At 35.0% G+C, this 72,089-nt stretch overlaps 4 protein-coding genes, 1 long non-coding RNA gene and 1 pseudogene across 5 annotated transcripts; 5 read left to right on the forward strand and 1 right to left on the reverse strand.

The window, feature by feature from the left end:
* Positions 1-12,293: 12,293 nt before the first annotated feature.
* Positions 12,294-12,872, forward strand: LOC147794824 (basic form of pathogenesis-related protein 1-like). The gene has a single exon (XM_087118550.1). The coding sequence runs from the start codon at positions 12,294-12,296 to the stop codon at positions 12,795-12,797; it is 504 nt and encodes a 167-aa protein (XP_086974676.1). The 3' UTR covers positions 12,798-12,872.
* Positions 12,873-22,829: 9,957 nt separating this feature from the next.
* On the forward strand, positions 22,830-23,333 carry LOC147794825 (basic form of pathogenesis-related protein 1-like). The gene has a single exon (XM_087125468.1). It carries the CDS (start codon positions 22,830-22,832, stop codon positions 23,331-23,333), a length of 504 nt encoding a protein of 167 aa, XP_086981594.1.
* Positions 23,334-24,834: 1,501 nt separating this feature from the next.
* On the forward strand, positions 24,835-25,335 carry LOC111799763 (basic form of pathogenesis-related protein 1-like; annotated as a pseudogene).
* Positions 25,336-27,256: 1,921 nt separating this feature from the next.
* LOC147794826 (basic form of pathogenesis-related protein 1-like) lies at positions 27,257-27,586 on the forward strand. The gene has a single exon (XM_087125518.1). It carries the CDS (start codon positions 27,257-27,259, stop codon positions 27,584-27,586), a length of 330 nt encoding a protein of 109 aa, XP_086981644.1.
* A 27,390-nt stretch (positions 27,587-54,976) lies between these two features.
* LOC147794827 (uncharacterized) lies at positions 54,977-56,152 on the reverse strand. Its single transcript, XR_015412087.1, has 3 exons — positions 55,954-56,152; positions 55,786-55,863; positions 54,977-55,217 (listed from the first exon to the last, which is right to left on the reverse strand). It is a non-coding gene; the product is annotated as an uncharacterized LOC147794827 (long non-coding RNA).
* Positions 56,153-61,936: 5,784 nt separating this feature from the next.
* On the forward strand, positions 61,937-62,440 carry LOC147794828 (basic form of pathogenesis-related protein 1-like). Its single transcript, XM_087125552.1, has one exon. It carries the CDS (start codon positions 61,937-61,939, stop codon positions 62,438-62,440), a length of 504 nt encoding a protein of 167 aa, XP_086981678.1.
* Positions 62,441-72,089: the final 9,649 nt, after the last annotated feature.

Raw genomic sequence — 72,089 nt, forward strand, 5'->3', positions numbered from 1 at the left:
CACATCAAGCCGAGCCGAGAGCACGCGTGCGGAGCCGAGACCAAGGCTGCAGCGCGCGTCCGCGTTGGGCCGAAACGCACAGGGCCCGCGTTCGTTCCGTGGGCTGGTCCAGAGGCCGAACGTGAACCCGACCCGTTTTCTTTCGTCTTCCTTACCCGAAATCTCACGAAAACCCTAATCGTTGCTGCGCCGCCAACGACGACGTCACAACCCCGATTCCGACGATGCGACGACACCCCTCGCCTATTCCGACCGACGCGCAACTAGCTGGTGAGCCCATACTCGCACGTATGGGCTGTGTTTAGAGTATATGGTAAACGTCCATGATTACCCGTTAGGATTGCACCGTAGGAAAAACGAGACGAAACAAAATGATAGGTCCCATCATTGCATTGCATGTGATTGTCGCATAACCCCAATAGGGGGTCACTTACTGAGTATTCTAGAAATACTCAAGCCTCGTGCTACTTTACTTTTGCAGATAAGGGCAAGGCACCCATGTGACAACGACGGCGGCATTGTACACCTCGGGACCGTGGCACATGCATAGGGTAGTTGTTTGTTATTCCATTTCGTAGTCTAGTCTGAATTCGGTTTGCATCATTAGTATAGGTTAGTATAGGTTGAAATATATTTGCATAATAAACCATAGGGTAGAATAAAACATTCATTTTGGTTTTGTTACTTTTTCTTTATTTCAATAATGTTCTTTTCTTTTTCCTTGTAATCGTTTTCTCTATCACGAGGTAATAAAAGGTGAGAGTAAGTCGCATTTATGAATAGAGCCCATTTAATGTATATTCTGCATTTAAAGGTAGAGTAATGACCTTAGATTAAATAGGTAAAATATTAGGGTCGTTATAATAAACCTAATTGAGCAACATCCAACGAAACCCTAAGAGAGATCGTAAAGAAGAAAATTTCTAAAAGAAACGAAGTGATGAATGAAGGAAACCTGGAGCAAGATTCGACCAAATGAGTTTCTGACAAATCTTTAATATCAGCAACAAAAGACTAGTAGCCATGAAAAGGGAAGGAGCCTACTGAATTTCTCATGGCTTTCAATAATGGTTGGCTTTTGGTGCTTTCGGTACTTTTGCACTTCCGGACCAATACCCACAAATCTATTGTCGAAGGCTATAACAATAAGAAAAGATACTGGGTCAATAAGATAAGATGAAACTGAAATGAGAAAGAATAGTGGAGATTTGAGATAGATACAATCCACCAGCCTTGTTGAGAATAACAAAAAGAAATTAGAGGAGTGGGAGTGAGAGTGTGAGTCGGTGGTGTGCAAATCGAAAAGTAAAAGTAGTGATGCACGTTTTTTTTCTTACATTTTTAATAGCTCTTTTTTAAAAATGCTATAACCAAATGCTATAAATGAAGCAATTGTTGTAGTACTTATTCCTTGGTTGTAAGAGTGAAGATTATTCCCATAGACCAACACCGGCCATTCTAACATGTTTTATCCTAACATACATGCATTCTAAGAAAAATTGGAAGAGATCACCCAACATAGAATTGTTACAAGCAAAACACACTTACCATTGGAATGGACAGTAATATTTAATTTTTTAAGCTTTTCATTACCATCCTATCCTCAAGATTATTTTGATCCGACATAGTCTTCATTCATTCATTTACTCCGTTACTAGGATGTCACAATCTTTAATAGTTGCTATTTATATAACCATACATACTACTCTGGTCGAGGTAGTTAAGGTCATGCCATGAAAAGATTAGTTACATTACATTGGGATTTGAAGCTACCGTAATTGACCTACTTTCCAATGAAGATATAAAAGTTATTGAGTCACCATATATGTCAAACAAAATGTGTATAAATACCAGCTCTACAATGGCAAATGAGCAAACCAAGTCTACATTCAAACACATAAATTTAGTATATTATAACACTGATAGTTTAGGAGATGGCGAACTTCTCTTGCTCCCTCTTTGTTCTTGTTCTGGTTCTCTCAGGTACATATGGTTGTTTAGATGCCTTTAAGTTTTGTGTTGTAAGCTTGGATGGGTGTTAGACGGTGTATAACTTTGAAATTTTGTGCAGCTGGTTGGATGGTGCCTCTAGCAACCCACGCAAAACAATGTGATGTGAAGATGTTCGAATATGCATGCGACACCACTGGATGTCACCAAAAGTGCCTAGAGGTTTACCCAAATTCAACATCTCAATGTGTTGAAACTCCTGAATTTCCCACCAACTTCGCATACCATTGTTTCTTCCCTTGTGAAGAAAATTGAGTTTTGATGTGATGCCCTTCTTTTCCTTGCACTAATCCACGTATAGTAATGCTTTAATTCCCCACATTTCCTAAATAAAATGGCCAGGTGACTTTGCTGTTATTCAACTTGTCATTATGGTTGCAAGTGAAAATTGTGTATAAAATAAGATGAAAAGCAACTACCCTAACACCGGCTCTATGGTCTTCGTGCACTGTCATTTGTATAAGGATGTCTTTGTAACGCCCCTAATTTTCTTTAACCTAATTAGTGACGTCACCCATGCATACTTATCTCATTAAGCGGAAGCTCATCATAAATAACCTTGAAATAGTCTTTCATAAAAATTCATGAATCCAAAACGAAACCTAAACTCCGAAAATAAACCTTCAATACTCAATTCAAAATAAATCCAAATAAAACTATACTCAATCCTATAACTTAAAACAGTCTAATAAAAGTAAACTCCTAAAAATATCCCGTCTCCAACTTCCATGGTGGCCTCAGCTCCGCCGTCAACCGTACATTGGCGCCTTGTCTTTATCTGAAAAATGTAGGTAGCAAGTGGCTTGAGTATTTTATGAAATACTAAGTAAGTCATCCCACTGTTGGGGTTAGGAATGCAAACACATGCAACATATGAGCGGGACCTAACTTTTCATAAACTTTTCATAGCCTTGGGCGCTTTTCTATTCCGGGTAGGGTTGGATGTGTGGTACTCCTTCACACATGGCCCATGTACGTGTACATGAACCCACCAGGCGGGCTCTTATACGTGCCCCCTGGGCCTGACTTGGTCGGGCACAACGTGTTACACGTAGCCGGACACCTCAGAACAGAAAAGGGCCCGCATGATATCATGGCGAACATAAATATCGTATTTCATTCTTTCGTATCATAAAGGGGAAGAATCCCGATGCACGTGACATACATATATGCATGAGGTCCCTTAACGTATTTAACATGGCATTACATAAGCAGTGCTAACATCGCATTTACGTTTCTTACATCACATGGCATCTCACATGACTTACATTACATGGCATATTACATAAACATTCCAGTTGCATAAACATCTCATGACATTACTCAATAATTCTACGTGTATCTATGGCATCAATCAACATATTCATTGCATACAAACACATGCAACATATGAGCGGGACCTAACTTTTCATAAACTTTTCATAGCCTTGGGCGCTTTTCTATTCCGGGTAGGGTTGGATGTGTGGTACTCCTTCACACATGGCCCATGTACGTGTACATGAACCCACCAGGCAGGCTCTTATACGTACCCCCTGGGCCTGACTTGGTCGGGCACAACGTGTTACACGTAGCCGGACACCACAGAACAGAAAAGGGCCCGCATGATATCATGGTGTACATAAATATCGTATTTCATTCTTTCGTATCATAAAGGGGAAGAATCCCGATGCACGTGACATACATATATGCATGAGGTCCCTTAACATATTTAACATGGCATTATAATACTAACATCTCATTCATGACATAACATAAACAGTCAACAGTCAACACAAGTTCATACATCACATAACATACACAATCTACGGTCAACACAATCTATACATCACATAATCATATCACATAAATATGGTGCATGCAGGGGCCACAGGGCACACACCAACACGTAGAAAGCTAACTCCAACAGTAAGGTCACTTACCTCGATGGTCGTGGTTGAAGTCACTCACAACGAGCTAATCCCAGCGGTTAAATATGTTCTATGATAACCACATAAAAATTTATAACCTTTCATAACGTACCCTAGCTAAACCTCATGCTATTTATCAAAATAAACCCTCGACCTAATCTGTCTTTAACGTTTAGGAGCCATACTGACCTCGGATGGTAAAACTAAGGGCAGAAACGGATTCGGAAGGGCCAAAAACCTTGGAATCGATATATTATAGTGATACCGATTCACCAAGCTGAGCTGCCGAGCCGACCAATTAAGCCGCCAAAGCTGAGCTGCGGGATTTGACGTAGCCGAGCCGCGGGTTTTGACGGAGCCGAGCCGCCGTACACGTCAAGCCGAGCCGAGAGCACGCGTGCGGAGCCGAGACCAAGGCTGCAGCGCGCGTCCGCGTTGGGCCGAAACGCACAGGGCCCGCGTTCGTTCCGTGGGCTGGTCCAGAGGCCAAACGTGAACCCGACCCGTTTTCCTTCGTCTTCCTTACCCGAAATCTCACGAAAACCCTAATCGTTGCTGCGCCGCCAACGACGACGTCACAACCCCGATTTCGACGATGCGATGACACCCCTCGCCTATTCCGACCGACGCGCAACGATATTCAACACCGGTAGCCTCGGTCGCTTCTCCCTCCAGCCACTCACCGAAGAAAATCCAGCAAACCACCTCACACGTTTTTCCTGGCTAACCCTCTCGATTTTTCCGTACTCTCAGACACCCTCGAAAACCCTAAACGTTTGGAGAGCAAAAGTTGTTTCCAAGGAAGGAGGAGAGTTGTATATGGGAATATAAAAGGTCTTTATAACTTTTACATTAAGGTAGTAATTTCCTTGCTAGAAATCATACCTTTTCCAGCCACAATAAATACAGCATAATATCTTTTCGTTTTGGCATCAAAAATAAAATCTTTAGCATAAAATCTAAAATAAATAAAACAAAAATTCGAATCCTTACAGTCTTGCTTTTACCTGAAACGTAAAAATAGCACATGACTTATACTTTAAGAAATACTTAGTAAGTGATTTCACTATTAGAGTCGTGAAATGCAAATGTATACAACATATTTATTAATTAAAAAAGTTATTATATTATTATTAATAAATATTTTAAATTATTAAATAACTTTTTTATTGAAGGAATTCACATCGTTATCCATATAGTAAATATATAAAATAGCTATTAATATGACAAATAATGATATTGACATAATAACCCTAATGACAGTTGATCCAAGAACCAAAAAAAAAAATTGTACGTTATCATAGGAAATGGAAAATTTTTCTTGCTCCCTATTCTTCATTGGTTTCCTCCTTTTCTCAGGTTTGTTTTTTAGATTTAGAAACATCTTATAAACTTTCAAGGATTTCGTACATTTTTGTTTAATAACTATTAGATTTTTGACAGCTACATGCATGTTGTCCGTTAATGCAATTCAATGTAAAGAGAAGTTGTAGGAAGGATGCGTACCTAATGATTGTAGCAAGAGATGTTCCCAGAGGTTTCCCCAATCAACTTCTGAATGTGTTCCAATTGGACAAATCCTATTTAACTATATTTGCTATTGTTTTCATGATGGCTAGAGGGTAATCAATTCTGGTTTTTATCACAGTCTCCATTAAATAAAATGGTTGAATGTCTCATTTTTGCTTTTTTTTTTTTTGCTTACATGATTTCTAGAGAGTGATCAATTATTGTTTTTACGGGTCTCTATTAAATAAAATGGTTGGATGCCTCTATGGATTCAACTTTTTTTTAGCATAATTCTCCATTTCATTCCTTTCTCGCCCGTCTTAATTTAAACTTTCATTGTCTTTGGACGGCTAACTTGACCTCTAATATAATGTGTTATAATAAACCCAACAACTATTAGAAAAATTGTAAGTAGAGAAAGAGAACATATATATTCAGTCCAGATGTTTTTTAACTGTTAAACTGTTAATCTAAATATAACTTAATTTATAAGCTACCAAAATTGTCAGTCTTACAAGATTGGCATTTCATAACTTGTAACATCATTAGTGAAAGATGAAATATAGTATTTTTGTTATAAAGGAATATGTCAGAATCTTTAATAGTTGTAATTTATATAACAATACATACTACTCTAGTCGAGGTAGTTAAGGTCATTCCATGAAAAGATTAGTTACATTCCATAGGGGTTTGAAGTTACTTACCATAATTGGCTACTTTCCAATGAAGATATAAAACTTATTGAGTCACCATATTTGTCAAACAAAATGTGTATAAATACCGGCTGTACAATGGCAAATGAGCAAACCAACTCTACATTCAAACACATAAATTTAGTATATTATAACACTGATATTTTAGGAGATGGCAAACTTCTCTTGCTCCCTCTTTGTTCTTGTTCTGGTTCTCTTAGGTACGTATGGTTGTTTAGATGCCTTTAAGTTTTGTGTTGTAAGCTTGGATGGGTGTTAGACTATGTATAACTTTGAAATTTTGTGCAGTTGGTTGGATGGTGCCTCTAGCAACCCACGCAAAACAATGTGATGTGAAGATGTTCGAATATGCATGCGACGTCACTGGATGTCACCAAAAGTGCCTAGAGGTTTACCCAAATTCAACATCTCAATGTGTTGAAACTCCAGAATTTCCCACCAACTTTGCTTGCCATTGTTTCTTCCCTTGTGAAGAAAATTGAGTTTTGATCTGATGCCCTTCTTTTCCTTGTACTAATCCACTTAGATTCTAATGCCTTAATTCCTCCCGTTTCCTAAATAAAATGGTCATGTGACTTTGGTGTTATTCAATTTGTCATTATGGTTTTAAACGATCCAAAGGAAGGATTATGAAACTCAAAGATTGTTGAAAGTGTCTACAAAAGATGTTTGTTTTCAATGCCCTAAAGAATTTTGAGGCCTCAAGGTCTTTGGAAAAGACTTAGAAAGGAACATCTTCGGTTTTTATTCCTTATAGGTAAATCCTTATAGGTAAATAAAAATGATCCATAGAGTGATAGTTTATATTTAAAAAAGAGGAAAATATAAAATAATTTTTTTTGAATAAAAATAATTTAATAGTTTATATTTTTAGAAAAAGTTTATATCTTTTTGAATAAAATAATTATAAAAAAATGTAAAATTACTAAATTAGCCTTGAACTTTAAATTAAATTCGAAAGATGAGAAAGTCCTTCCCATATCTACTTTAGAATAACACCTTATACAAAATCTAATGAATCTAAAAAACCAACCATAGGCTCTGTCCCAAATTTAGATATGATCTCTAAAAGATTTACAACTCATCACATTCAACCGCTAACATTTGAAGATTAAGTCGACAACCCATAAATGTGTAAGCATCTCCGAAGAGAACTCTATGAAGTTGGAGATTTTAAATTGAGAGTGGTTCTCAATGTTTCAAAGTTAGCTCAAGCTCCATCTATAAATTATGAAGTTTGGGGGAATCATTTGGAGAAAGAAACAAGAGTTGGCTAGCCTCCAATCACAAGTCATAAGAGTTTAGATTTTGGGTCTCTTCCTCTTTAATTTCTTCCAACTTCGAGAGTTATATTGGATTATTTTCCTTCAAACTTATTCCTACATCTTCTAAATAAGACTACCCACAACTTTGTGAAAGAAACGAAGTGTTGAAAATTTCTAAATCTCACTTCCCCAAAGGAAGTTGCCATTAAAAAGCTCAAGAAAAACCATGAAGTTACAATCTAAGATTTACGCGAGTTTGTCATATCTAACCTATCCCATTTAATTCTTGCACTTTCAAGGAGGATTTCTTGTGAAAACCACGGTAACGACCCGAAATTTTCTGTTTAATTTAAGGTCGCTACTGTATATGTACCATAAATATTGAATGCGAAATACTTCATTTAAATTCCATGAAACATAACTTTTATCTTAAAACAAAGCCATGGACTTATATGTTTCGAAAACATCTTTAAAACGATACAACAAAAGACCCGAAATAAAATAAATAAGCGTTTAAGTTTAAAGCAACCTATTCTAGCCTAAGTCTAAGAAAATAAATACTACTATCCTACGCATGTGCCATGGTCTCGAGTTGCGTTGCCGTCGTCAGCCATACAGGAATGCCTTGCCTTAACTTGAAGAAGTAGTAGCACATGGCTTGAGTATTTAAAGAAATACTCAGTAAGTGACCCCACTATTGGGTTTAAATGCAACAATCACATGCAAATGAGATGATGAGACCTATCTTTCAATCTGTCTTCCTACGGTGCTGTTCTAACCGGTAAATTTGGACGTGTACCATATACTCTACACACAGTCCATACGTGCGAGTATGGGCTCACCAGCCAGTTCGCACACTGCTGGTCCACTTTCCTTGTCGGGCGAGCATACTCTGGCAGCTTCTTAGGCCTGACACCCGTTAGAACTAGTAACCGTCACGACAGCGCTATGCAAAACATAACGATCGTTGTCCTGCCATTGGATGTACGCGTCCGTACCCTCGTTTTGGAATAGGGGTATCCTCCAAATGCATGAGCACACATAATGCATGAGGTCCCCAGTATTTCTACTTTTATCATTAATGAATATAAACCCGCTATCATCTTTCATGCTTAACATGTCATTTCTCATTTTCAGTCTACGTATCATACATAATTCTAACGGGGTTACATTTCATTTCATTTGTCGTGATATCATGTCATTCATAACATGCTGTATACATACAATTTAGAAAACATAACATAACGCTCCATGCTTTTAACATGTCATTTCATAACGTGCAATTCATACAACAATTACCTCATTGGTCACACAAAACAATCTAAACATGACACATCACATCACAATATATCGTATCATAAACATTGAGTATCGTAAACACTTTGTGGTCATATTGTTCCCTAACTTATCATAGCCTTAACGTTCTAATACCTATCACAGTCATATCGTTATGTGAACGTACCTTAGTCATATCATCACAGGAACGTATCCTAACGCTATCGTTCTATCAATCTATCACAAACCTATCCCTTTCTACCCATATCCTAACCATATTCTTTCAACAATCTCTTCTATCCATAGCACTCCGGTATGTAACCTAACCTTAACGTTTCATGAATAAATCTTACTACTATCATTACATTTTGTTTTGTGCATCCTTCTCGTATCATATCTCAAACATATCCTTGAACACATCATACCACAATTATTATCACACAATTCACATATTATAATATAACATAAACATAATATAAGCATACCGATCCACGGATAATTCACACATATCAGTATATATGACTTGTGCAGAACCACAGGCACGTGTCAACATCAAATATAACCATGTCGATTGTAAGGCTACTTACCTGGCTAGCTTAAGTCATTGTCACGAATATATCTTTAATGAAAGTTCGATTTCGTCCTTTGAAATCCGAGTCAACCTACGTGAGCCCATGACATCAGTTTCAAGTTTGAACTCTACAAAATTATTTCTCTAATTTACATTGATCCATTGTTAAAAGTCTTGAAATGTTATATATCTATAATTATATTTTTATTAAAAATCTACTTTTCCATGGTTACTGTTGTATACAAAAAAAAAAAAAAAGTAATACAACTATTTCAAGTTATTATAGGCTCTACTACTCTCTTGATTTCTCTGGATTTACCCGATGTATTTACCTTTCTCTGTCTATTTAGTTTGTAGTTTTTAATTCCTTATTCTTCTTTTTTTTTTTCTATGGGTTACCTTTTAATTCGGTTCTCATGCATTCCAAATTTCTAGTGGATCTCTGTTTCCAAACCTTTCCTTATCTCAGTGTTTCCTGTTCACAAATTTTATTGGTCATTCTCTTTTTAATCTATTAATTTGGCTACTAATCTAATATTATTAATCTGATGTGATTTACTAGCGTTGGTATAAATGATTGACATTTAGTTTCTAACTCAAAGCTAAACCATTGTAATAATTCAATGAAGATCTAACTATAATTGGCAGTCATTTCTAAAAAAAGTAGGATAAAAGAAAATGAAGATTTAATATATACTTGATTTAATATATACCTTATTGATCAAATCTATCTTCACGTAAATCTCCGGTGAATCTCAACTAGGTAAAGGTCATTCTCATTTTTTTTTCCTCAAATAAATCTCACCATTATTGTTTTTCTATTTCTTTTTTGCAGTACCTATTACTTTCTGGTGTAAGGACCAAATGAATAGAGATAATTGTGGGAAGGGATGAGAGGTTAGTGGAGAGAGGTGGGGAAAGGTTGTTTTAGTACTGAAATTGGATGGGTACTAGCAATGCTCATGGAAAACTTTTTTAGTACTGGGTTTGGGGGAGAATGGGATTCCCGCAGCAATAGGACACATCGTTTTATCAGATACCCAGAAGTAGCAAATTGAAGATCATAAATTGAAAGATTTGAAAGCAAAGAATTATCTATTTCAAGCATTAGATTGTTCGATCTTGGAGACAACCCTCAACAAGGATACAGCAAAAAAAACATATAGGATTCTATGAAGTAGAAATATCAAGGTTCGACACGGGTAAAGCGTGCACATTTGCAATCTCTTCGGAAGGAGTTTGAAATGCTGCACATGAAGGTAGGAGAATCTGTGAATGAGTATTTTCCTCGGACCCTTGGCATAGCCAACAAGATGAAACTAAATGGTGAGAACAAACAAGATGTTGAAGTAGTCGGAAAGATTCTAACATCTATGACCCCCAAGTTTGATTATATTGTGTGTTCCATTGAGGCGTCCAAGGATACAACCATCTTAACCATTAATGAGTTGCAAAGCAGCCTGCTTGAACATGAACAACGCATGAGTTCTCATGTTGAAGAAGACCACGCTTTGAATATCACTCATGGTGAACAATCTAGAGGAAGGGGTCAAGGTTCTGGAGGTTTTAGAGGCAGAGGAAGAGGACGAGGCAGACAAACCTTCAACAGGCCACAGTGGAGTGCTATAATTGTCACAAGCTAAGACATTTTCAATGGGAATCTCAAAGCAAGGAGAAAGAGGCAAACTATGCAGAACTCAAGAAGAGATGCTGTTGACGGCTTACGTGAATATGAATAAGGTCAATAGAGAAGATATGTGGTTCCTTGACTCGGGATGTAGCAATCATATGTGTGGGAAGAAGGAATATTTTTTCAGATTTTGATGGAAGTTTTAGAGATTGCTTGAAGTTGGACAACAACTCAAGCATGGTTGTAACAGGAAAGAGTAATGTACGGCTGCAAGTTAATGGAATCATACCTATCTACCAGAGCTGAAGAACAATTTGTTGAGTATTGGGAAATTGCAATCAAAGGGGCTTACCATTTTGTTTCAAAATTGAACGTGCGAGGTGTTTCATCGTGAGAGTCTTAATCATAGAGACAAGGATGCCTTTGAATCGAATGTTCGTACTGCATGCTATATCTCAGCCTGTAGCATCCACTTGTTTCAATACAATCACAAAATATATTGAACAACTTTGACACTGTAGATATGGAAGACTCTTGAGCAAAAGAAGATGGTGGATGGTTGACCACAGCTCAAATCTCCTCTTGAGTAAAAATTGTGCGGCGGCCGTTAAACAATAATCAATTTTTTTTGTCCACAAAAAAAAAAAAAAAGCATGTTTTTAAATATAATTGAGAGCAATTTTTTATTTTTTTATTTGAGAAATTTTATTGGGTTGGAATTTACAATATACGTTGGAATTCGATTAGCTATAAATTTACAATATAAATTTACAATATACTCAAATTTACATGTTTATTAAATTAGGTCAGAGGTTCTGTTTCATCCACTAATCTATGTTTTAATTTAGGTTTATTTTTTTAATAAGAAAAGAATTCCATAACTCAATTAGACATAAATATTTCTAAGAAATTCTCGTCATATACTAAACCCAATCTAACTAGTTCATTTCATTTACTGAAAACTTTAAGTAGAATATTAACCTTATTTATTTATTTTAAAATATTTAATTAAACCACTAAATTTTAATATATATTTAAAAAAGTGGTGGAAGAATAAATAAAATAAAATTAAACTAAATAAAGCAATAAATATATACGGACATGGCAAGTAAAAATGTATCTTTTAAAATTAACCATAATCTGGGTAGATTAAGTTCCATTAATCCTAAAAAAGATTCATAAACTAGCTAAATCTAGAAAATTTTCATTTATTTGAAGCTAATCCAAACAAAAATCTCTCAATTATACATGGAAAGCCGGAACCAATTCATTCCAGTTGAATTTGCAAGCCTAATGCATGACATAATTAGTTCATAATTCATCGTTTTCCCCATCACATTCCATATTATGTTTTCCATCTCTATATACATCCTTCCCTTATTTTCAATCTTCATCTCATCTCACATCGGAATTATGTGGACCCAAACCCTTCCGATCATGGCCGCTTTCATGGCCACTTTCATTTTCCTCCTCGCCCTAACCAACGCTCAAAACGCCCTCGGTGACTACCTCGCGCTTCACAACCGAGCTCGAGCCCAGGTCGGCGTCGGCCCCATGCAATGGAGCAACATTGTGGCCGTGTACGCTCAAGCCTATGCGGAAAAAAGAAAGGGTGACTGCGCCATGATTCACTCAACCGGGCCGTACGGGGAAAATATAGCCGCGGGCTACTACCCTGAGTTCACTGGGGCGGATGCGGTGAAGTTGTGGGCGAACGAGAAGCCGCTGTATGATCATGCGTCGAATAAATGCGTGGGTGGTGAATGTGGGCACTACACTCAGATGGTGTGGCGAAGCTCGGTCCGGCTTGGATGTGCTAGAGTGCCCTGTAAGGCTAATTCTCAGTTTGTTGTTTGCAATTACGATCCTCCTGGCAACTATATTGGGGAAAAGCCTTATGATTCTTTGGTGGTTTGAAGAGATTTGGTTTTAAATTTTTTATGAATTGTAATAAAGTTTGTGAGAGAATCATGAATTTATGAATTGAAATAAAGCTATGGTATTGTCTATAATAGTATTATATTGTCTTGTTTGAGTTAACTCTTGTGACTTTGTTTTAACCTCCTTGAGTTAACTCTTCTGACTTTGTTTTGACCTCCTCGCTTATAAACCCCATGATCATAGAGTCTTCCCTCTAATTAAGTACATCACAGAGCCACCCCCGAAGCCCGTAGATTTCTAGAACAACCTTCCCTTAATCGAGGCTCGACTACTTTCTTTGGAGCCTTTGAACAAAATACACCCTTTGTTCGACACTTTTGACTACAATTTTGAGGCTAACAATTTCTTTGTTCGACATAGCTAAGTTAAGTTCATGGTCTGATAACCATGTTAAGAATCACGAATCTCTACAATGGTATATGATATTTGTCCACTTTGAACATGAGAAAATCTCATAGGTTTGCTTCGGGCTCCCAAAGATGTATTCTTTACTTATAAATCTACGATCATTTCCGAACAATCTTCACGATGTTTCGGCCTCCAAATTCGGCCTCCAAATCGGCCTCCAAAAGAAAGGGTGACTGCGCCATGATTCACTCAACCGGGCCGTAAGGGAAAAATATAGCCGCGGGCTACTACCCTAAGTTCACTGGGGCGGATGCAGGGAAGTTGTGGGCGAACGAGAAGCCGCTGTATGATCATGCGTCGAATAAATGCGTGGGTGGTGAATGTGGGCACTACACTCAGATGGTGTGGCGGAGCTCGGTGCGGCTTGGATGTGCTAGAGTGCCCTGCAAGGCTAATTCTCAGTTTGTTGTTTGCAATTATGATCCTCCTCGCAACTATATTGGGGAAAAGCCTTATGATTCTTGGGGGTATGAAGAGATTTGGTTTAAAAAATTTTATGTATTGTAATAAAGTTTGTGAGAGAATCATGAATTTATTTATTGAAATAAAGCTAGGATATTGTCTACAATAGTATTATATTGTCTAGAGCATAACTCTTGTGACTTTGTTTTGACTTCCTTACTTATAAACTCTTGATCCTAGAGTCTCCCCTCTCATTAAGTACACCACATAGAGCCACCTTTGAAGCCTATAGATTACTTATGATCATAGAGCCTCCCGTCGAACAAAATACACCATAGAGCCTCCCCTAAAACCTATGGATTTCTAAAAGAAACTCCCTTTAATCGAGACTCGACTTCTTTCTTCGGAGACCTTAAACAAAATTGACAATTTGTTCGACATGTTTGACTACGATTTTTAGGCTTACAACTTTTTTGTTCAACAGAGCTAAGTTAAGTTCATAGTCTGATACCATGTTACTAATCACGAATCTCTACAATGTTATATGATATTTGTCCACTTTGAACATAACATCATGAGTTTGCTTCGAGCTCCCACAAGAAGTCATGTTAAGGAAAATGTATTCTTTAGTTATAAATCTATGATCATTTCCGAACAGTCTTCAACACTAAGAGCATCAGCCACCAGCCAATTGCTGTTCCAAGTCACTCGGAAGAAATGCCCTCGGCGGAGATGCGGAAAACAGGTCACGGTATTTTCGGCCTCCAAACCGGGAGACCCACAACGACGGTGATTAACTCCGCTGCAATATGATACCCACACCGGAGACGAAGACCCATTGCCGCAACCTATCAGCATTTAACGGCTCTAAATATGGAGATCAACAGGGCCGGAGTAGCTGCACCCTTGAATGATTTAGCGAAATAGAATGTTGTTTTTAAATGGGGGATATGCAAGAGAATGCATTCAATGAGCTTAAGAAGAAATTAACTAGTGCACCATTACTTGTCTTGCCTAACTTTGATAAAACTTTTGAAATTGAGTGTGATGCAAGTGGTTTGGGCATAGATGCTGTTTTGATGCAAGATGGAAAACCTTTAATATATTTAAGTGAAAAACTAAATGGGACAACATTGAACTATTCTATCTATGATAAAAAATTGTTTGCTTTAGTCCGCACATTGCAAGTGTGACAATACTACTTATGGCTTAGAAAATTTATGATCCACTCTATTCATCAAAGTTTGAAGTATCTTAAATGTCATAGCAAACTAAATCATAGGCATGCAAAGTGGGTGAAGTTTATTGAAATATTGTCATATGTTATCAAATATAAGCAAGGTAAGGATAATATGGTAGCTGATATATTATCTAGAAGGGATAATCTCTTTACTTCTCTTAGTCCAAAAATTCTTAAAGAATTATATAAAGATGATGCATCTTATCTTGTGAAAAGAGCTGGGGATGATTATTATATGTTTCATGAATTTTTATTTAAGAAAAGCAAGATTTGTATTACTAAATGCTCTATAAGAGATTTGCAGGTAAAAAGAAGCACATGGTGACAGCTTACTGGGACATTTTGAGATTAATAAAACTTATAAGATGTTGCATGAACACTTCTTTTGGCCGAAGATGAAGCACAATGTTCATAAGTTTTGTACCCAATATTTTAAATGTAAATAAGCTAAATTTAAATCACAACCAAATGGATTGTATACTCCTTTGAACGTATCTAACGAATTTTAGACTAATATATCTATAGATTTTGTTCTTGGTTTGGTGAACACTAAAAATGGTAAAGATAGTATTTTTGTTGTGTCAGACATAGTAAATTTGTTTATTTTATTGTATGCAACAAAACCGATGAGGTAAAGCATGTTGCTGATTTATTCTTTAAGAAAGGAGTAAGATTACGTGGAATCTATAGAATAATTGTTAGTGACAAGGAGGTTACCTTTTTAAGTCACTTTTAGAAAGTATTGTGGGGGTAAATTGGGTACCAAGTTGTTTTCAACTACATATCATGTAATGGAACAAAAAAAAAAAAAAAAGTGAGGGTCGTCGGCAGAGTCGAAAACTCCGGCGAACACCAGAGATTTCGCTCGCACACGACCCACAAAGGGCGGCCAAGGGTTGGGATGCCACAAATCGCGTCCCCGACCTTCAGCCACCCTGAGAGAACCTACAAAGAAACGAAAACAGTGAAAAGAAAACGAGAAGGAATAGAAAACCGACGGAAGTCCGGTGAAGCTGAACCATACGAATCAACGTCAAAACCCCCATTTTACACCAAAAAAGTAATCCCATAACCCTTTACACACCTCTGGAGTACGTTTTACACAAGTCGCTTACGTTGAACACCGTCGGCAAGGAAGACGGAACGGCGGACTTCCAAGCTTCTCAAGATCCGGGAGTGTGAGGTCCTTACCAACGAACTCTGTACCAAAAACGGGGTTAGGGTGAATAATAATCTCGAGAACGGAGGAAAAAAGAGGAAAAAAGGACGTCGAGACGACGTTGTCGAAGAGAGAGAGAGGTCACCAGAAAATCGCGTAGGCAGTCGGGCGAAGAGGACGAAGTCCGACCCGAGAGTCGGATTCGGTAACCCGAACCGAACCCCATTTCACATTTCGTTAGCATTTCACATTTTAATTAATAATCCAACTAACAATGTGAAATACAGCTCTAAAACGATCTCAGTAAAAATTGAATTCCACGTTTTCATTGTTTCTAAATTTTGGTTGGGTAGTAAAACTTAAATTGAAAATATGTCAAATATTATTTCATGGTGCTTCAATCATTCAATCCAACTATGGTTTGTTATAATATTATATTCTCTTGGTACAAATAATAATAATTTCTCACATCTTCCATTTTCCTTCTATCTGTTGTACCACTTTTGTTTCTCCTCTCTCCGTCTTCTTTTTCTTTCATACCAATGACTATGCAATTATAGTTTTCTCCTCCTCCCTAGTATCACTATCAATTAACAGAAGCCCTTTTCAATCTTCTTCTTTTTCTTCTTCTTCTTCTTTTTTTTTTTTTTTTTTTTTTTTTTTTTTCTTCCCTAAAACTACTCTGCTTCATTTTCTATTCTATTTTCTTCTTTTTTTTCCTTTTTCAATCTATTATGTTTTCTTTTCTTTCCTGAAGTAAAAGCTATTTTCAATGTTTTCTTCTCTCTCCCCACTATCCAATCCCAGAAGTCATTTTCAATCCATTTTAATTTTCCTCAGTAAAAAAAAATGTCTACGCATCCATCAATTATGATTTTCTTCTCATTCCTAAAAATGATGATTCAATTTAGATGCAATTCACAAAGCCATTTTCAATCAATTTTGATTTTCGATCAGATATCCAAAAATCTAAATAATTGAAAAGGAGATCTAAGATAACTTTTGGCAAAAGATAAAAGAAAAGGAGATTTAACTTACCTATTACTTTTCCATCTCTTTCCATTCCTATTAAATCTGCTTGAGGTGAAGGCCATCTCCAATTCTTCTCTCCCAAAATCTGTGATCTTTCCTTTGTTTCTTTCTTTGATTTTTCCATTCTCAAAATCTCAAATCATTTTGCAGTTGTAGGAGGTGAAGGCCATCTCCAATTCTTCTCTCCCAAATTAAATCTGATTGAGGTGAAGGCCATCTCCAATTCTTCTCTCCCAAAATCTGTGATCTTTACTTTCTTTCTCTGATTTTTCCCTTATCAAAATCTCAAATCATTTTGCAGTTGTAGGAGGTGAAGGCCATCTCCAATTCTTGTCTCCCAAAATCAATCTAATCATTTTACAGTTGTAGGAGGTGTCGGGGAGATATTTCGGGAAGGTGGAGAGAGAGTGATAATTTACTTTTTTTTTTTTTTTTTTTTTTTTTAATTATTATTTACTTATTCTTATTATTATTATTTTTTTTCTTTTTTTTATTACTGGTCCTTACAACTATGGAGAGGGAGAAGTTTTCACATGCATATAAGGAAGGCTTAGTTTCCCTCTCCAACTAATGTGACTATATTGCACCAAATATTGAGGTCATTGAAGGTAAAATTTAGATGAACCAACTCCATTATATAACTTCTCTCAAATGACACCTCAACTCAAAGAATTATGTCAAATCAACACATTGTGAAGGACAAAATAGAAATTTAATATATTCAAAGAATTGTCCCTTTGGAGCCCCTCTTATTATGTAACATAGATTTAATAGTTGGAGAACCATCTACCCGTTTTCCACCTTAATATATTACTATAGGGTCAAATCTCCATTAGTAAGAATATATATATATATTTATTTATTTATTTATTTATTGTAACGACCCCAAATTTTCTACTTAATTTAAGGTCGCTACTATATACATACCATAAACATTGAAGGCAGAAGACTTCATTTAAATTCCATAAAACATAACCTTTAACTTAAAACACAGTCATGGACTTACGAGTTTCAAAAATATCTTTAAAACGACACAACAAAAGACCCGAAATAAAATAAATAAGCGTTTAAGTTTAAAACATACTATTCTATGCATGTCTAAGAAATAAATACCACTATCCTATGCATGTGTCATGATCTCAAGTTGTGATGCCGTCGTCAGCCATACAGGAATGCCTCGCTTTAACCTGAAAAATGTAGTAGCACATGGCTTGAGTATTTAAAGAAATACTCAATAAGTGACCCCACTATTGGGGTTAAATGCAACAATCACATGCAATGAAATGATGGGACCTATCTTTCGTTTCGTTTCGTTTCCCCTACGTGCAATCCTAACAGGTAATCGTGGATGTGTACTATATACTCTACACGCAGCCCATACGTGCGAGTATGGGCTCACCAGCTAGTTCGCACACCACTGGGCCACTGTCGCATACTCTGGGAGCCCCTTATACCGGGACCCGTTAAAACTAGAACCGTCATGGCAGCGCTATGCAAGGCATAACGATCGTTGTCCTGCCATTGGATGTACGCGTCCGTACCCTCGTGATGGGATAGGGGTATCCCCCAAATGCATGAACACACAATATGCATGAGGTTCCACTAGTCCTATAGTTATCATTAATGAACATAACCCCGTGTCACGTTTTCATGCTTACATGTCATTCTCATTCTCATTTCGTTACATATCATACATATTCCTAGCGGGATTATGTTTCATACAATTTACCGTATTTCATGTCATACAATTCATACAGTTACATTCACATATTCCATACAAACGTGCCATAATCATTCAAGGACCTCATATCGTTACATGCATTACACATCACATCAGACTAAAAGCATACATAGCATACATTCACGTTCATCTAACTACGTACTTAAGCACAATAATCTAGCATACAATGTATCATATCATAAACGAGTCATAACGTAAACACTTCATAGTCGTATCGTTCTCTAACTTACCATAGCCTTAACATTCTTATACCTATCATAGACATATCATTACGTAACGTACTTTAACGCTATCGTTCTATCAGTCTATCACAAACCTATCCCTTTCTACCCATAACCAAACCGTATTCTTTCATCAATCTCTCATATTCTATCTCAAACATCTCCTTGAGCACATCGTACCATAATTATTATCATACAATCCACATTATAACATAACATAACATATAGGAAGCATATTGATCCACAGACAATTCACACATATCAATATATATGACACGTGCAGAACCACAGGGCACGTGTCAACATCAAATATAACCATGCCGATAGTAAGATCACTTACCTGACTAGCTTAAATCGTTGTCACGAATATATCTTTAATGAAAGTTCGATTCCGTCCTTTGAAATCCGAGTCAACCTATATGAGCCCATGACATTAGTTTCGGGTTTGAATTCTACAACATTATTTCTCTAATTTACATTGGTCCATTGTTAGAAGTCTTGAAATTTTATATATCTATAATTATATTTATATTAAAAATCTCATTTTTCATGGTTACTGTCGTATAAAAAGTAGATACAACTAAGTTATTCTGAGCTTTACTATTATCTATTTACCTTTCCCTCCATATTTAGTTGTGGTTTTTAATTCCCTAATCTCTTTTTTTTTATCTGTTGTCTTTTAATTCGGTTCTATTCCAAATTTAGAGTGGATCTCTATTTCTAAATCTTTCCTTATCTCAGTGTTTCCTATTTCTTTATCTCAGTTTCCTATTCAGAAGTTTTCTTGGCCATTCTATCTTTAATCTATTCATTTGGCTACTGATAAAAATTTAATCTAATATTACTAATCTCCTGATTTACTAGGTTCGTACAAATGATTGACATTTAGTTTCTAACTCAAAGCTAGACCATTGTAATAATTCAATGAAGATCTAACTATAATTTGTTATGATTTCTACAAAAACAGGATAAAAGAAAATGAAGATTTAATATATACCTTATTGATCAGATCTATCTTCACGTAAATCTTCGTTGAATCTCAGCTGGGTAAAGGCCATGAGTCTATTTTCACGTAAATCTCCATTCAATCTCAGCTGGGTAAAGGCCATGAGTCTATTTTCACGTAAATCTCCATTCAATCTCAGCTGGGTAAAGGCCATTCTCATTCTTTTTTTTCTCCTATTTTTCTGTTTCTTTTTTGTAGTAACGTTACTTTCGTTCCTAAGGATGAGTTGTTGAGAGATAATTGTGGGAAGGGATGAGAGATAATTGTGGGAAGGGATGAGAGGTTAGCGGAGAGAAGTGGGGAAATGTTGTTTTTATTTATTTATTTATTTATTATTATTATTTTAACTACTTTTTATAATTATTTTTATTTGTTTATTTCTTATTTATTTATTTATTTATTTATTTTTTTTTTTGGCTATTACATATTTATATATATATATATATATTTTACTATATGGATAACTACGTGAATTCGATAAATCATACATTTAGACTCTAATAGTAGAGTCACTAAAGGAATATTTCTTAAAGTACTCAAGTCATGTGTTATTTTTACGTTTCAGGTAAAAGCAAGACATCCTTATACGGATAACAGAGGCGATGCATGAAGACCGTGGAGCTGGTGTTAGGGTAGTTGCTTTTCATCTTATTTTATACACAATTTTCACTTGCAACCATAATGACAAATTGAATAATAGCAAAGTCACCTGACCATTTTATTTAGGAAACGTGTGGACTTAGGGCATTACAATACGTGGATTAGTACCAGGAAAAGAAGAGCATCACATCAAAACTCATTTTTCTTCACAAGGGAAGAAACAATGGCAAGCGAAGTTGGTGGGAAATTCAGGAGTTTCAACACATTGAGATGTTGAATTTGGGTAAACCTCTAGGCACTTTTGGTGACATCTAGTGATGTCGCATGCATATTCGAACATCTTCACATCACATTGCTTTGCGTGGGTTGCTAGAGGCACCATCCAACCAGCTACACAAATTTTCAAAGTTATACATGCTTTAATACCCATCCAGGCTTACAACACAAAACTTAAAGGCATCTAAACAACCATACGTACCTGAAAGAACCAGGACAAGAACGAAGAGGGAGCACGAGAAGTTCACCATCTCCTAAAATACCAGTGTTATAATATACTAAAGTTTATGGTTTGAATGTAGAGTTGGTTTGCTCATGTGTCATTGTAGAGTGTATTTATATACACATTTTGTTTGACAAATATGGTGACTCAGTAACTTTTATATCTCCATTGGAAAGTATGGCAATTATGGTAGCTTCAAACTCCTATGGAATGTAACTAATCTTTTCATGTCATGACCTTAACTACCTAGACCACAGTAGTATGTATGGTCCTATAAACTACAACTATTAAAGATTGTGACACTTGAATAAAGGAGTAAATGAATGAATGGAGACTATGTCTAGATGAAAATAATCTTGAGGATAGGATGTTAAAAAAAGCTTAAAAAAATTAAAAGTTATTATCTATTCAAACGTTAGTGTGTTTTGCTTGTAATAATTGTACGTAGGGTGACCTCCTAAGAATTTCCTTAGATTGCATGTAAGTTAGGACAGAACATATTGGAATGACTCGTGTTGATCTGTGGAAATAATGTTCTCCCTTGCAACCAAGGAATAAGTAACGTGACTATATCGCAGGAATATTCGGAAAGAGTCATCTCTATTGTATAAATTCTCTTGGAATGCCACCTCAACTCAAAGAGTTATGTCAAATCAACACAGCCAAGGGCAAAATAGACATCAACACAACAAAAGGGCAAAATAGATATTTAATAAAAATTTAACCGTAAAATAGATAGGTAAGAATTGTAACATTGTAGAACCATCCCTTTTTTTACCTAAATATAGTTTAACTATTAAGACATATTATCCACCAAAAGATTAAATTTACATTCACTACTTATCTACTAGATCAATATATATATGAATTTGTTCCCTAAAAAAATAAATAATAAATAAATAATAATAAAAGTAATTTAATAATTTAAAATAGCTATTAATAATAAAATAATTTTTTTATAATTTAGTTGAAAAAAATAGAGTTTTGAGCCTCCCTATCCATTAAAAAAAATAAAAAAGTCTTATTTAGATTTTTTTTTTAGGGCTAGTTTTATTTAAATCAAAAGTTGTTTTAAATAAAAAAAAAATGTATTATTATGCGGCAAATATTTTTTATTATTAATATTATTTTATAATAATAGTAAAGTGAATATAACTCAATAGTAATTAAAATCTTAAATTAGGTCGGAGGTTCTGTTTCATCCACTAATCTATGTTTTAATTTAGGTTTATTTTTTTAATAAGAAAAGAATTCCATAACTCAATTAGACATAAATATTTCTAAGAAATTCTCGTCATATACTAAACCCAATCTAACTAGTTCATTTCATTTACTGAAAACTTTAAGTAGAATATTAACCTTATTTATTTATTTTCAAATATAAAGACATTGCAAGTAAAAATGTATCTTTTAAAATTAACCCTAATCTGGGTAGATTAAGTTCCATTAATCCTAAAAAAAATTCATAAACTAGCTAAATCTAGAAATATTTCATTTATTTGAACCTAATCCAAACAAAAATCTCTGAATTATACATGGAAAGCCGGAACCAATTCATTCCAGTTGAATTTGCAAGCCTGATGCATGACATAATTAGTTCATAATTCATCGTTTTCTCCATCACATTCCATATCATGTTTTTCATCTCTATATAAATCCTTCCCTTATTTTCAATCTTCATCTCATCTCTCATCGGAATTATGTGGACCCAAACCCTTCCAATCATGGCCGCTTTCATGGCCACTTTCATGTTCCTCCTCGCCCTAACCAACGCTCAAAACGCCCACGGTGACTATCTCACGCTTCACAACCGCGCTCGAGCCCAGGTCGGCGTCGACCCCATGCAATGGAGCAATACCGTGGCCGCGTACGCTCAAGCCTATGCAGAAAAAAGAAAGGGTGACTGCGCGATGATTCACTCAACCGGGCCGTACGGGGAAAACATAGCCGCTGGGTACTACCCTGAGTTCACCGGGGTGGATGCGGTGAAGCTGTGGGCGAACGAGAAGCCGTTCTATGATCATGCGTCGAATAAATGCGTGGGTGGTGAATGTGGGCAATACACTCAGACGGTGTGGCGAAGCTCGGTCCGGCTTGGATGTGCTAGAGTGTCCTGTAAGGCTAATTCTCAGTTTGTTGTTTGCAATTACGATCCTCCTGGCAACTATATTGGGGAAAAGCCTTATGATTCTTTGGTGGTTTGAAGAGATTTGGTTTTAAATTTTTTATGAATTGTAATAAAGTTTGTGAATGAATCATGAATTTATGAATTGAAATAAAGCTATGGTATTGTCTATAATAGTATTATATTGTCTTGTTTGAGTTAACTCTTGTGACTTTGTTTTAACCTCCTTGAGTTAACTCTTGTGACTTTGTTTTGACCTCCTCGCTTATAAACTGCATGATCATAGAGTCTCCTCTCTAATTAAGTACATCACAGAGACCCCCGAAGCCCGTAGATTTCTAGAACAACCTTCCCTTAATCGAGGCTCGACTACTTTCTTTGGAGCCTTTGAACAAAATACACTCTTTGTTCGACACTTTTGACTACAGTTTTGAGGCTAACAATTTCTTTGTTCGACATAGCTAAGTTAAGTTCATGGTCTGATAACCATGTTAAGAATCACGAATCTCTACAATGGTATATGATATTTGTCCACTTTGAACATGAGAAAATCTCATAGGTTTGCTTCGGGCTCCCAAAGATATATTCTTTACTTATAAATCTACGATCATTTCCGAACAATCTTCAATACTGAGAACACCAGCCACCAGCCAATTCCTGTTCCAAGTCACCCTGAAGAAATGCCCTCGGCAGAGATGCGAAAAACCAGTCCACGATGTTTTTTACCTCCAAATCGAGAGATGCACGGCGACGTTTAACTCCGCTGCACTATGAGACCCACACCGGAGACAAAGGCCCACTGTCGCAACCTGAACTTTGAAAAAAACATACATATTCCTAAACTTTGAAAAGAGTAGGATAAGAAAATGTTTAACAATTTGTTATTTTAAAAGTGTCTAATAAGTCTCCAAATTTTAAAAAATTAACTTTTTTAATATAAAAATTTAACCTATTCAACTACTATTTTAAAAATGATGAATTTATGGGTTATAATGGAAAGTTTAATGGATCAAGTCAGACTAACCGTAGTGTAACTAAGTGAGTCAATTGGGTTAGCCACTAGCCGACTCTACCACACTCTACCACTAAGTGAGTCAATTCCCTAGAATAGAAAGTTGATTTTCTATTTTTCTTAAAATTCTCTGTTCTATAATCAATCATAAAATTTTTGGGTTAAATTAATTCATTTCATTTACTCAAAATTTTAAGTAAAATATTAACATTATTTATTTATTTTCAAACATTTAGTTAATAAAACAATAAATATATACCTGCATGAATACCTAAATAGTGAGTAAAAATGTATCTTAAATTTTAAGATTAATCTCTATGTGGATTAAGTTTCATTAATTCTAAAAAAACTTCATGCTAAATCTAGAAAATTTTCATTCATTTAAACCTAATTCAAACAAAAATTTAGCCTAACTAAACATGGAAGCCTGAATGCATTGTTGAATTTCAGAGCATGGCATAATTAGTTCATAATTCATTGTTTTCCCATCGCATTCCATATTAAGTTTTCCATCTCTATATAAATCTTTCCCTTATTCTCAATTTTCATCTCATCTCTCATCGAAATTATGTGGACTCAAACCCCTCCGATCATGGCTGCTTTCATTGCCACTTTCATGTTCCTCGTCGCCCTAACCAATGCTCAAAACGCCCCCCGTGACTACCTCGCGCTTCACAATCGCGCCCGAGCCAAGGTCGGCGTCGGCCCCATGCAATGGAGCAACACCGTGGCCGCGTACGCTCAAGCCTATGCGGAAAAAAGAAAGGGTGACTGTGCCATGATTCACTCAACCGGGCCGTATGGAGAAAACATAGCCGCAGGCTACTACCCTGAGTTCACCGGGGAGGATGCGGTGAAGCTGTGGGCGAACGAGAAGCCGTTGTATGATCATGCGTTGAATAAATGCGTGGGTGGTGAATGTGGGCACTACACTCAGATGGTGTGGCGGAGCTCGGTGCGGCTTGGATGTGCTAGAGTACTCTGTAAGGCTAATTCTTAGTTTGTTGTTTGCAATTATGATCCTCCTGGTAACTATATTGGGGAAAAGCCTTATGGCTCTTCTTTGTAAAGAGAATTGGTTCGAGAATTTTATGAATTGTAATAAAGTTTGTGAGAGAATCATGAATTATTGGAAATCTTCCCCAAAACTTTAAAAACTAATGGTGAATTAGCAAGTGAATTAGGTATCTCCACAATAATATGATATTGTATACTTTTCTCCCCTAAATGGAGAATGAATGCAATCATGAATTTCTACAATTTTATGTTATTGTCTACTTTTCTACCCAAAATTGCAAAAATAAAATGAGAAAATTAATGAGTTTTAGAAATCATATCTTCACAATGGTATGATATTGTCGGCTTTTCTATCCAAAATTGCATAAATAAATGGAGGATTATCGAGATTTAGAAATCACTCATCTCCACAATGGTATGATCTTTGTTGGATGAATGTCCCACCTCGGCTGATTTAGGGAATGATCATGGGTTCATAATCAGAGAATACTATCTCCATTGGGGTGAGGCCTTTTGGGAAGCGCAAAGCAAAGCGATGAGAGCTTATGTTCAAAGTGGACAATATCATACCACTGTGGAGAGACGTGTTCGTCTAACATGGTATTAGAGCCATGCCCTAAACTTAGCCATGTCAATAGAATCCTCAAATGTCGAACAAAGGACTCCAAAAGAAAAAGGAAAAGAAAAGGAGTCGGGGAGGTGTTGGATGAAAGTCCCACTCGGCGAATTTAGGGAATGATCATGGGTCCATTGGGGTGAACTCAAAGTGGACTTGGATGAAAGTCCCACTCGGCGAATTTAGGGAACGATCATGGGTCCATTGAGGTGAACTCAAAGTGGACAATATCTTCGTAATGGTATGATATTATGTGCTTTCTTACCAATACTGCAAAAATAAATGGAGAATTACCAAGTTTTAGGAACCATCCATCTCTACACTGATATGATACTGTCTAGTTTGAGATTAAGTACTTTCTCCTTGTTGTCTTGTGAGATTATTCCTTACTTATAAATTCATGATCATTTCTTAAAAACTCTCTCTTAACAATTTTACACACAAAGAATAGCTCCCAGAATAGCTGTCAAATGTTGTTTGAAGTCAACGGGAATAAATGCCCACGGCGGAGATGCGAAAAACTAGTCACGATGTTTCGGCCTCCAAATTGAAATATACTATTAACCGAGAGGTAGAAGATTTTATTTCATCCATGAATATATGTTTTAAGTTACCCTTACTTTTAAAAAATGACAAAAGAAATACAAAAATTCATAACTCAATTAGTAGTAAATATTTTTAATCTAAAATTCTTTTTATATAATAAACCCAATCTAAATAGGTTATAAAAATTTTAGGTTAAATTAGTTCATTTCATTTACTCAAAATTTTAAGAAAATATTAACATTATTTACTTATTTTTAACATGTAATTAAACAATTCAATTTTAATATATATTTTACAAAATTAGAGAAGAATAAATAAATAAAATTATGAAACTAAATAAAACAATAAATATATACCTACAAGTAAAAATGTATCTTTTAAGATTAACCAGGTGGATTAAGTTTCATTAATCCTAAAAAAAATTCATAAACTAGCTAAATCTATAAAATTTTCACTTATTTGAACCTAATCAAAACAAAAATCTAGCCCGTAATTAAACATGGAAGCCATAATGAATTTATTCTCTTTAAATTCCCAAGCATGGCATAATTAGTTCATAATTCATGGTTTTCATCACATTCCATATTAAGTTTTCCATCTCTAATACATCATTCCCTCATTCACAATCTTCACCTCATCTCTCATTGAAATTATGTGGACTCAAACCCTTCCGATCATGGCCGCTTTCATGGCCATTTTCATTTTCCTCCTCGCCCTAACCAACGCTCAAAACGCCCACGGTGACTACCTCGAGCTTCACAACCGAGCTCGAGCCTAGGTCGGCGTCGGCCCCATGCAATGGAGCAACACTATGGCCGTGTACGCTCAAGCCTATGCGGAAAAAAGAAAGGGTGACTGCGCCATGATTCACTCAACCGGGCCGTACGGGGAAAACATAGCCGCGGGCTACTACCCTGAGTTCATTGGGGTAGATGCAGTGAAGTTGTGGGCGAACGAGAAGCCGCTGCATGATCATGCGTCAAATAAATGCGTGGGTGGTGAATGTGGGCACTACACTCAGATGGTGTGGCGGAGCTCGGTGCGGCTTGGATGTGCTAGAGTGCCCTGCAAGGCTAATTCTCAGTTTGTTGTTTGCAATTATGATCTTCCTGGCAACTATATTTGGGGAAAAGCCTTATGATTCTTGGGTGGTATGAAGAGATTTGGTTTTAAAAATTTTATGAATTGTAATAAAGTTTGTGAGAGAATCATGAATTTATTTATTGAAATAAACCTACGATATTGTCTACAATAGTATTATATTGTCTAGAGCATAAACTCTTGTGACTTTGTTTTGACTTCCTTACTTATAAACTCATGATCCTAGAGTCTCCCCTCTCATTAAGTACACCACATAGAGCCACCTTTGAAGCCTATAGATTACCTATGATCATAGAGCCTCCCCTCGAACAAAATACACCATAGAGCCTCCCCTGAAGCCTATGGATTTCTAAAAGAAACTCCCTTTAATCGAGACTCGACTTCTTTCTTCGGAGACCTTAAACAAAAGTGACAATTTGTTCGACATGTTTGACTACGATTTTTAGGCTTACAACTTTTTTGTTCAACAGAGCTAAGTTAAGTTCATAGTCTGATACCATGTTACTAATCACGAATCTCTACAATGTTATATGATATTTGTCCACTTTGAACATAACATCATGAGTTTGCTTCGATCTCCCACAAGAAGTCATGTTAAGGAAAATGTATTCTTTAGTTATAAATCTATGATCATTTCCGAACAGTCTTCAACACTAAGAGCATCAGCCACCAGCCAATTGCTGTTCCAAGTCACTCGGAAGAAATGCCCTTGGCGGAGATGCGGAAAACAAGTCACGGTATTTTCGGCCTCCAAATCGGGAGACCCACAACGACGGCGATTAACTCCGCTGCAATATGATACCCACACCGGAGACGAAGACCCATTGTCGCAACCTACCGGCATTTACCGGCTCTGAATATGGAGACCAACAGGGCCGGAGTAGCTGCACCCTTGAATGATTTAGCGAAATAGAATGTTGTTTTTAAATGGGGGATATGCAAGAGAATGCATTCAATGAGCTTAAGAAGAAATTAACTAGTGCACCATTACTTGTCTTGCCTAACTTTGATAAAACTTTTGAAATTGAGTGTGATGCAAGTGGTTTGGGCATTGATGCTGTTTTGATGCAAGATGGAAAACCTTTAATATATTTAAGTCAAAAACTAAATGGGACAACATTGAACTATTCTACCTATGATAAAGAATTGTTTACTTTAGTCTGCACATTGCAAGTGTGACAATACTACTTATGGCTTTGAAAATTTATGATCCACTCTATTCATGAAAGTTTGAAGTATCTTAAATCTCATAGCAAACTAAATCATAGGCATGCAAAGTGGGTGAAGTTTATTGAAATATTGTCGTATGTTATCAAATATAAGCAAGGTAAGGATAATATGGTAGCTGATATATTATCTAGAAGGTATAATCTCTTTACTTCTCTTAGTCCAAAAATCTTGTATTTAAGTATATTAAAGAATTATATAAAGGTGATGCATCTTGTGAAAATAGCTGGGGGGTGATTGTTATATGTTTCATGAATTTTTATTTAAGAAAAGTAAGATTTGTATTACTAAATGCTCTATAAGAGATTTGCAGGTAAAAAAAAGCACATGGTGACAGCTTACTGGGACATTTTGAGATTAATAAAACTCATAAGATGTTGCATGAACATTTCTTTTGGCCGAAGATGAAGCACAATGTTCATAAGTTTTGTACCCAATATTTTAAATGTAAATAAGCTAAATTTAAATCACAACCAAATGGATTGTATACTCCTTTGAACCTATCTAACCAATTTTAGACTAATATATCTATAGATTTTGTTCTTGGTTTGGTGAACACTAAAAATGGTAAAGATAGTATTTTTGTTGTGCCAGACATAGTAAATTTGTTTATTTTATTGTATGCAACAAGACAGATGAGGTAAAACATGTTGCTGATTTATTCTTTAAGAAAGGAGTAACATTAAGTGGAATCTATAGAATAATTGTTAGTGACAAGGAGGTTACCTTTTTAAGTTACTTTTAGAAAGTATTGTGGGGGTAAATTGAGTACCAAGTTGTTTTCAACTACATATCATGTAATGGAACAAAAAAAAAAAAAAAAAAGTGAGGGTCGTCGGCAGAGCCGAAAACTCCGTAGAATGCTAGAGTTTTTGCTCACACACGACCCACAAAGGGCGGCCCAGGGCTGGGATGCCACAAATCGCGTCCCCGACCTTCAGCCACCCTGGGAGAACCTACAAAGAAACGAAAACAGTGAAAAGAAAACGAGAAGGAACAGAAAACCGACGGAACTCCGGCGAAGCTGAACCATACAAATCGATGTCAAAACCCCCATTTTACACCAATAAAGTAATCTCATAACCCTTTACACACCTAAGGAGTAGGTTTTAGACAAGTCCCGTACATTGAACACCGTCGGCAAGGAAGACGGAACGGCGGACTTTCGAGCTTCTCAAGATCCGGGAGTGTGAGGTTCTTACCAACGAAATCTGTACCAAAAGTGGGGTTAGGGTGAATAATAATCTTGGGAACGGAGGAAAAAAGAGGGAAAAAGGACGTCGAGACGATGTTGTCGAGGAGAGAGAGAGGTCGCCGGAAAATCGCGCAGGCAGTCGGGCGAAGAGGACGAAGTCCGACCCGAGAGCCAGATCCGGCAACCCGAACCGAACCCCATTCCTTCAGTCGGCCCAGAACTGACAATTCCCGTGACCCGAACACCCCGGCCCTTCACCCGCGAACCGGCCCATCACCGCGCATGGCCCGTCACCCGCGTTCGGCTCGAGACCCGCGAGCAATCCATTAACCCACGCTTCGACCCGAGACTCCTGCACACGCGTCGCTCTCTGGTTGTGCCACGTGGCACGTCTGCAGCGCGACTCCTCTCGGCTTCGACGGCGGCTCCTTAGCTCTTGCGACTTATTCGGCTCGGAAAACCTATTTCCAGCCCGTTTGACACCGTTTCGACCCTCCCGAACCTTGTTTCCGCCCTGTTTAATGTAAAATGGAACGTTTTAAGGTCGTATTTCACAAATTTCAGTTGGGAATTTATTATTATTTGTGAAATACTAGTGAAAGTGACTAATGAACCAATAGGAACCAACCACCAACGGAAGCGTAGAACGTCCACGAGGAGCTAGGAGCTTACGTTATATTCTAGGGAGTACTTCGGCTAAGGCCTACCAAGTAAGTGGCTCACCCGTCGTAGGTTATGCGTTAATTGCTGTATGTTGGCACGTGCACGTGGATATGCACGTGTCATTAAATTGTATGCTAGCTTAATGTGCTTAAGTACGAAATCATGTGAACGTGAATGTATGTTATGTATGCTGCTTAGTTGATGTGATATGTTATGCATGTGACGATGTGTGGCCCTTGTATGATTATGGCTTATTTGTATGAATATTTGAATGCAACTGTATGAATTGTATGACATGAAATACGGTAAATTGCATGAAACATAACCCCGCTAGAAATATGTATGATATGTAACGAAATTAGAATGACAATGACATGTAAGCATGAAAACGTGACACGAGATTATGTTCATTAATGATAACTGTAGGACTAGTGGGACTTCATGCATATTGTGTGTTCATGCATTTGGGGGATACCCCTATCCCATCACGAGGGTACGGACGCGTACATCCAATGGCAGGACAACGACCGTTATGTCTTGCATAGCGCTGTCGTGACGGTTCTAGTTTTAAAGGCTCCTGGTATTAGGGGCTCCTAGAGTATGCCCACCGGCTAGGGACAGTGGCCCAGCGGTGTGCGAACTAGCTGGTGAGCCCATACTCGCACGTATGGGCTGCATGTAGAGTATATGGTACACGTCCACGATTACCTGTTAGGATTACACCGTATGAAAAACGAAATAAAACGATCGGTCCCATCATTTCATTGCATGTGTTTGTCGCATAACCCCGATAGGGGGTCACTTACTAAGTATTCTAGAAATATTCAAGCCTCGTGCTACTTTACTTTTGCAGATAAGGGCAAGGCACCCATGTGACAACGACGGCAGCATCGTACCCCCGGGACCGTGGCACATGCATAGGATAGACGTTTGTTTTTTTTTTTCCCATTTTGTAGCCTAGACTGAATTCGGTTTGCTTCATTAGTATAGGTTAGTATAGGTTGAAATATATTCGCATAATAAACCATAAGGTAGATTAAAACGTTCATTTTGGGATTTGTTGTTTTTCCTTTATTTTCAATAATGTTCTGTTCTTTTTCCTTGTAATCGTTTTCTTTTTTACGAGGTAATAAAACGCGAGAGTGAGTCGCATTTATGAATAGGGTTCAATTAATGTATATTCCTCATTTCAAGGTATAGTAATGACCTTAGATTAAATAGGAAAAATATTAGGGTCGTTACATCATCATCAGACTGATGGGCAAACGTGGTTAATAGAATATTAGAAACATTGTTTGGGGCTATTATTTCTAAGAATATTAAGTCTTGTAATGAATGTTTGCCATTTGAAGAGTTTACATATAATAAACAATTCACAATACCACTCATTGTTTTCCTTTTGAAGTTGTTTATGGATTTAATTCCCTTACGCCTCTTGATTTGCTTCTTATTCATTCTAATATTTTTGCGAGTGAAGTAGCCACAAGTAAGACAGATTTGATCAAAATATTACACAAAGAGGTGGAGAGAAATGTGAAACAAAATTTCAAAGTTGCTTTAAGAATTAACACAGGACCAAAGGAAATCATTTTTCAACCCAGTGATTGGATTTGGATACATTTTCGCAAGGAGCAATTCCCATCTCAAAGGAAAACAAAGTTACATCCAAGAGGGGATGACATTTATTAAGTTCTTGAAATAATTAATAACAATGCCTATAAAATTGATCTTTCTGGAGAATTTTTAGTACATTCTACTTTCAATGTTGCTGACTAGAGTCCTTTTGATGTAGGTGATGATTTAACTGATTAGATGACGAATCCTTTTGAAGAGGGGAAAGATGATAAGGATCACGGTGTTCAAAACGTTTCAATTAGACATATTACACGATCTAAGACCATGAAGATTCAACAAACATTCATTCTTCATTTACAAAATTGGATAGGCTCGGTTCAACCATTATTTCATGTGTTACAAGTTGATTCGATTTAGGAATGACCATTTGAAGCTTCGGAAGTGAATATTTGCACGGTTGAAGTAACGGATGAAATTGTTATAAGGGTGGGAAGGGTGGGAAGTTAGTTGTCAAAGTGACTTATCATTCTTCATTGACACTGCGTTAGAAAATTTTATTTATTATTTTTAATTTCTTAATTTATTGGGGGTGAGAAGAGGGTGGGAAGTTATTTTTTCTTTTGTGGAGATTTAGAGGGGGTGGGAGTAAATTATGGTGACTAACTTCTGTACTCACATTTGAATGGTGACTAACTTATTTACCCGACTTTTGTGAGGAGACTATAAATACCCACAAATTATTATGCAAAAGATAGATTTTGGTGAATGAAATTTAGGGCTCAAATTAAGACTGTGCCCTGGAAAATTTGAGTATTATTTTTGTAATTTGTAAGTTAGATGCAAGTCTTATGATTGCAGTCATCCAATCAAACCTTGATCAAATTGAATTGTGAAGCGACCCAATTTAGAAACCCAATTTAGAAAAAGGTTACAAATCTTGATGCTACATATTTAATTTAAGAGGTAAATCTAATTTTAGCGTTTATGGTTGATTCTAATTTTGTATAAGGTTTGTTAATTTGTTTGATTCAAGGTTCTTGCTTTAACAAAACCTTGGATCGTTGGATTGAGAATTAGCCTTATCACGTCTTCTCCCCACAGCTACATGTGTCACGCAAGCAGATGCCGACTTCTTCGGCTCAGTCGATTCAATGCAGCTCGGTGCAACTTTTCGACTCAAAACTCGATCATTCGGCTTGGTATAGACATTTTGATATCAATTACTCGATCATTCGGCTTAATACAACCTTATCTAAGACGAGTAAGATCAGTATAAGGTTCGTTTTCTCAATATAAGTTAAATTGAGATAAGAAATTCGTATTACTAACGAAACGAGATGAATGTTCTAATAGGAAATAACTCTCGACAATATTTGGAACAACTTTGAGGGATGGAATACAAACATACTCGAGTTTAGGGAGAACGTCGGCTAAGGTCAACAAAGTAAGTGACCTTACTATCGATACGGTTAGGAATTAATGTTCGTATGATGACACGTGCCCTTGGTTTTGTACGTGTTATATGCTTGACATATGACTACGATATGTTTATGGAACGATATGACTATGATATGTTTATAAAACGATATGACTATGATATATTTATGAAACAATATGACTATGATATATTTATGAAAGATATGATTATGATATGTATATGAAACGATATGACTATGATATATTTATAAAATGATATGAAAGGATAAATCCATAATAGGTCTATGAAACAATGGGACTATGAGATGATACGTGAAGGTTATGACATGTGTTTTGATGTGATGTATTGATGATATGATAAAGGTTATGTTGTTACACGTTTGACGATATAGTATATGATGTTACATGATATGTTGATGATATGAGATATGTATGATATGACATGATATGACACGATGCATGATATGAATGATATAAGACAAGATGTGTCGATACGGTGCACAACCTCAATTTATGCATGGAAAGCTAGGATGAAAATAACATGATATGAAAGAAAATGAGAGGTGTTGTCTTACATGACAATGATTAAAAATACTGGGACCTCATGCATCATTGTGTGTTCATGCATCGGGGAAATACCCCTCTTTTATGATGGTATGGACGCGCACACTACGAGGTAGGAAAACGATCATTATATTCATTATAATGCTTTGATGGTCGCTATTTCTAACGGGTGTCCGAAAACAATAACTCCCAGAGAATGCTCGCCCAACTATGAAAGGGGACCTTGGAGGTGTGCGAATCAACTGATGGGGTCCATACTCGCACGTGTGGGTCGTGTGTAGAATAGTGAATACATATCCAATTAACATGTTTAGGATAGTCACATAAGAAATATAGACTGATATGATAGGTCTCACTCGTGATTGTATGTGCTTGCATCTAACCCCAATAGTGGGGTCACTTACTGAGTATTTCTTAAAATACTCAAGCCACGTGTTACTTATATTTCAGGTAAATGCAAGACAATCTTGTACGACTGACGATGACATCTTAACTTGAGACCATGACACATGAATAAGGTAGTTATATTTAATTTCTTAGACTTAGGTTAGAATAGAGTGTTTGCTTTTTTTAATGTTTATTTATTTCATTTAGTATTTTGTTCTGTCGTTTTAAACAGGTTTTCGAACACATAAGTCCATGACAGTGTTTTAAGATGAAGTTATGTTTCATGATGAAGTTTAAAGACTTATTGTCGCACAAAATGATTACGTTACAATGATGGTAACAACTCTAGATAAACAGAAATCTAAAGACGTTACAATATTTGTGAAGTAATATATTTAAATATTTAATATACTAGAACATAATATCTTATTCAAATAATATCAAATGTAATAAGATATTGTAATATGTACCGAACTAATTTGAATCTCATTTCAATTTCAAATATATCTCATATATTTTTATTTAATATATCTAATATATTAAATATTAATTTAAATAGTTTATTTTTCAACTAAATTGATCATTTTAGTATATTAGGCCATAATCATATAAAATTAATTAATTAAATATTTCAACTAATTAATTTTCATTTATTAACTATAGACCACTCTACAAAAAAATCTAGAGTTTTATTCTTATGCACGGAGGACAAGTTGTGTTCATCGATCCTTTATGGGTTGTTTGTAATTACAGCTAGGTCAAAAGCTTATTTAATTTTTTATAGTTACATTTTTTATCTTAAGTACCACGGATTCTAAAATGAACAATTTTTTTTTATAATTCAATCATAAATAAATTTTATTGATGGTTTAGGATCTACAAACATCAAGGGGTAAACAAGAGAGAACGGTTAGTTGATTAATTTGCCACACAAGTACTAAATGAAGGAAATAAATTGTATAAATAGTTGATTAATTTATTTAATAATTATAGAAAAGTATATAAAAAAAATGGCAATTAAGTCCAAATGATAATGAAACAAATTAATAAATAAATAATTATTTATTTATCTCATAATTCTTCCTAAACTATTTGGGGATTGAATTTTATATCTATATTATAATAATAATAATAATAATAACGTCGATGACGATGACAATGACAATGACGATGACGATAAGAATGACTATCACAATAATCATAATAACGATGATTATAATTATGATTATTATGATTATTGTGATAATAATGATGATATAATAATGATAATAATAATAATAATAATAATAATAATAATAATAATAATAATAATTACCATTATAATGATAATTATCATTATGATAATAATAATCATAATATAATATTTCGGTATATATACATAAGAAGGCTTATAATTATAAATATATGCAAAATATAATATATTTTAGAAACCGTCAATCTAAAATACTATTATTCCCAATTGTGTCTTGGATTCTTTAATAATCTAAAAAGTACTCTAGCCAAACTTCTAACCTAAAAAATTTTAAGATCGAAGTTATTGTCCTTTCTTCTTTATTTCATAAAAAAAAATATTCGTGATCAAGCCTAACATCATATAAAAAAAAAAAAATAAATAATAATAATAATAATAATAATAATAATATAATCAAAACAAGTTAAAAGATTAAAGAAAAATGGATTGAACCTATCGAGTTGAATTAGATTGGTCCAATTGAACTTAAGTGAACTATGGAACAAAACAACATAAGTCAAAGGAATCTTTACCCGCTTTAAATAGGATCTTCTTTCACGTACAAGGTAATTCAAGGATGAAGGAATACTATTTGACGATGGGGAGGATAAGGTCAATCAAGCGAAATAGTCAGTTAAGCATAACAGCAGCCGCAACAACAATAATAACAAGCAAAATTAACTATTTAAGTAGTTTGAAAATCAAACGAATAGTTTTGCAATAGTTTCGATAACATTGTAGATGAGTAGTCCATTTTACTACTATAAAATAATTCCCTTTTGGGCTAGTGAGAGGGGCCCATTGTTTAATTGGGTGAAATTATGTTTTCATTTCTCTATTTGTCTCTATTTGGTAAGTCCAAAAATGGTAGGCATATTGAATCAGCTGCATAACTCATTCTCACCGACAAGTTATGTAAGAGTTCATAACTCACTGTCGAGGCCCATATGATCCTTCTATGAAATATTAATCTTTTTAATTAACGTATTTAGAAAGAGAGATTAAATATTTCGTAATCCACTCTTATACAAACTAATTATAATGGATACCCCTACTCACATGTCTCCGCATAAACGATTTGAATTAAATCAAATCATTTATAACGTATCAATAGTGTTACCAGGATAAGACACTCAACCTTATCCATATATTAGAAATTCTTTAGGTTATTATTCACTACAACAAATTGCTTCATTCATAGCATTTGGTCATAGCATTTTTAAAAAAGAGCTATTAAAAATGTAAAAAAAAGAAAAATACCCATCGCTACTTTTTACTTTTTGATTTGCACACCACGGACTCACACTCTTTTTTCTTTTTGTTTTTCTCGACCAAGGTCCCTGGATTGTATCTATCTCAAAATTCCATAATTCTTTCTCATTTCAGTTTCATCTTATCTTGTTGACCAAGTATCTTTTCTTATTGTTATAGTCTTCTACAATAGATTTGGGGGTATTGATTGGGAAGTGCAAAAGTACCGAAAGCACCAAAAGCCAACCATTATTGGAAGCCATGAAAAACTCGGTAGGTTCCTTCCCTTTTCATGGGTACTAGTCTTTTGTTGCTGATATTAAAGTTTGGTCAGAAACTCATTTCGCCGAATCTTGTTCCAGGTTTCCTTCATTCATCAGTTCGTTTCTTTTAGAAATTTTCTTCTTTACGATCTCTCTTAGGGTTTCGTTGGATGTTGCTCAACTATGTTTATGGTACAAAAAATAAACAATTATCAGTCGAGCACTAAATCTATTTCTTCTTTCTTAAACATTTGAATTGATACTTCTTTCTTCTTATTCTAGGGTTTAGGGTTTCTCTGTGTTTTGATGTTTGACTCTCTCTGTTTAGGCCCCTTCATTTTCTCAATTGATTTCAACATTCAGTTTTGGAAAACTATGCTTTTGATTTCGAGCATTTTGATTAATTTAAGAGATTTAGTTACATTCAAGGGTGTAATTTCTCATAGAATTTTGTTGTTATTTGTTTTCTTTGTAGAATTTGTTTCACTTCTTTGTCACCGACCCTTGGAGCTTAGGCTCTGTTTCAATCTTTTGTGAGTTATACTTTAGTAGATCTTCCAATTTTGTGGGCATCGTTTTCCCTATGTTTGTTTCGATTTATCAACATATCATCCTTACTGATCCAAGTTCCAAAGTTGTGCTTTTAGCAAATTTAAACACTTTCTTTCTCTTAATTGGTCAAATGTGTCATCTTTCTCGCTTTCTTTCTCTACTACTCAAAGTGAAGCTGTCATATTATAGAAGAACAAGAGGATGAACTCGAGTTATTTGAATGAACTACTTCCTCCAATTAGAGGATCAAATTAAAGCTTTATTACTCCTTACCGAACCATTTCATTTAAAAAGACTTCATTCTTTAGTGATAGCAATTATTTATTCACACCATACAGACTTATCGATCATCTATTTATTCACACCATACAGATTTATCAATGTATAAATTATTTGATTCTACTATTATTTAGCTATTAGCAATGGTAAAGAAAAGACGAGTAAATAAGTTTTTTGTTGGCCAAAGGCTTTATGAGAATCAGATCAATATCAATGGATAAATGATGGTTGCACCATATCAATGAGTGTTGGTTTACAATTTATTTGCTATAAAGCTTTATCCAATGGTTGTTGAGTTGCACTGATTGTTAGTACGTTTTGATAGGTTGTTTAGCATGAATGCTTCAACCTGTCTTTTTAGTTTTATGTATGTTTGTTTCCAAATTTTGATGAAAGCATGATAAATATTTCAAAAAAAATTCATTCTTTTTCCTTTTGTATACTTTTATAACAAATTATTAATGAAAACACAAGTATTGTTTTTCTATAAGCATAAATTTATATGGAATGTTATTTATTATTTATTTTTATTAATATTATGAATGAGGTTAGTTGCCAAAGATTTGGTTTAGCTATAAGCAACTAAAAATTGGAACTTACCACTCTTGTATAATGTATTATTTAGCTAAACTATTTGGCTTACACATCAAGTTATATTCAGGTTAGCAGTTTAACGATTAAAAAACTAAACGAATGTATATGTTCTCTTTCTCTACCTATAACTTTTTTAATAGTAGATAGGTTTATTATAACACATTATATTGGTAGGTTAAGTTAGCGTGGAAATAGGATCGCGAGAGTCGAAATGAAAATAGAGTTCAGGGTGAGAAGGAATAAAATGGAGAATTATGCTTAAAAAAGTTGAATCCATATAGGCATCCAACCATTTTATTTAATGGAGACAAGTAAAAACCAGAATTGATCACTTTCTAGCGATCATGGAATCAACCACAAAAGCAAAAATAAAATAGTTACAAGTGATTGGTTAAATTCATAGAGACATTCAACTGTTTTATTTAATAGAGACGGTGATAAAAACGAGAATTGATCACGTTCTAGCAATCATGGAAACAATAGCAAATATAGTTAAATGGGATTTGTCCAATTGGAACAAATTCAGAGGTTGATTTGGGAAACTTCTGTAAACATCTCTTCGTATTGTATTGCATTGACTGACAACATGCATGCAGCTGTCAAAAATCAAATAGTTATTACACGAAAACGTACAAAATTCTTGAAAATTTATAAGATGTTTCTAAATCTAAAAAAAACAAACCTGAAAAAAAAAAAAAAATATGAAGAATAGGGAGCAAGAAAACTTTGCCAATGATAAACTGAAATTGATATGTGATTGAAAGGGGTAGGATACTTTCATTTTTAATCCAAGTTTTATATGAAAATATTTGGTTTCAAATGAGAACACGTTAAGTTAATTTCTCATTTATTTGGAAAGTAGGTTATTATGTCAATATCGTTATTTGTTATAATCAAGATATTATATGTTTTAGTTCGTTACGTATCGTCGATTCATTAAGTTATTATGTCAATATCATTATTTGTTCTAATCAAGATATTATCAGTTTTATTTCGTTACTTATGGTCATTTTACCGTTTTTAAATGTCTCTATTAGAGAGAGATTTTCACATCCTTATTATGACTTGAACGTGTTCCAGTAGATCTTTTATCTTCCTTGACACAAAAGCCTCTTGAAGATAGAAGTCATATTTAAAATAACAACCTTTATTATATAATATAATTGAAAATATTATTTTAATTAGGTCATATTTAAATAAAACATTTCAATACAGATCTATCAAATTTGGATTCTGTATAAATTATATATATATTTAATTTATGGTGAATATTTCTCTCTTAATAGGAAGATTACAAATCAAAAATATTTTTTCTTTTATATTTAATATATAAAATTATTAAATATTAATCGGAATCTTTTAAACTTTTATTATAATTTAGGTTTGTTTGACGGGTGTTATAAACTCTAGTAATATAAAATTAATTAATTCTTTTTTATTCATTAATTATAGATCAATTATACTATAGACCTATAATTGAACTCTTGTACCCTATAATAAGTTGTGTTCACGTATGTAATCACTACAATCAAGTCGATTATCAATTCTAAACGAATTATTTGTAACTATCGTTAGATTAAAAGTTTGTTTTACCCTTGTAAATATATTTTTCACTATAAGAACTACTGAATTTCTAATTAACATTTTTTTTACGATTAACTATAAACTAAGTCATACTAATGAGAGGGTGTGCTCTCATTGTTCAAGTTTACAAAATGGTAGACATATTGAATCGGTTGTGAAAGTCATTCTCACCTATACAAATCTGTTAAGGATATTTAGTAATAAATTATAGTTTACCATATATATTATATTTGATATTTTATTATAAGGCAAATATTAGATATTTGCCTTATTACCATGGGTATCTTTCCATTTATTGTTATTTTCATTTATTACTATTTCCATATCCTTGTAATTTATTTGATTATAAATAAGATAACTTTCACACCTAAATGGTGTGGTGGATTAATCAAACATTCACAAAATCAAATACAAGTTTCCCGTAAGGAATAGTTCATAACTCACTCAAGATTAAAATCGCGTCACATATTATCATCCCATAAAATACTAATCTTCTCAATCAACACATTTAGAAGAAGAGATTAAATATTTCGTAATTCAATCTTAAATATTTTGTGCTTTTCAAAGCTAATATTCTAATCACAAATATAAAATAGATATTTTGTGCTTTCGGCTTTCCCTCAAGGTTTTCCACATTTTGGCTAATACATGGTTTAGTGTTTGGGTCTGATATCATTTGTAATAGTTCAATCCCACAACTAGCAGATATTGTCCAGTTGGCTCGTTGTGTATCATAGTCAACCTCACAGTTTTAAAATGTGCCTACTATGGAGAGGGAGAAGTTTTCACATGCCTATAAGGAAGGCTTAGTTTCCCTCTCCAACTAATGTGACTATATTGCACCAAATATTGAGGTCATTGAAGGCACAAAATTTAGATGAACCAACTCCATTATATAACTTTTCTCAAATGACACCTCAACTCAAAGAATTATGTCAAATCAACTTGGACAAAATAGAAATTTAATACAAATTTAACTGCAAAATAGATAAGTAAGAATTGTCCATTTGGAGCCCCTCTTATTATGTAACAAAGATTTAATAGTTGGAGAACCATCTACCCGTTTTCCACCTTAATATATTACTATAGGGTCAAATCTTCATTAGTAAGAATATATATATATCTATATTTATTTATTGTAACGACCCAAAATTTTCTACTTAATTTAAGGTCGCTACTGTATACATACCATAAACATTGAATGCGGAAGACTTCATTTAAATTCCATAAAACATAACCTTTAACTTAAAACACAGTCATGGACTTATGTGTTTCGAAAACATCTTTAAAACGGCACAACAAAAAACCCGAAATAAAATAAATAAGCGTTTAAGTTTAAAACATACTATTCTATCCTAAGTCTAAGAAATAAATACCACTATCCTATGCATGTGCCATGATCTCGAGTTGTGATGTCGTCGTCAGCCGTACAGGAATGTCTTGCTTCAACCTGAAAAATGTAGTAGCACATGGCTTGAGTATTTAAAGAAATACTCAATAAGTGACCCCACTATTGGGGTTAAATGCAACAATCACATGCAATGAAATGATGGGACCTATCTTTCGTTTCGTTTCGTTTTCCCTACGGTGCAATCCCAACAGGTAATCGTGGACGGGTACCATATACTCTACACGCAGCCTATACGTGCGAGTATGGGATCACCAACTAGTTCGCACACCACTGGGCCACTGTCCCTAGCCGGTGGGCATACTCTGGGAGGCCCTTATACCGGGACCCGTTAAAACTAGAACCGTCACGGCAGCGCTATGCAAGGCATAACGATCGTTGTCCTGCCATTGGATGTACGCGTCCGTACCCTCGTGATGGGATAGGGGTATCCCCCCAAATGCATGAACACACAATATGCATGAGGTCCCACTAGTCCTATAGTTATCATTAATGAACATAACCCCGTGTCACGTTTTCATGCTTACATGTCATTCTCATTCTCATTTCGTTACATATCATACATATTCCTAGCGGGATTATGTTTCATACAATTTACCGTATTTCATGTCATACAATTCATACAGTTACATTCACATATTCCATACAAACGTGCCATAATCATTCAAGGACATCATATCGTTACATGCATTACACATCACATCAGACTAAAAGCATACATAGCATACATTCACGTTCATCTAACTACGTACTTAAGCACAATAATCTAGCATACAATGTATCATATCATAAACAAGTCATAACATAAACACTTCATAGTCGTATCGTTCTCTAACTTACCATAGCCTTAACGTTCTTATACCTATCACAGACATATCATTACGTAACGTACTTTAACGCTATCGTTCTATCAATCTATCACAAACCTATCCCTTTCTACCCATAACCTAACCGTATTCTTTCATCAATCTGTCCTATCCATGGCACTCCGGTATGTAACCTAACCTTAACGTTTCATGAACGTATCTTACTCCTATCTTTACATTTTGTTTTGTGCATCCTTCTCGTATCCTATCTCAAACATCTCCTTGAGCACATCGTACCATAATTATTATCATACAATCTACATATTATAACATAACATAACATATAGGAAGCATATTGATCCACAGACAATTCACACATATCAATATATATGACACGTGCAGAACCACAGGGCACGTGTCAACATCAAATATAACCATGCCGATAGTAAGGTCACTTACCTGGCTAGCTTAAATCATTGTCACGAATATATCTTTATTGAAAGTTCGATTCCGTCCTTTGAAATCCGGGTCAACCTATATGAGCCCATGACATTAATTTCGAGTTTGAATTCTACAACATTATTTCTCTAATTTACATTGGTCCATTGTTAGAAGTCTTGAAATGTTATATATCTATAATTATATTTATATTAAAAATCTCATTTTTCATGGTGACTGTTGTATAAAAAGTAGATACAGCTAAGTTATTCTGAGCTTTACTATTATCTATTTACCTTTCCCTCCATATTTAGTTTGTGGTTTTTAATTCCCTAATCTCTTTTTTTTTATCTGTTGCCTTTTAATTTTGTTCTATTCCAAATTTACATTGGATCTCTATTTCCAAATCTTTTCTTATCTCAGTGTTTCCTATTTCCTTATCTCAGTTTCATGTTCAGAAGTTTTCTTGGCCATTCTATCTTTAATCTATTCAGTTGGCTACTGATAAAAATTTAATCTAATATTACTAATCTTACCTGATTTACTAAGATCCTACAAATGATTGGCATTTAGTTTCTAACTCAGAGCTAGACCATTGTAATAATTCAATGAAGATCTAACTATAATTTGTTGTGATTTCTAAAAAAAATAGGATAAAAGAAAATGAAGATTTAATATATACCTTATTGATCATATCTATCTTCACGTAAATCTCTGTTGAATCTCAGCTCGGTAGGCCATTCTCATTCTTTTTTTTCTCCCTGTTTATTTTTTTGCAGTAACGTTACTTACGTAAGGATGAGTTGATGAGAGATAATTGTGGGAAGGGATGAGAGATAATTGTGGGAAGGGATGAGAGGTTAGTGGAGAGAAGTGGGGAAATGTTGTTTTTATTTATTTATTTATTTATTATTATTATTTAACTACCTTTTTATAATTATTTTTATTTGTTTTTTTTTTTTGGCTATTACATATATATATATATATATATATATATATATATATATATATATATATATATATATATATATATATATATGGATAACTACGTGAATTCGATAAATATGTTGCATACATTTAGACTCAAATAGTAGAGTCACTAAAGGAATATTACATTTAGACTCAAATAGTAGAGTCACTAAAGGAATATTTCTTAAAGTACTCAAGTCATGTATTATTTTTACGTTTTAGGTAAAAGCAAGACATCCTTATACGGATGACAGAGGCGATGCATGAAGACTGTGGAGCTGGTGTTAGGGTAGTTGCTTTTCATCTTATTTTATACACAATTTTCACTTGCAACCATAATGACAAATTGAATAATAGCAAAGTCACCTGACCATTTTATTTAGGAAACGTGTGGGCTTAGGGCATTACAATACGTGGATTAGTACCAGGAAAAGAAGAGCATCACATCAAAACTCATTTTTCTTCACAAAGGAAGAAACAATGGCAAGCGAAGTTGGTGGGAAATTCAGGAGTTTGAACACATTGAGATGTTGAATTTGGGTAAACCTCTAGGCACTTTTGGTGACATCCAGTGATGTCGCATGCATATTCGAACATCTTCACATCACATTGCTTTGCGTGGGTTGCTAGAGGCACCATCCAACCAGCTACACAAATTTTCAAAGTTATACATGCTTTAATACTCATCTAGGCTTACAACACAAAACTTAAAGGCATCTAAACAACCATACGTACCTGAGAGAACTAGGACAAGAACGAAGAGGGAGCAAGAGAAGTTCGCCATCTCCTAAAATACCAGTGTTATAATATACTAAAGTTTATGGTTTGAATGTAGAGTTGGTTTGCTCATGTGTCATTGTAGAGTGTATTTATATACACATTGTAGAATGTAACTAATCTTTTCATGGCATGACCTTAACTACCTAGACCAGAGTAGTATGTATGGTCCTATAAACTACAACTATTAAAGATTGTGACACTTGAATAAAGGAGTAAATGAATGAATGGAGACTATGTCTAGATGAAAATAATCTTGAGGATAGGATGTTAAAAAAAGCTTAAAAAAATTAAAAGTTATTATCTATTCAAACGTTAGTGTGTTTTGCTTGTAATAATTGTACGTAGGGTGACCTCCTAAGAATTTCCTTAGAATGCATGTAAGTTAGGACAGAACATATTGGAATGACTCGTGTTGATCTGTGGAAATAATATTCTCCCTTACAACCAAGGAATAAGTAACGTGACTATATCGCAGGAATATTCGGAAAGAGTCATCTCTATTGTATAAATTCTCTCGAATGCCACCTCAACTCAAAGAGTTATGTCAAATCAACACAGCCAAGGGAAAAATAGACATCAACACAACAAAAGGGCAAAATAGATATTTAATAAAAATTTAACCGTAAAATAGATAGGTAAGAATTGTAACATTGTAGAACCATCCCTTTTTTACCTAAATATAGTTTAACTATTCAGACATATATTATCCACCAAAAGATTAAATTTACATTCACTACTTATATACTATATCAATATATATATATATATATGAATTCGTTCCCTACAAAAATAAATAATAAATAAATGATAATAAAAGTGATTTAATAATTTAAAATAGCTATTAGTAATAAAATAATTTTTTTTATAATTTAGTTAAAAAAAAATAGAGTTTTGAGCCTCCTATCCATTAAAAAAAATAAAAAAGACTTATTTAATTTAATTTTTTTGTTTGAGTGCTAGTCTTATTTAAATCAAAAGTTCTTTTAAATTAAAAAAAATGTATTATTATGCCGCAAATTTAATTACAAATGACCTTGTGATTGTTTCGAGAACTCTCAAATTATATTCCCTCCGATTATTTGTGTAAATAAAAAAAATATTTATTTCTATTAATAACTAATTTATGTTAATATACGAATTGAATCCACCAACCTATCCACAAATAATTTCATTTATGATTAAAGATAAAGATAGATGAGAAGAGTTCAATCAAATTGTCAATTATTTACACTAACAACCATACGTTACATATTATCTTTCATAATAATGTTCCTTTCTAACAAAAATACTATATTTCATCTAATATTTTACTGATGATGTTACAAGTTATGAAACGTCAATCTTGTAAGACGAAGATTTGGTAGCTTATAAATTAAATTATATCGAAATTAGTAGTTTAATCGTTAAAAACATCGTGACCGAATATACATATTCACTTTCTCTACTTGCAACTTTTCTAAAAGTAGCTGGATTTATTTTATTATAACACATTATATTAATAGGTCAAGTTAGAAGGAATGAAATGGAGAATTATGCTAAAAAAGTTGTATCCATAGAGGCATCAAATCATTTTATTTAATGGAGACGGGTAAAAATCAGAATTGATCACTTTCCAGCGATCATGGAAGAAACAACAAAAGCAAAAATAAAATAGTTGGGATTGGTTGAATTCATAGAGACATTCAACCCTTTTATTTAATAGAGACCGTGATAAAAACGAGAATTAATCATCTTCTAGCAATCATGGAAACAATAGCAAATATAGTTAAATGGGATTTGTCCAATTGGAACACATTCAGATGTTGATTTGGGAAACTTTTGTAAACATCTCTCGCTACAGTCTTTAGGTACGCATCCTTCGTACAACTTCTCTTCACATTGTATTGCATTGACCGACAACATGCATGCCGCTGTCAAAAATCAAATACTTATTAAAACGGAATTTTTGAAACTTCATAAGATGTTTCTAAATCTAAAAAACAAACCTGAGAAAATGAGGAAACCAATAAAGAATAGGGAGCAAGAAAACTTTGCCATTTCGTATAAAAAGCAATGATACGCTGAAAGTGAAATTGATATGTGTAGGATACTTTCATTTTTAATCTAAGATTTATATAAAAATATTTGGTTTCAAATAAGGCAACACATTAAGTTAATTTGTCTTTTATTTGTAAAGTAGGCCAATTATGATAAGTTACAACTTTTTTTTCTGTCTTGGATGGAGATTCATTAAGTTTATTATGTCAATATCATTATTTGTTATATTAACAGCTATTTTATATATTTACTATATGGATAACGATGTGAATTCGTTCAATAAAAAAGTTATTTAATAATTTAAAATATTTAATAATAATAATATAATAATCTTTTTTAATTAATAAATATGTTGCTTATATTTGTATTTCACGACTGTGAAGTCGCTCATTAAGTATTTCTTAAAGTACTTAAGTCATGTGCTATGTCTACGTTTCAGGTAAAAGCAAGACATTCTTTTACGGATAGCGGAAGTGAGGCATGAAGACCATGGAGCCGGTGTTAGGGTAGTTGGTTTTCATCTTATTTTATACACACTATTTACTAGCAACCATAATGACAAATTGAATAATAGGAAAGTCACCGACCATTTTATTTAGGAAACGTGTGGACTTTTAGGGCATTACAATATGTGGATTAGTACAAGGAAAAGAAGAGCATCACATCAAAACTCAATTTTCTTCACAAGGGAAGAAACAATGGCAAGCAAAGTTGGTGGGAAATTCAGGAGTTTCAACACATTGAGATGTTGAATTTGGGTAAACCTCTAGGCACTTTTGGTGACATCCAGTGGTGTCGCATGCATATTCGAACATCTTCACATCACACTGTTTTGCGTGGGTTTCTAGAGGCACCATCCAACCAGCTGCACAAATTTTCAAAGTTATACATGCTTTAATACTCATCCAGGCTTACAACACAAAACTTAAAGACATCTAAACAACCATACGTACCTGAGAGAACCAGGACAAGAACAAAGAGGGAACAAGAGAAGTTCGCCATCTCCTAAAATATCAGTGTTATAATATACTAAATTTATGTGTTTGAATGTAGAGTTGGTTTGCTCATTTGTGTTTGTATGAAATATTTGAATGTAAACAGCATGAATTGTATGACATGAAATACGGTAAACTGCATAGAAACATAACCTCGTTAGGAATATGTATGATACGTAAAGAAATGAAAATGAGAATGACATGTAAGCATGAAACGTGACAGGGGGTTATGTTCATTAATGATAACTGTAGGACTAGTGGGGACCTCATGCATATTGTGTGGTCATGCATTTGGGGGGATACCCTTATTCCATCACGAGGGTACGGACGTGTACATCCAATGGCAGGACAACGATCGTTATGCTTTGCATAGTGCTGCCGTGACGGTTCTAGTTTTAACGGGTCCCGACATAAGGGGCTCCCAGAGTATGTCCACCGGATAAGGATAGTGGCCCAGCAGTGTGCGAACTAGCTGGTGAGCCCATACTCGCACGTATGGGCTGTGTTTAGAGTATATGGTAAACGTCCACGATTACCCGTTAGGATTGCACCGTAGGAAAAACGAGACGAAACGAAATGATAGGTCCCATCATTGCATTGCATGTGATTGTCGCATAACCCCAATAGGGGGTCACTTACTGAGTATTCTAGAAATACTCAAGCCTCGTGCTACTTTACTTTTGCAGATAAGGGCAAGGCACCCATGTGACAACGACGGCGGCATTGTACACCTCGGGACCGTGGCACATGCATAGGGTAGTTGTTTGTTTATTCCATTTCGTAGTCTAGTCTGAATTCGGTTTGCATCACTAGTATAGGTTAGTATAGGTTGAAATATATTTGCATAATAAACCATAGGGTAGAATAAAACATTCATTTTGGTTTTGTTACTTTTCCTTTATTTCAATAATGTTCTTTTCTTTTTCCTTGTAATCGTTTTCTTTATCACGAGGTAATAAAAGGCTAGAGTAAGTCGCATTTATGAATAGAGCCCATTTAATGTATATTCTGCATTTAAAGGTATAGTAATGACCTCAGATTAAATAGGTAAAATATTAGGGTCGTTACAATAAACCTAATTGAGCAACATCCAACGAAACCCTAAGAGAGATCGTAAAGAAGAAAATTTCTAAAAGAAACGAAGTGATGAATGAAGGAAACCTGGAGCAAGATTCGACCAAATGAGTTTCTGACAAAACTTTAATATCAGCAACAAAAGACTAGTAGTCATGAAAAGGGAAGGAGCCTACTGAATTTCTCATGGCTTTCAATAATGGTTGGCTTTTGGTGCTTTCGGTACTTTTGCACTTCTGGACCAATACCCACAAATCTATTGTAGAAGGCTATAACAATAAGAAAAGATACTGGGTCAATAAGATAAGATGAAACTGAAATGAGAAAGAATAGTGGAGATTTGAGATAGATACAATCCACCAACCTTGTTGAGAATAACAAAAAGAAAATAGAGGAGTGGGAGTGAGAGTGTGAGTCGGTGGTGTGCAAATCGAAAAGTAAAAGTAGTGATGCACGTTTTTTTTCTTTCATTTTTAATAGCTCTTTTTTAAAAATGCTATAACCAAATGCTATAAATGAAGCAATTGTTGTAGTACTTATTCCTCGGTTGTAAGAGTGAAGATTATTCCCATAGACCAACACCGGCCATTCTAACATGTTTTATCCTAACATACATGCATTCTAAGAAAAATTTGAAGAGATCACCCAACGTAGAATTGTTACAAGCAAAACACACTTACCATTGGAATGGTTAGTAATATTTAATTTTTTAAGCTTTTCATTACCATCCTATCCTCAAGATTATTTTCATCCGGACATAGTCTTGATTCATTCATTTACTCCGTTACTAGGATGTCACAATCTTTAATAGTTGTTATTTATATAACAATACATACTACTCTGGTCGAGGTAGTTAAGGTCATGCCATGAAAAGATTAGTTACATTACATTGGGATTTGAAGCTACCATAATTGACCTACTTTCCAATGAAGATATAAAAGTTATTGAGTCACCATATATGTCAAACAAAATGTGTATATAAATACCGGCTCTACAATGGAAAATGAGCAAACCAACTCTACATTCAAACACATAAATTTAGTATATTATAACACTGGTAGTTTAGGAGATGGCGAACTTCTCTTGCTCCCTCTTTGTTCTTGTTCTGGTTCTCTCAGGTACGTATAGTTGTTTAGATGCCTTTAAGTTTTGTGTTGTAAGCTTTGATGGGTGTTAGACTGTGTATAACTTTGAAATTTTGTGCAGCTGGTTGGATGGTGCCTCTAGCAACCCACGCAAAACAATGTGATGTGAAGATGTTCGAATATGCATGCGACACCACTGGATGTCACCAAAAGTGCCTAGAGGTTTACCCAAATTCAACATCTCAATGTGTTGAAACTCCTGAATTTCCCACCAACTTCGCATGCCATTGTTTCTTCCCTTGTGAAGAAAATTGAGTTTTGATGTGATGCCCTTATTTTCCTTGCACTAATCCACGTATTGTAATGCTTTAATTCCCCACATTTCCTAAATAAAATGGCCAGGTGACTTTGCTGTTATTCAACTTGTCATTATGGTTGCAAGTGAAAATTGTGTATAAAATAAGATGAAAAGCAACTACCCTAACACCGGCTCTATGGTCTTCGTGCACTGTCATTTGTATAAGGATGTCTTGCTTTTACCTGAAACGTAAAAATAGCACATGACTTATACTTTAAGAAATACTTAGTAAGTGATTTCACTATTAGAGTCGTGAAATGCAAATGTATGCAACATATTTATTAATTAAAAAAGTTATTATATTATTATTAATAAATATTTTAAATTATTAAATAACTTTTTTATTGAACGAATTCACATCGTTATCCATATAGTAAATATATAAAATAGCTATACATATGACAAATAATGATATTGACATAATAACCCTAACGACGGTTGATCCAAGAACCAAAAAAAAAAAAAAATTGTAAGTTATCATAGGAAATGGAAAAATTTTCTTGCTCCCTATTCTTCATTGGTTTCCTCCTTTTCTCAGGTTTGTTTTTTAGATTTAGAAACATCTTATAAACTTTCAAGGATTTCGTACATTTTTGTTTAATAACTATTAGATTTTTGATAGCTGCATGCATGTTGTCCGTTAATGCAATTCAATGTAAAGAGAAGTTGTAGGAAGGATGCCTACCTAATGATTGTAGCAAGAGATGTTCACAGAGGTTTCCCAATCAACTTCTGAATGTGTTCCAATTGGACAAATCCTATTTAACTATATTTGCTATTGTTTTCATGATGGCTAGAGGGTAATCAATTCGGGTTTCTATCACAGTCTCCATTAAATAAGACGGTTGAATGTCTCATTTTTGCTTTTGTTTTTGCTTACATGATTTCTAGAGAGTGATCAATTATGGTTTTTACCGGTGTCACGACCCGATTTTCGAGGTTTCGAAGAATCGAACTCGTGACTAAAAGGACGAAATCGAAAACAAACAAAAAGAAAATAAAAGAAAAGAAAAGCAAAGTAAAATGATAAAAATACCATTCAATTAAAACAAAAGAGAAAGAAGATTTGTTTCGAAAATATTACAAAGGAAATTGCAAATTTAAAAATGAAATACAAAATTAAAATCAAATATTTCAAATGGAAAATACAATTATGAAGAAAAATACAAAAGACTCTAAATATGAAAACGAACAAAGGACTCTAAAAGACCGACCAAGGACTGACGCTCCGGAACGACACCCCTCTGTGACCGCACAGCTCTCGAACACCTCCCCGTATCGACTGGTACCTAAAAAAAAAAGGGAGAAAGGGGTGAGTATAAAAATATACTCAGTAAGCAGCCTACTTGTAGGCTCTTTTCGCATCATTATCTTGGTAGGCCACCTCCTGCAGCCAGGATTCGTATTTCGTGAATTTAGCATACAACTGGTGGGCTCTCAATAAAGTTAAAACATTCCTCAAGTGTTCCTCATACTATACCTCAGACTTAAAACACACCAGAATGTCATCAACGAACAAATCATGAGGATGTCTAGGAATTCCTTAAACGTTCTGTTCGTCAGTTCCATAAAACTGCAGAAACGTTAAATTAAACCAAAAGACATGACTATGAACTCATAATGTCCATAGCGGCTTCTAAAGGCTGTTTTAAGTATGTCTTCCCCTTTGGTTCTCATCTGGCGATATCCCGACCTTGTCGAGGCGGTCTTTACTACTTCTCCAAAATGGCCTAGTAATTTCATCTCATATAGCCAACTTTTTGCTTAGCGAGACGCCCTGTAACGTGACTCGCTTAAGTACTAATACCCATCTGGGCTAAGTACGGGTTCTTTTGGAAGTAAAGATCCTTACATAAGTTCTCTACGTTCACCTAGGTTAACCCCTGTCGTATCTTTTATGACTGAGCTAGACACATTTTCTCATAGTGATATCTCATCACTGGCTCTTTTTCGAGCACGTGAACCTTTCAAGTTCTTGTACAGGATCCTAGGGAACTCTCTGAAAACTCTGGTTTGGTAGCTAGCCTCCCTCGAACTTCGAGGGTGCCACGTCTAGTGTCTTCTCTAATACATATCATGTATCTGCTAGCCTTACCTGTTTACAAGTCACCATCTCACTATCCTTCAGGTAATTTCCAAAATCACGTTATTTGGAAGTTCTACCTCTACCTGAGAATGCTTCACAAGTTTGGCATTACACTCGTGTATGAAACTTGAGTTCTACTCTTGTAGTCCGGATCACCTACACAAGGGTTGGTTCTTATTAAAGCCCATCTGGACTTTCTTCCTTCAGACGGTAAAGGCATGACCATAGTTTGACCTCTTTTCTTTCTGTTCTCAACCCTGAGGTTCGTTGGACTACCTTGACAGTTCCACGTCCTTCACCTTGTGAGTATACATGCCCTGACCAAAGGATAGGTTAGAACACAATGTTATAGTTCTGATAACCACGTGCTGCCTTTGGACTTGGTCCTCTCCACCAAGGTCCAAAGCGACTTGTCATCCATTAGGTGATCCTTTAGTAGGAATATCCTACACCCCATGACTCATTAGTGGCATAAAAGCGCACATCTCACTTATGGAAGTCCATAAACCTGAATTTATATCACGAAGACTCCAACCAACCTTGAATCCATGGCCCCCATAGTTTCGCTCTCTCTGTTGGTGAATCTTATCTCTCGACTTCCAACTTAACCAAACTTACTGTGAAAATGGTTTGCTTGAGGGGTGCTTAATTCCTACAGTGGCTGCCCTTACTTGTAAGAACGATGTTGACTGGGTCTACTATGTGGTTAAGACAACTCTATGTTGTCTAGGCCTACTACGTGATCTCCACGGAGGCATGCTTGACATCTAGAATTATGGTCATGGGAGCTAGGTCATAGGTATATCATCTCGTACTGGGTCTTAAAAAGAAAATCTCATGTACATTTCCAAGGGTTGGACGTCACGCGCTCTGTGGAGTCACCTTTTTGTCTTCCTAAGGCCAATAAACTAAAAACATGACCCCTCTCGGCCTCCTCACAATAATTCGAATCTAGCATCAACATACAGAGAGAATGTTCACTTTTAACACCCTAAAGCATTAACCCAAAACATACATCAAGTTCTTACTGGCATTACATCATATCATAACCAACTAAACAAGGTTAGACAGCGTACCTGGTCGCGGCGAGGTATGTCGTCAAGCTGAGTCACAGAGGTGTACAACTCTCTATCCTAGAAAAAAGTCTACAGAATCAAAACCTGACTGCTCTGATACCAATCTGTCACGACCCGATTTTCGAGGTTTCGAAGAATCGAACTCGTGACTAAAAGGACGAAATCGAAAACAAACAAAAAGAAAATAAAAGAAAAGAAAAGCAAAGTAAAAGATAAAAATACCATTCAATTAAAACAAAAGAGAAAGAAGATTTGTTTCGAAAATATTACAAAGGAAATTGCAAATGTAAAAATGAAATACAAAATTAAAATCAAAATTTCAAATGGAAAATACAATTATGATGAAAAATACAAAAGACTCTAAATATGAAAACGAACAAAGGACTCTAAAAGACCGACCAAGGACTGACGCTCCGGAACGACACCCCTCTGTGACCGCACAGCTCTCGAACACCTCCCCGTATCGACTGGTACCTGAAAAAAAAAAAGGGAGAAAGGGGTGAGTATAAAAATATACTCAGTAAGCAGCCTACTTGTAGGCTCTTTTCGCATCCTTATCTTGGTAGGTAACCACGATCTTTCTCAGGTTTCTAAGGAGAGTGATCTAAGCTACAACTCTCCTTTCTGTATCATAAAAGGCTTGCCCATCTTATGCAGTGAAATGATCAGTGTCCTGAGGTGAAGCGCGACCTCATAAGCAAATCTGAGGGGATCGTATGGCTGGATCTGAATACGTGACTCTCTCTCTGAACATCATCCGGGGAGGTTAACTGACGACCCTCACACGGGACCATACATCCACAAAACGGGGTGCGACCCCCTATGTGCCGGTCAGCTACTGAGTCATCCTAAGTGGCTCCACGTCCCCCGCTCAGGGACGGGTTTCTACGGCCCAGGGTCCTTTCAGAAGACCCCTTAGCTATCACCACTAGGTCTGGGCACTTGTCACACTTTCCTATCCGGATCTGCAAGGCTCAACGATCACCGTACCGGAGCTCTGTCTCGACGGTATGGTATCGGAGGAGAGAGGGAAGTGGAGGTTCTAATGACACTATCTTCACTGCTCAACTCTAACGGGCTACCTACAGTTACCGTGGTGACCTATTATTCTTTCTAGGGTGGAACTTGGTGCCTTAGACTTAGATTCGTGTTTCTCTAGGATTCTCGTGCCTGGTGTCACAAACCTATCGGGTTTGGAATTCTGGGTTCTGGTTCCGCCGGTAATCATTTCGCGGGTCTAATTGCACGGTATTCTAGAGGTCCCCCAATCTAGGGTCTCGTCTAGCCTACTTAGCCATAAGCGTCCTAATCTAAGCTCATAGTTTCTTCCTATTCATCAAGAAAGATAATATAAGCAATCATCATACAATAGAGTTTACACGTAGCAGTTCATGCAAAATTATCAAACATGCTCAACGGGAAGATAACGTCCATCTTTACCCGGAGCGCAGATTTCACGAGTTTCCCAACCTCCTCATGCATACATACATTATCAAAGTCTCAACAAAAGCAGATTTAATACACATTTTGTATCTAGCTTTCCATAATCATCTTATATTCGCAGTTTCTATAATAACACGCTAAGTCCGGCTAGCTAATTTCATAGGTGGTAGCATGCATGCTTGTTCCTAGCGGTTCCTACAAGTACTGCTCGTGGGAATCCAAATGGCTACTTACTTGGTCGACGCGTGCCTTCCCGAGTTTGAGTTTTCTTGACGGAATGGATTCCAACAATTTTGGAATTTTCTTCATAGGTCCTAATTCACATAATAATAGGGTCAGCATCAAAATCGGGCCGGAAAACAAGCAAACAGAGACCAAACGGGAAGAAAAACGGTGCCTCACGTGCCCCCACACGCCCTGGAAGGTTACTACGCGCGCTTCCTACGCGCGCGTGCCCTACGCGCTTCTCCCCCGCGCAGGCGCGGGTCAGAGGCGCCGGGTCGGGCGCTTCGCATGCGGCGTGGGTCGGGCCGGCCGAGTCCGCGCGCCTGACGCGTGCTCGCTGCCGGGTGAGGACGCGCCTCACCAGTCGGTGATCGACACGTGTCGATCACCGGTTCCGCCGCTCTCCTCCGCACGCCGACCGACGCGTGGCGGCCTCCACCCTCTCTCCTGCCTTCATTTTTCCAGGTCTCTTTCCCGTTTCGATCTATTTTCTTCCGATTTTTTTATCTCCCAATCCGTAATCCGATTCGTTAAATTTTCTTCACGAAACTTGTAGACCTCATATTCTACTCCTTGGAAAGAATTTTCTTAAATTTTTCTGATGATCACAGATCTTATTATTTGAGTTCAAATTCGGAGAAAAACACGAGTTCTTACCGAAAATCACGTTATCTTTAAACTCCGATTCGAAAGCCGATCTTGGCCGCCTTCACTCCAGAACCTAACCAGATAGCGCTGTTGAGGGAGAGTCCAAGGATCAACACAAAACGTTGCTAGCACACGAAAATCTTGATGACTTCTCAATGTAGATACTCGTGGACTAACCTGAAGTTCTTGAACGTTTTGTCGAAATAGGAAGGTGCGATTCGTGAGAGCACCTTGCCTCGAGCTATTTGACGGTTTAGATTGGGGACTCGGTTCTCTGGCGTCGGTTCTGATCCGATCTCCTATGGTGATTTGTCATCTCTGTTCTTCCTCTCTCCCAAACCCTAACTTCTTCTCCTTTCTCTATTCTCTCTTTTTCTTTTCTTTTCTCTCTCTTTCTTCTTGGAGCCCAAACAACGAGACCCCTTGGATAAGAGTAGGGGGCAAAATGACCATTTTGCCCCTATGTTGTTATTTTTATTTTATTTATTTATTCATCTAAAAATTCGGGTATTACAACCAGTCTCTATTAAATAAAATGGTTGGATGCCTCTATGGATTCGACTTTTTTTTAGCATAATTCTCCATTTCATTCCTTTCTCGCCCGTCTTAATTTAAACTTTCATTGTCTTTTGACGACTAACTTGACCTCTAATGTAATGTGTTATAATAAACCCAACAACTATTAGAAAAATTGTAAGTAGAGAAAGAGAACATATATATTCCGTCCAGATGATTTTTAACTGTTAAACTGCTAATCTAAATATAACTTAATTTATAAGCTACCAAATTGTCAGTCTTACAAGATTGACATTTCATAACTTGTAACATCATTAGTGAAAGATGAAATATAGTATTTTTGTTATAAAGGAATATGTCAGAATCTTTAATAGTTGTAATTTATATAACAATACATACTACTCTAGTCGAGGTAGTTAAGGTCATTCCATGAAAAGATTAGTTACATTCCATTCGGGTTTGAAGTTACATACCATAATTGGCTACTTTCCAATGAAGATATAAAACTTATTGAGTCACCATATTTGTCAAACAAAATGTGTATAAATACCGGCTGTACAATGGCAAATGAGCAAACCAACTCTACATTCAAACACATAAATTTAGTATATTATAACACAGATATTTTAGGAGATGGCAAACTTCTCTTGCTCCCTCTTTGTTCTTGTTCTGGTTCTCTCAGGTACGTATGGTTGTTTAGATGCCTTTAAGTTTTGTGTTGTAAGCTTGGATGGGTGTTAGACTATGTATAACTTTGAAATTTTGTGCAGTTGGTTGGATGGTGCCTCTAGCAACCCACGCAAAACAATGTGATGTGAAGATGTTCGAATATGCATGCGACGCCACTGGATGTCACCAAAAGTGCCTAGAGGTTTACCCAAATTCAACATCTCAATGTGTTGAAACTCCAGAATTTCCCACCAACTTTGCTTGCCATTGTTTCTTCCCTTGCGAAGAAAATTGAGTTTTGATGTGATGCCCTTCTTTTCCTTGTACTAATCCACTTAGATTCTAATGCCTTAATTCCTCCCGTTTCCTAAATAAAATGGTCATGTGACTTTGCTGTTATTCAATTTGTCATTATGGTTTTAAACGATCCAAAGGAAGGATTATGAAACTTAAAGATTGTTGAAACTGTCTACAAAAGATGTTTGTTTTCAATGCCCTAAAGAATTTTAAGGCCTCAAGGTCTTTGGAAAAGACTTAGAAAGGAACATCCTCCGTTTTTATTCCTTATAGGTAAATAAAAATGATCCATAGAGTGAATAGTTTATATTTAAAAAAGTGGAAAATATAAAATAATTTTTTTTGAATAAAATAATTTAATAGTTTATATTTTTAGAAAAAGTTTATATCTTTTTGAATAAAATAATTATAAAAAAAATGAAAAATTACTAAATTAGCCTTGAACTTTAAATTAAATTGGAAAGATGAGAAAGTCCTTCCCATATCTACTTTAGAATCAACACCCTATACAATATCTAATGAATCTAAAAAATCAACCATAGGCTCGGTCCCAAATTTAGATATGATCTCTAAAAGATTTACAACTCATCACATTCAACCGCTAACATTTGAAGATTAAGTCGACAACCCATAAATGTGTAAGCATCTCCGACAAAAACTCTAGAAAGTTGCAGATTTTAAATTCAGAGTGGTTCTCAATGTTTCAAAGTTAGCTCAAGCTCCCTCTATAAATTATGAAGTTTGGGAGAATCATTTGGAGAAAGAAACAAGAGTTGGCCAGCCTCTAATCACAAGTCATAAAGTTTAGATTTTGGGTCTCTTCCTCTTGAATTTCTTCCAACTTGGAGAGTTATATTGAATTATTTCCCTTCAAACTTATTCCTACATCTTCTAAATAAGACTACCCACAACGTGAAAGAAACAAGTGTTGAAAATTTCTAAACCCACAACGTGAAAGAAACAAGTGTTGAAAATTTCTAAATCTCACTTCCCCAAAGGAAGTTGCCATTAAAAAGCTCAAGAAAAACCATGAAGTTACAATCTAAGATTTACGCGAGTTTGTCATATCTAACCTATCCCATTTAATTCTTGCACTTTCAAGGAGGATTTCTTGTGAAGACCACGGTAACGACCCGAAATTTTCTGCTTAATTTAAGGTCGCTACTGTATATGTACCATAAATATTGAATGCGAAAGACTTCATTTAAATTCCATAAAACATAACCTTTATCTTAAAACACAGCCATGGACTTACATGTTTCGAAAACATCTTTAAAACGATACAACAAAAGACCCAAAATAAAACAAATAAGTGTTTAAGTTTAAAGCATCCTATTCTAGCCTAAGTCTAAGAAAATAAATACAACTATCCTATGCATGTGCCATGGTCTCGAGTTGCGATGCCGTCGTCAGCCATACAGGAATGCCTTGCCTTAACCTGAAGAAGTAGTAGCACATTGCTTGAGTATTTAAAGAAATACTCAGTAAGTGACCCCACTATTGGGTTTAAATGCAACAATCACATGCAAATGAGATGATGAGACCTATCTTTCAATCTGTCTTCCTACGGTGCTGTTCTAATCGGTAAATTTGGACGTGTACCATATACTCTACACACAGCCCATACGTGCGAGTATGGGCTCACCAGCCAGTTCGCACACTGCTGGTTCACTTTCCTTGTCGGGTGAGCATACTCTGGGAGCTTCTTAGGCCTGACACCCGTTAGAACTAGTAACCGTCACGACAGCGCTATGCAAAACATAACGATCGTTGTCCTGCCATTGGATGTGCGCGTCCGTACCCTCGTTTTGGAATAGGGGTATCCCCCAAATGCATGAGCACACATAATGCATGAGGTCCCCATGTATTTACCTTTCTCTATCCATTTAGTTTGTAGTTTTTAATTCCTTATTCTTCTTTCTTTTTTTTTCTTCTATGGGTTATCTTTTAATCCCGTTCTCATGCATTCCAAATTTCTAGTGGATCTCTGTTTCCAAACCTTTCCTTATCTCAGTATTTCCTGTTCACAAATTTTCTTGGTCATTCTCTTTTTAATCTATTAATTTGGCTACTAATCTAATATTATTAATCTGATGTGATTTACTAGCATTTGACATTTAGTTTCTAACTCAAAGCTAAAACATTGTAATAATTCAATGAAGATCTAACTATAATTGGCGGTCATTTCTAAAAAAAAATAGGATAAAAGAAAATGAAGATTTAATATATACCTTATTGATCAAATCTATCTTCACGTAAATCTCCGGTGAATCTCAACTAGGTAAAGGTCATTCTCATTTTTTTTCCTCAAATAAATCTCACCATTATTGTTTTTCTATTTCTTTTTTGCAGTACCTATTACTTTCAGGTGTAAGGACCAAATGAAGAGAGATAATTGTGGGAAGGGATGAGAGGTTAATGGAGAGAGGTGGGGAAAGGTTGTTTTAGTACTGAAATTGGATGGGTACTATGATGATTGGGCAATGCTCATGGAAAACTTTTTTAGTACTGGGTTTGGGGGAGAATGGGATTCCCGCAGCAATAGGACACATCGTTTTAACAGATACCCAGAAGAAGCAAATTGAAGATCATAAATTGAAAGATTTGAAAGCAAAGAATTATCTATTTCAAGCATTAGATCGTTCGATCTTGGAGACAACCCTCAACAAGGATACAGCAAAAAAAACATATGGGATTCTATGAAGTAGAAATATCAAGGTTCGACACGGGTAAAGTGTGCACATTTGCAATCTCTTCGGAAGGAGTTTGAAATGCTGCACATGAAGGTAGGAGAATCTGTGAATGAGTATTTTCCTCGGACCCTTGGCATAGCCAACAAGATGAAACTAAATGGTGAGAACAAACAAGATGTTGAAGTAGTCGGAAAGATTCTGAGATCTATGACCCCCAAGTTTGATTATATTGTGTGTTCCATTGAGGCGTCGAAGGATACAACCATCTTAACCATTAATGAGTTGCAAAGCAGCCTGCTTGAACATGAACAACGCATGAGTTCTCATGTTGAAGAAGACCGCTTTGAATATCACTCATGGTGAACAATCTAGAGGAAGGGGTCAAGGTTCTGGAAGTTTTAGAGGCAGAGGAAGGGGATGAGGCAGACAAACCTTCAACAGGCCACAGTGGAGTGCTATAATTGTCACAAGCTAAGACATTTTCAATGGGAATCTCAAAGCAAGGAGAAAGAGGCAAACTATGCAGAAACTCAAGAAGAGATGCTGTTGACGGCTTACGTGAATATGAATAAGGTCAATAGAGAAGATATGTGGTTCCTTGACTCGGAATGTAGCAATCATATGTGTGGGAAGAAGGAATATTTTTTCAGATATTGATGGAAGTTTTAGAGATTGCTTGAAGTTGGGCAACAACTCAAGCATGGTTGTAACACGAAAGAGTAATGTACGGCTGCAAGTTAATGGAATCATACCTATGTACCAGAGCTGAAGAACAATTTATTGAGTATTGGGAAATTGCAATCAAAGGGGCTTACCATTTTGTTTCAAAATGGAACGTGCGAGGTGTTTCATCCTGAGAGGCTTAATCATAGAGACAAGAATGCCTTTGAATCGAATGTTCATACTGCATGCTATATCTCAACCTATAGCATCCACTTGTTTCAATACAATCACAAAATATATTCAACAACTTTGACACTGTAGATGAAAGACTCTTGAGCAAAAGAAGATGGTGGATGGTTTACCACAGCTCAAATCTCCTCTCGAGTAAAAATTGTGCGGCGGCGGTTAAACAATCATCAATTTTTTTTGTCCACAAAAAAAAAAAAAAAAAAAGAGCATGTTTTGAAATATAATTGAGAGGAGAAGTTCAAATTCTGCTCTTTCTCACTTCATGGTTCTTAATCATCTCGCTTTCAGCATTTTTCTATTTTTTTATTTGAGAAATTTTATTGGGTTGGAATTTACAATATAAGTTGGAATTCGATTAGCTATAAATTTACAATATACTCAAATTTACATGTTTATTATTATTATTATTTTATAATAATAGTAAAGTGAATATAACTCAATAGTAATTAAAATGTTAAATTAGGTCCGAGGTTCTATTTCATCCACTAATCTATGTTTTAATTTAGGTTTATTTTTTTTTTAATAAGAAAAGAATTCCATAACTCAATTAGACATAAATATTTCAAGAAATTCTCGTCATATACTAAACCCAATCTAACTAGTTCATTTCATTTACTGAAAACTTTAAGTAGAATATTAACCTTATTTATTTATTTTCAAATATTTAATTAATTCATTAAATTTTAATATATATTTAAAAAAGTGGTGGAAGAATAAATAAAATTAAATTAAACTAAATAAAGCAATAAATATATACCGATATGGCAAGTAAAAATGTATCTTTTAAAATTAACCATAATCTGGATAGATTAAGTTCCATTAATCCTAAAAAAAATTCATAAACTAGCTAAATCTAGAAAATTTTCATTTATTTGAACCTAATCCAAACAAAAATCTCTGAATTATACATGGAAAGCCGGAACCAATTCATTCCAGTTGAATTTGCAAGCCTGATGCATGACATAATTAGTTCATAATTCATCGTTTTCCCCATCACATTCCATATTATGTTTTCCATCTCTATATAAATCCTTCCCTTATTTTCAATCTTCATCTCATCTCTCATCGGAATTATGTGGACCCAAACCCTTCCGATCATGGCCGCTTTCATGGCCACTTTCATGTTCCTCCTCGCCCTAACCAACACTCAAAACGCCCCCGGTGACTATCTCGCAATTCACAACCGCGCTCGAGCCCAGGTCGGCGTCGGCCCCATGCAATGGAGCAATACCGTGGCCGCGTACGCTCAAGCCTATGCGAAAAACAGAAAGGGTGACTGCGCCATGATTCACTCAACCGGGCCGTACGGGAAAAATATAGCCGCGGGCTACTACCCTGAGTTCACTGGGGCGGATGCGGTGAAGTTGTGGGCGAACGAGAAGCCGTTGTATGATCATGCGTCGAATAAATGCGTGGGTGGTGAATGTGGGCACTACACTCAGATGGTGTGGCGGAGCTCGGTGCGGCTTGGATGTGCTAGAGTGCCCTGCAAGGCTAATTCTCATTTTGTTGTTTGCAATTATGATCCTCCTCGCAACTATATTGGGGAAAAGCCTTATGATTCTTGGGTGGTATGAAGAGATTTGGTTTTAAAAATTTTATGAATTGTAATAAAGTTTGTGAGAGAATCATGAATTTATTTATTGAAATAAAGTTTGTGAGAGAATCATGAATTTATTTATTGAAATAAAGCTACGATATTGTCTACAATAGTATTGTCTACAATAGTATTATATTGTCTAGAGCATAAACTCTTGTGACTTTGTTTTGACTTCCTTTCTTATAAACTCATGATCCTAGAGTCTCCCCTCTCATTAAGTACACCACATAGAGCCACCTTTGAAGCCTATAGATTACCTATGATCATAGAGCCTCCCCTCGAACAAAATACACCATAGAGCCTCCCCTGAAGCCTATGGATTTCTAAAAGAAACTCCCTTTCATCGAGACTCGACTTCTTTCTTTGGAGACCTTAAACAAAATTGACAATTTGTTCGACATGTTTGACTACGATTTTTAGGCTTACAACTTTTTTGTTCAACAGAGCTAAGTTAAGTTCATAGTCTGATACCATGTTACTAATCACAAATCTCTACAATGTTATATGATATTTGTCCACTTTGAACATAACATCATGAGTTTGCTTCGAGCTCCCACAAGAAGTCATGTTAAGGAAAATGTATTCTTTAGTTATAAATCTATGATCATTTCCGAAAAGTCTTCAACACTAAGAGCATCAGCCACCAGCCAATTGCTGTTCCAAGTCACTCGGAAGAAATGCCCTCGGCGGAGATGCGGAAAACCAGTCACGGTGTTTTCGGCCTCCAAATCGGGAGACCCACGACGACGGTGATTAACTCCGCTGCAATATGATACCCACACCGGAGACGAAGACCCATTGCCGCAACCTATCGGCTCTAAATATGGAGACAGCCGGAGTAGCTGCACCCTTGAATTATGTAGCGAAATAGAATGTTGCTTTTAAATGGGGGATATGCAAGAGAATGCATTCAATGAGCTTAAGAAGAAATTAACTAGTGCACCATTACTTGTCTTGCCTAACTTTGATAAAACTTTTGAAATTAAGTGTGATGCAAGCGGTTTGGGCATAGATGCTTTTTTGATGCAAGATGGAAAACCTTTAATATATTTAAGTGAAAAACTAAATGGGACAACATTGAACTATTCTATCTATGATAAAGAATTGTTTGCTTTAGTCCGCACATTGCAAGTGTGACAATACTACTTATGACGATGATTATGACGATAAGAATGACTATCACAATAATCATAATAACGATGATTATAATTAAGATTATTATGATCATTGTGATAATAATGATGATATAATAATGATAATAATAATAATAATTATAATGATAATTATCATTATGATAATAATAATCATAATATAATATTTCTATATATATACATAAGAAGGCTTATAATTATAAATATATGCAAAATATAATATATTTTAGAAACGGTCAATCTAAAATACTATTATTCCCAATTGTGGCTTGGATTCTTTAATAATCTAAAAAGTACTCTAGTCAAACTTCTAAACTAAAAAATTTTAAGACCAAAGTTATTGTCCTTTCTTCTTTATTTCATAAAAAAAAATATTCGTGATCAAGCTTAACATCATATAAAAAAAATAAATACATAATAATAATAATAATAATAGTATAATCAAAACAAGTTAAAAGATCAAAGAAAAATGGATTGAACCTATCGAGTTGAATTAGATTGGTCCAATTGAACCTAAGTGAACTATGGAACAAAACCACATAAGTCAAAGGAATCTTTACCAGCTTTTGTAGCCCATTTCAGGGCTTTCTTTGTTTTCTTGTTTAAAGAGGATCTTCTTTCACGTACAAGGTAATTCAAGGATGAAGGAATACTAATTGACGATGGGAGGATAAGGTCAATCAAGCGAAATAGTTAAGCATAACAGCACCAGCAACAATAATAACAAGCAAAATTAACTATTTAAGTAGTTTGAAAATCAAACGCATAGTTTTGCAATAGTTTCGATAACATTGTAGATGAGTAGTCCATTTTACTACTATAAAATAATTTCCTTTTGGGCTAGTGAGAGGGGCCCATTGTTTAATGGGGTGAAATTATGTTTTCATTTCTCTATTTGTCTCTATTTGGTAAGTCCCAAAATGGTAGGCATATTGAATGAGCGGCATAAGTCATTCTCACCCATGTGGATCAAAAGACAAGTTATGTAAGAGTTCATAACTCACTGTCGAGGCCCATATGATCATTCTATGAAATATTAATCTTTTTAATTAACGTATTTAGAAAGAGAGATTAAATATTTCATAATCCACTCTTATACAAACTAATTGTAATGGATACCCCTACTCACATGTCTCCACATAAACGATTTGAATTAAATCAAATCATTTATTACGTATCAATAGTGTTACGAGAATAAGACACTCAACCTTATCCATATACTAGAAATCCTTTAGGTTATTATTCACTACAACAAATTGCTTCACTCATAGCATTTGGTCATAGCATTTTTAATAAAGAGCTATTAAAAATGTAAAAAAAAAAAAAAAAAAAAAAAAAAAAAAAATACCCATCGCTACTTTTTACTTTTTGATTTGCACACCACGGACTCACACTCTTTTTTCTTTTTGTTATTGTCGACCAAGGTCCCTGGATTGTATCTATCTCAAAACTATATTATTCCTTCTCATTTCAGTTTCATCTTATGTTGTTGACCCAGTATCTTTTCTTATTGTTATAATCTTCTACAATAGATTTGTTGGTATTGATCGGGAAGTGCAAAAGTACCGAAAGCACCAAAAGCCAACCATTATTGGAAGCCATGAAAAACTCGGTAGGCTCCTTCCCTTTTCATGGGTACTAGTCTTTTGTTGTTGATATTAAAGTTTGGTCAGAAACTCATTTCGCCGAATCTTGTTCCAGGTTTCCTTCATTCATCAGTTCGTTTCTTTTAGAAATTTTCTTCTTTACGATCCCTCTTAGGGTTTCGTTGGATGTTGCTCAACTATGTTTATGGTACAAAAAATAAACAATTATCAGTCGAGCACTAAATCTATTTCTCCTTTCTTAAACATTTGGATTGATACTTCTTTCTTCTTATTCTAGGGTTTAGGGTTTCTCTGTGTGTTGATGTTTGACTCTCTCTGTTTAGGCCCCTTCATTTTCTCAATTGATTTCAACATTCAGTTTTGGAAGACTATGCTTTTGATTTCGAGCATTTTGATTAATTTAAGAGATTTAGTTACATTCAAGGGTGTAATTTCTCATAGAATTTTGTTGTTATTTGTTTTCTTTGTAGAATTTGTTTCACTTCTTTGTCACCGACCCTTGGAGCTTAGGCTCTGTTTCAATCTTTTGTGAGTTATACTTTAGTAGATCTTACAATTTTGTGGGCATCGTTTTCCCTATGTTTGTTTCGATTTATCAACATATCATCCTTACTGATCCAAGTTTCAAAGTTGTGCTTTTAGCAAATTTAAACACTTTCTTTCTCTTAATTGGTCAAATGTGTCATCTTTCTCGCTTTCTTTCTCTACTACTCAAAGTGAAGCTGTCATATTATAGAAGAACAAGAGGATGAACTCGAGTTATTTAAATGAACTACTTCCTCCAATTAGATGATCAAATTAAAGCTTTATTACTCCTTACCGAACCATTTCATTTAAAAAGACTTCATTCTTTAGTGATAGCAATTATTTATTCATACCATACAGACTTATCAATCAATTATTTATTCACACCATACAGATTTATCAATGTATAAATTATTTGATTCCACTATTATTTAGCTATTAGCAATGGTAAAGAAAAGACGAATAAATAAGTTTTTTGTTGGCCAAAGGCTTTATGAGAATCAGATCAATATCAATGGATAAATGATGGTTGCACCATATCAATGAATGTTGGTTTACAATTTATTTGCTATAAAGCTTTATCCAATGGTTGTTGAGTTGCACTGGTTGTTAGTACGTTTCGATAGGTTGTTTAGCATGAAGGGTTGCACATAATGTAATTTTCTAGATGTTAAGCATGAATGCTTCAACCTGTCTTTTTTGTTTTATGTATGTTTGTTTCCAAATTTTGATAAAAGCATGATAAATATTTCAAAAAAAATTTATTCTTTTTCCTTTTGCATACTTTTATAACAAATTATTAATGAAAACACGAGGATATTGTTTTTCTATAAGCATAAATTTATATGGAATGTTATTTATTATTTATTTTTATTAATAATATGAATGAGGTTAGTTGCCAAAGATTTGGTTTAGCTATAAGCAACGAAAAATTGGAACTTACCACTCTTGTATAATGTATTTTTTAGCTAAACTATTTGGCTTACACATCAAGTTATATTCAGGTTAGCAGTTTAACGATTAAAAAACTAAACGAATATATATGTTCTCTTTCTCTACCTATAACTTTTTTAATAGTAGATGGGTTTATTATAACACATTATTATTGGTAGGTTAAGTTAGCGTGGAAATAGGATCGCGAGAGTCGAAATGAAAATAGAGTTCAGGGTGAGAAGGAATAAAATGGAGAATTATGCTTAAAAAAGTTGAATCCATATAGGCATCCAACCATTTTATTTAATGGAGACAGGTAAAAACCAGAATTGATCACTTTCTAGCGATCATGGAATCAACAACAAAAGCAAAAATAAAATAGTTACAAGTGATTAGTTAAATTCATAGAGACATTCAACTGTTTTATTTAATAGAGACGGTGATAAAAACGAGAATTGATCACGTTCTAGCAATCATGGAAACAATAGCAAATATAGTTAAATGGGATTTGTCCAATTGGAACAAATTCAGAGGTTGATTTGGGAAACTTCTGTAAACATCTCTTCGTATTGTATTGCATTGACTGACAACATGCATGCAGCTGTCAAAAATCAAATAGTTATTAAACGAAAACGTACAAAATTCTTGAAAATTTATAAGATGTTTCTAAATCTAAAAAAAACAAACCTGAAAAAAAAAAGAGAAAACCAATGAAGAATAGGGAGCAAGAAAACTTTGCCAATGATAAACTGAAATTGATATGTGATTGAAAGGTGTAGGATACTTTCATTTTTAATCCAAGTTTTATATGAAAATATTTGGTTTCAAATGAGAACACGTTAAGTTAATTCCTCATTTATTTGGAAAGTAGGTTATTATGTCAATATCGTTATTTGTTATAATCAAGATATTATATGTTTTAGTTCGTTACGTATCGTCGATTCATTAAGTTATTATGTCAATATCATTATTTGTTCTAATCAAGATATTATCAGTTTTATTTCGTTACTTATGGTCATTTTACCGTTTTTAAATGTCTCTATTACAGAGAGATTTTCATGTCCTTATTATGACTTGAACGTGCTCCAGTAGATCATTTATCTTCCTTGACACAAAAGCCTCTTGAAGATAGAAATCATATTTAAAATAACAACCTTTATTATATAATATAATAAAAAATATTATTTTAATTAGGTCATATTTAAATAAAACATTTCAATACATATCTATCAAATTTGGATGCAGTATAAATTATATATATATTTAATTTACGGTGAATATTTCTCTCCTAATATGAAGATTACAAATCAAAAATATTTTTTCTTTTATATTTAATATATAAAATTATTAAATATTAATCTGAATCTTTTAAACTTTTATTATAATTTAGGTTCGTTTGACAGATGTTATAAACTCTAATAATATAAAATTAATTAATTCTTTTTTATTCATTAATTATAGATCAATTATACTATAGACCTATAATTGAACTCTTGTGCCCTATACTAAGTTGTGTTCACGTATGTAATCACTACAATCAAGTCGATTATCAATTCTAAACGAATTATTTGTAACTATCGTTAGATTAAAAGTTTGTTTTACCCTTGTAAATATATTTTTCACTATAAGAACTACTGAATTTCTAATAAACAATTTTTTTACGATTAACTATAAATTAAGTCATACCAATGAGAGGGTGTGCTCTCATTGTTCAAGTTTAAAAAATGGTAGACATATTATCATCCCATAAAATACTAATCTTCTCAATCAACACATTTAGAAGAAGAGATTAAATATTTCGTAATTCAATCTTAAATATTTTGTGCTTTTCAAAGCTAATATTCTAATCACAAATATAAAATAGATATTTTGTGCTTTCGGCTTCCCCTCAAGGTTTTCCACAGCTTGGCTGACACACGGTTCAGTGTTTGGGTCTGATATCATTTGTAATAGTCCAATCCCACAACTAGCAGATATTGTCCAGTTGCCTCGTTATGTATCATAGTCAACCTCACAGTTTTAAAATGTGTCTACTATGGAGAGGGAGAAGTTTTCACATGCCTATAAGGAAGGCTTAGTTTCCCTCTCCACCTAATGTGACTATATTGCACCAAATATTGAGGTCATTGAAGGCAAAATTTAGATGAACCAACTCCATTATATAACTTCTCTCAAATGACATCTCAACTCAAAGAATTATGTCAAATCAACACATAGTCAAGGACAAAATAGATAGGTAAGAATTGTCCCTTTGGAGCCCCTCTTATTATGTAACATAGATTTAATAGTTGGAGAACCATCTACCCGTTTTCCACCTTAATATATTACTATAGGGTCAAATCTCCATTAGTAAGAATATATATATATATATATATATATATTTATTTATTTAAGGTCGCTACTGTATACAAACTATAAACATTGAATGCGGAAGACTTCATTTAAATTCCATAAAACATAACCTTTAACTTAAAACACAGTCATAGACTTACGTGTTTCAAAAACATCTTTAAAACGGCACAACAAAAGACCCGAAATAAAATAAATAAGCGTTTAAGTTTAAGACATACTATTCTATCCTAAGTCTAAGAAATAAATACCACTATCCTATGCATGTGCCATGATCTCGAGTTGTGATGCCGTCTTCAGCCGTACAGGAATGCCTTGCTTTAACCTGAAAAATGTAGTAGCACATGGCTAGAGTATTTAAAGAAATACTCAATAAGTGACCCCACTATTGGGGTTAAATGCAACAATCACATGCAATGAAATGATGGGACCTATCTTTCGTTTCGTTTCGTTTCTCCTACGGTGCAATCCTAACAGGTAATCGTGGATGTGTACCATATACTCTACACGCAGCCCATACGTGCGAGTATGGGCTCACCAGCTAGTTCGCACACCACTGGGCCACTGTCCCTAGCCGGTGGGCATACTCTGGGAGGCCCTTATACCGGGACCCGTTAAAACTAGAACTGTCACGGTAGCGCTATGCAAGGCATAACGATCGTTGTCCTGCCATTGGATGTACGCGTACGTACCCTCGTGATGGGATAGGGGTATCCCCCCAAATGCATGAACACACAATATGCATGAGGTCCCACTAGTTCGACAGTTATCATTAATGAACATAATCCCGTGTCACGTTTTCATGCTTACATGTCATTCTCATTCTCATTTTGTTACATATCATACATATTCCTAGCGGGATTATGTTTCATGCAATTTCCAGTATTTCATGTCATACAATTCATACAGTTTCATTCACATATTCCATACAAACGTGCCATAATCATTCAAGGACCTCATATCGTTACATGCATTACACATCACATCAGACTAAAAGCATACATAGCATACATTCACGTTCACCTAACTACGTACGTAAGCACAATAATCTAGCATACAATGTATCATATCATAAACAAGTCATAACGTAAACACTTCATAGTCGTATCGTTCTCTAACTTACCATAGCCTTAACGTTCTTATACCTATCACAGACATATCATTACGTAACGTACTTTAACGCTATCGTTCTATCAATCTATCACAAACCTATCCCTTTCTACCCATAACCTAACCGTATTCTTTCATCAATCTCTCCTATCCATAGCACTCTGGTATGTAACCTAACCTTAACGTTTCATGAACGTATCTTACTCCTATCGTTACATTTCGTTTTGTGCATCCTTCCCGTATCCCATCTCAAACATCTCCTTGAGCACATCGTACCATAATTATTATCATACAATCCACATATTATAACATAACATAACATAACATATAGGAAGCATATTGATCCACAGACAATTCACACATATCAATATATATGACACGTGCAGAACCACAGGGCACGTGTCAACATCAAATATAACCATGCCGATAGTAAGATCACTTACCTAGCTAGCTTAAATCGTTGTCACGAATATATCTTTAATGAAAGTTCGATTCCGTCCTTTGAAATCCGGGTCAACCTATATGAGCCCATGACATTAGTTTCGGGTTTGAATTCTACAACATTATTTCTCTAATTTACATTTGTCCATTGTTAGAAGTCTTGAAATTTTATATATCTATAATTATATTTATATTAAAAATCTCATTTTTCATGGTTACTGTTGTATAAAAAGTAGATATAGCTAAGTTATTCTCAGCTTTACTATTATCTATTTACCTTTCCCTCCATATTTAGTTTGTGGTTTTTAATTCCCTAATCTCTTTTTTTTATCTGTTGCCTTTTAATTCTGTTCTATTCCAAATTTACAGTGGATCTCTATTTCCAAATTTTTTCTTTTCTCAGTGTTTCCTATTTCCTTATCTCAGTTTCCTATTCAGAAGTTTTCTTGGCCATTCTATCTTTAATCTATTCATTTGGCTACTGATAAAAATTTAATCTAATATTACTAATCTGACCTGATTTACTAGAATTGTACAAATGATTGACATTTAGTTTCTAACTCAAAGCCAGATCATTGTAATAATTCACCGAAGATCTAACTATAATTTGTTGTGATTTCTAAAAAAACAGGATAAAAGAAAATGAAGATTTAATATATACCTTATTGATCAGATCTATCTTCACGTAAATCTCCCTTGAATCTCAACTGGGTAAAGGTCATTCTCATTCTTTTTTTTTTTCTCCTATTTTTCTGTTTCTTTTTTGCAGTAACCTTACTTTCGTGCTTAAGGATGAGATGATGAGAGATAATTGTCAGAAGGGATTAGAGGTTAGTGGAGAGAAGTGGGGAAATGTTGTTTTTATTTATTTATTTATTTATTATTATTATTTTAACTACCTTTTTATAATTATTTTTATTTGTTTATTTCTTACTTCTTTTTTTTTTTTTTTTTTTTTTTTTTTTTTTTTTTTTTGGCTATTACATATTTATATATATATATTTTACTATATGGATAACTACATGAATTCGATAAATATGTTGCATACATTTAGACTCTAATAGTAGAGTCACTAAAGGAATATTTCTTAAAGTACTCAAGTCATGTGTTATTTTTACGTTTCAGGTAAAAGAAAGACATCCTTATAGGGACAACAGAGCCGATGCATGAAGACCGTGGAGCTGGTGTTAGGGTAGTTGCTTTTCATCTTATTTTATACACAATATTCACTTGCAACCATAATGACGAATTGAATAATAGCAAAGTCACCTGACCATTTTATTTAGGAAACGTGTGGACTTGGGGCATTACAATATGTGGATTAGTACCAGGAAAAGAAGAGCATCACATCAAAACTCATTTTTCTTCACAAGGGAAGAAACAATGGCAAGCGAAGTTGGTGGGAAATTCAGGAGTTTCAACACATTGAGATGTTGAATTTGGGTAAACCTCTAGGCACTTTTGGTGACATCTAGTGATGTCGCATGCATATTCGAACAGCTTCACATCA

Source organism: Cucurbita pepo, chromosome 1 (genome assembly GCF_057944985.1).
Source record: "Cucurbita pepo subsp. pepo isolate OVF chromosome 1, ASM5794498v1, whole genome shotgun sequence".
NCBI lineage: Eukaryota > Viridiplantae > Streptophyta > Magnoliopsida > Cucurbitales > Cucurbitaceae > Cucurbita > Cucurbita pepo.

Excerpts from the sequence above, each read along its gene's own strand:
- LOC147794826 (XM_087125518.1), top strand. The coding sequence starts at position 27,257 with ATGGCCGTGTACGCTCAAGCCTATGCGGAAAAAAGAAAGGGTGACTGC.
- LOC147794825 (XM_087125468.1), top strand. The coding sequence starts at position 22,830 with ATGTGGACCCAAACCCTTCCAATCATGGCCGCTTTCATGGCCACTTTC.
- LOC147794828 (XM_087125552.1), top strand. The coding sequence starts at position 61,937 with ATGTGGACCCAAACCCTTCCGATCATGGCCGCTTTCATGGCCACTTTC.
- LOC147794824 (XM_087118550.1), top strand. The coding sequence starts at position 12,294 with ATGTGGACCCAAACCCTTCCGATCATGGCCGCTTTCATGGCCACTTTC.